At 41.9% G+C, this 72089-nt stretch overlaps 3 long non-coding RNA genes across 5 annotated transcripts; all 3 read left to right on the top strand.

The window, feature by feature from the left end:
- Nucleotides 1-25943: 25943 nt before the first annotated feature.
- Nucleotides 25944-27665, top strand: LOC131402617 (uncharacterized). Its single transcript, XR_009218819.1, has 3 exons — nucleotides 25944-26295; nucleotides 26975-27046; nucleotides 27601-27665. It is a non-coding gene; the product is annotated as an uncharacterized LOC131402617 (long non-coding RNA).
- A 5860-nt stretch (nucleotides 27666-33525) lies between these two features.
- Nucleotides 33526-38282, top strand: LOC131402612 (uncharacterized). Of its 3 annotated transcripts, XR_009218813.1 has the most exons (6): nucleotides 33526-33640; nucleotides 36120-36155; nucleotides 36526-36746; nucleotides 37680-37801; nucleotides 37903-37969; nucleotides 38129-38282. It is a non-coding gene; the product is annotated as an uncharacterized LOC131402612 (long non-coding RNA). The 3 variants fall into 3 exon arrangements; XR_009218814.1 differs by lacking the exon at nucleotides 37903-37969 and having other exon boundaries at nucleotides 33529-33640; XR_009218815.1 differs by lacking the exon at nucleotides 36526-36746 and having other exon boundaries at nucleotides 33532-33640.
- A 2293-nt stretch (nucleotides 38283-40575) lies between these two features.
- Nucleotides 40576-68658, top strand: LOC131402609 (uncharacterized). Its single transcript, XR_009218811.1, has 3 exons — nucleotides 40576-40687; nucleotides 42036-42359; nucleotides 68321-68658. It is a non-coding gene; the product is annotated as an uncharacterized LOC131402609 (long non-coding RNA).
- Nucleotides 68659-72089: the final 3431 nt, after the last annotated feature.

Raw genomic sequence — 72089 nt, 5'->3', positions numbered from 1 at the left:
CTTCTCCTACTCCTCTCTATTAATCCTGCATTCCACAGTCCATCATTTTACTCACCCACTGACCATACTTGCAGATTCCTTATTGCCATTATATCTGCCTTGCAAGCCGCCCACTTCAGATGATTCCAAATACTTGCCATGCCATGTTGACACTTGCACTGAAGAGAGAATGCACCAGGAGCCTGTGGATCCCAACAGAGAATCACAGCAACCAATGGACCTATATGCATTTCTCTAATGCTTCCTGAATGCTCTGTCAATTTATTTCCATTTCTCAAGTTCCAAAAATCTCTATTTTCTCCTGACCTACTCTATATTTCACACATAACTTGTTAACCATCAAACAAGAACTGTTTCACTCTCTAGTCATCAGATCTACAAATATTCCTCATAAGGAATTGATTTATCACACCCTTTCTGTTGCTATATCCAAAGAAATTTCTTTCTTGCGGAAACCACTCTGATTTTTATCTCATTCTTCAATTTCAATGACATTATGCCCTCCACATTTGTTGCACTTTCCATCACTTCCCTACTGCAATCATCCCTCAGGTTTCAAATATGCACAAATCTCTACCATCTACAAACCAATCCCTCATCCAGCATTCCTAACAGTCCTCACCCCCCATGCCCCTCCTCTTGTCCTCCTGCCAGGGATCCGCTGTGAAAATTTCACATATATCCAAATGCCTCTGTTTGCACGGTGCACACTCAAGCCCATCCCCATTCTGTGGATGCTTCTCTTGCTAACCTCACAAGCCATGTCTCTTACCAATCCACTGGGGACTTTTCATGATTTGTCTGACATGCTCTGCAGTAGCATGTGACCTTGTGGACTTCAACGTCATTTTAAAAGCCTATTTGTCCTTGGGATCCACCACCCTACACTGTCCTGCTCTTGCCTGTCTGAACTTCCTGAGGCACTTTTTGGCTTCTCTTTATGACCACCCCACAATGACTGATCCTTCCTGGAAGTCAGCCCTGCTCAGACACCTGTTGCCCATCTGCACCCTCCTGGGGCAACACCATACATTTCCCTTGCTTCAAATACCACTAATGAGCCAAATACGTCCAAAGAATCAGCAGAGACCTAACTCTGACCCCCAGACCCATTTATCTACCTGCACACTCACGGCATCAGTGATGACTCAACTCACAATGACCAGGTCCCAAGTTGAGCAAACCACTTCCCCAAAATAATTTGCTTCTCTCTCAGGGTTCCCAAACTCACTTGTTTGTGCTAATAATGCATCTAGCCCTGGGTGTCACTCTGGACACCCTGGCACCCCACACTCAGATATCAATAAACCACCCATTCACCCTCCTGAATCTACCTACAGGTTTTCCACTTTTGAATTATTTCTAATCATCTTTCAGATCTCATACAAAATATCATTTCCACACAGTGAACTCTCCTACTCTAGTAAGCCAATTTATAAAACTCCATTTTTCCTCTTTGTTGATTTTTTTTTCTATTTTAGTTATATGTGCATTATTATCTATTTCTTTCAAGATTTAGTTCTTTCTCACTAAACTGGATACTCCATGAAGACAAGACCAATATGGATTTTCCAAATTTTCCCACAATAGTGTTCACATATGGCTTTGCACACAGAAAGGGCTCACATATATTATGTGTACAATATATATTTTATATTTATATACATATAAAATTGAAACATTAAAAATTCACTTCCTGAAATATTTTAAATCCATCCACTTAACTACTCTTATGCAAAGACACCACCTTTAGAGTGGTACACTGCAGTAAATTAGCAAGAATAGTTTAAGATTCCAAATCCTTTCTCCTCGTAATAAAATCATGAGATTCTAGTCACAGTGATCTGTTTAAAATGCAAAAGTGATCAGTCCATCTTAACTTTTAAATCCCCCGTTTCTGTCTTCAGCACATATTTCTCCTGTTGTCTTATCATAATTATTAATACTACCCTTTTCATTCCCTGATATGTTTCAGTTTGGAGGGAAAACTATTTGTTCATTCTATTTTTAGAGCACTTACTACATGCAAAGCTCTGGTATAAAACCTGTGATCTACAAAACAACTAAACAGACAGACTGCCCCTGTTTGATTTAGTCTTAGTGGGAGGAAAGAGATAATAAATGGCAAAGGATGTATAACATGCCATGTAGAAATCACTGCTGTGATGAACAAATAAGGCAGAGAGTGAAAGTTTGAGCTTGAGCACATTTTCTAATTACTTGTGTGTGTGTGTGTGTGTGAGCGCTCATGTGTGTTGCCTGGATGGGAAGAGTTGCTTCCTCCTGCGGGGTTGGAGGAGCCTCCTATGCCTTGGGAAATGTCCTCCATGTGCACTTAATATGCACTTTGTTATCCATGTGTATTAGTCAGGATTCTCTAGAGAAATAGAACCATAGAATATATATAAGCATATAGAAGTGGAGATTTATTGTAGGAATTGGCTCACAAGGTTATGGAGTTGAGAAGTCCCACAATATGCCATCTGCAAGCTGGAGAACAAGAAAAACCAGTGATATAATTCAGTCAAAGTCTGAAGGCCTGACAGCCAAGACCTTTGATGTCCAAGTGCAGGAAAAGATGGATATCCCAGGTCAGGAAGAGACAGTGGACTCAGCCTTTCTTTGCTTTTTGTTCTATTGAGCCCTCAACAGATTAGACAATGCCCACCCACACTAGTGAGGGTGGGTTTGTTTATGTAGACCATGGAATCAAATGCTAATCTCTTCCAGAAACATCCTCACAGACACACCCAGAAATAATGCTTCACAGTCCAGCTGGGCACCCCTGCAGCCAGTCAAGCTGACACCTAAAATTAACCATCACATCATGGCTTTATCCAACCAAGACCAACAGAGATATCACAATGTGACCTATGTCATTTCAATTTTTCAGAACACATGTTAAACAAAGTAAATACAAACAGATGAAACTGGATTTTATAACATTTTTATTTAACCCAAGAAATCTAAATATTATCATTTCAAAAGCTAGTCCACATCAGTACAAAGAACAAGATACTCAGGTTTTATGCTCCCTCTGTCTTACTGTTGAATTTCAATGAATACTGGCTCCTCAGATAACTTAATATGATCCAATTTATAATTTTCTCCTACCTATTTTAGCTTTATTGCATCAAAAGGAAATCATTTTCTCCTTATTGTCAAACTGCTCTGCTATCTCTTTTTTAAAAAATTAAAGCTGTATATTGTGTTTATGTTAGAAATGAAATTAAAAAATTAAGTAATTAAGAAGGATTTGATTCCAGCAAAAGGCTGGTTTACTAAAACGAAAGACTGTTCAAGAGCAAATCTTCCAAGAAAACCACAGGGTCAATGACATTGGAAAATTCAGGGTAGAATTAGAATACACATGCGATGTGATTAAAAGGGGAGTAGTGAGAATGTGGAGAGGAACTGATATCAGAAGTGAAAATACACAAGCATGTTCCAAGTTGATGAAAGACATCAATCTACAGATTCAATTAATTCAACATTCCCTAAGCAGAGTGACTACACAGGAAATATTAATGAACTGAACTATGGTCTAAAAACCAAAGTTAACGTAAAGGATTTTAGGGACTATAGATGCCAAATAAGCAAGAAAAAGGCCAACTGGTGATTTCTAACCATAAATAAAATAAGATAGACATCAACAGAGCAGTATTTTTTAAATGCTAAAAGAAATCTCATGTCAAACCAGAATTCTACATCCAGCAGCAACAGTGCCCCAAATAAAGATGTCCTAGAAAAACTTAAAGTGAAACTTTTGATTGTCAGCAGCCTTGAATTAGACAAAATACTGGAGTGAGTTATCACATCCAAAGGAATATAATCTCAGGTAGAAAACCAGGAACAGAGGAAGGACTGAAGAGGAAAGGAAAGGATAATTTATAGATAAATATAAATGAATTTTATTTTGTGAAGTAATTCTAGAAATCTCTCATGGAGATTAAAATATATGTAGAATAAAATGCATGAAAACAGTAATACAAATGTCAGGAAGGTTAAAAATAGAATTGAAAGTGTTTAAGTTATTAGCATTTGGGGGAGGTGGTAAAAGTAATTATTCTCATTAGACTGTATTAAGGATTCAGGATTTAGCCATTAGTGCAATTAAACAAAGATTTCTATATGATTTCAACTAATAAGTTTATAGACAAAATAACGGAATAATAAAAGAGTTGTCAACATCAGTGAAGTAAAGAGAGTAAAGGAACGTTAATTATTCAGGTCAAAGGGAAGGGAAAGAGTAAGATGGTTGAAATAATTACAAGTTTACTGGTAATTACCTGAGATGTAAATGCACAAAGTACTAATTTATTTTTAATGGCTGTGTGATCTATTCTAGAGACTTATTAATAAATATTTTGGACATTCTTTTATTGATAAATGTTTACACATTCTCTATTTTTTCCTATTAAAACATATGTTGTATGGACATTTTTGTACATATAAACTTCCATTCCTATTTTTACAGAAAATATCAATAGTGGAAGACAAAGGAAATATTAAATTGTTGATAGAAACTGCAAATACCACCTCCCCACACAACTGTATTAAATTTTTTCATCTACCAACAGTATCTGACAGTGTCAATAACCCCACATTTCTTTGTTTATGTATAAAGCTTTAGGAATCGCTCAAATCCCATTGATAAGAGACAGGAAGTCTCCTCTGGATTATCCACTGATTGGATTATCCACTCCCTCCATAAAAGGGGAATCAGAGGCAGAACTCACTGCATTTTCCAGCAATCCAGGGGCTGTCTGCACATCAGGAGTGGGGTCAGCAGGACAACTCTGCAGCCATGGAGGAACCTGCATCGGCCTATTTTCCAAGCCAGCCTGTTCTGGTGAGTGTGGAATCCATACGGACAGCAAGAGTGTCCATTTATACACTTGGTCCTTCTGTGAAACCTCTTTAAGTGAGCAGGCAGTAGCTGTTACTACAAGAAGATACCTATTGAAAGTTGTTTCCCAGGTGTCAATGTTTGTTAAGTAATGTTCAAGGTATTGTACTTATTTGTGTAGAGCGCTTTCTTGGGATAATAGGCCAGACCTTTGTTTTGTTTTGTTTTTACCCAACAACATCACTGGGAAGTGGAAGTAGTATTCGGCTCTGCACTGTTTACATTGTTCCCTTCTCTGGAAAAATTTTTACCCACAATGTGATTGGTCTTTTTTAAAAAATATTCAGTTCTGTGCTCAAATATCACCTCATCAGTTAGTCCTTCCCTAACCTCTTCATCATTAATAATTGTAGGTGGGCCGGGCCCGTGGTGTAGGGGTTAAGTTCGCGCACTCTGCTGCTGGTGGCCTGGGTTTGGATCCCGGGCACGCACCAAGGCCCCACTTGCCAGGCCATGCTGTGGCGGCGTCCCATATAAAGTTGAGGAAGATGGGCACAGATGATGGCACAGGGCTAGTCCTCCTCAGGAAAAAAAAAAAAAAGAGAGAGAGAGAGAAGGATTGGCATGGATCTTAGCTCAGGGCTGATCTTCCTCACAAAAAAATAAATAAAATAATTGTAGATAATTTCCTTCCCCTTTATCCCTCCTTACTGTTCTTCCTCCATCTCTCCCTGTCTCTCTATCTCTGCGTAGCCCTTACTGTTTATCACAGGATCTAATTATACCTAACACTGTATTAGACATTCATTAGTCTCTTTATTAACTCATTCCTCTCACCAAGATTAAAATAAACAGAGGCAGTCATGTTTTTAAGTTAAATTCTGGATCATGGGTTTTAGTACATAACTTGGCTTATAATAGGTGCTCTATAAATGGGAGGATCAAATAATTTTTCCTCCAAACTGGGACATGTTGGATAGTGAAAGGGATGGTATTAATAATTATGGCAGGACAATAGGAATGAAGTGAGATTTATGACTTCACTTTTAAAAAGTATCTGAAGACAGAAATGAGTGATTGTAAAGGAAAGGTGTACTGATTAGGTTTACATTTCAAATAGATTATTGTGACTACAGTTTTATAATGGATTACAGAGAGAAAGGATTTGCAATCGTAGTGATAATTTATTGCAGTATATCACAAAAGACATTATATGCTTGTATAATTGTAGTTGAGGGAATTTATTTGAAAACTTTAGAAAGTATCTTTTGGAGTTTGAATAATTTCTTTCGATAAATATATTGAGCACCTTTCAAGGGCAAAGCAATGAGTGAATACGGCAGTGTAACACATTACAGTCCACATTAGTCTTCAGTTCATGGAGTATCCAATTTAGTGAGAAAAACACTATGAGAGAAATAGATGATAATACACATACAATTAAAAATTTTAAAAATTAACACAGAGAAAATGTGACATTAATTTTGATGGCTGGATCAGGAAAGGTCACTCTGTGGAAATGTATTTTGTAGGAATCTGAAAGGTGCTCAGGAATTATTCAAAAGTGGAGAATATTTAGCTGGATTTAGGACGGTGGATGGATGGTTCATTGATGTACGAGTGTTGGGTGGCAGGGTGTCCAGAATGACACTCAGGTGTAGACAGGATATTAACACCAACAAGTGAGATTAGGGGACCCTGAGATATGGGTGATTATTTGGAGAACTGGTTGGATCAACTTGGTACCTGCTCATTGCAAGCTGGTCATCGAGTTATCACTGATGTGGTGAGTGGGCAGATGGGTATTTGGGTCTCAGGGTTCAAGCCAGATCTGTCTGATTCTATGGGCATTTCGAGTTCATTAATGGTATGTGAAGCCAGGGAAATTGATGGGCTGGCCTAGAAGAGGGTGTGGATGTGTAACAAATGTGAGAGCAGGATTGACTTCTAAGAAGCATCAATTGTGTTAAGTCCGATGGTGGAGACCAGATTAACAGGGAGGAGTAGGAGGAGAGAGGAAGAGTCAGGGGAGGAAAAATGGTTATTTACAGTGGATAGAACTATGTGATGGGAATATGGCGTGTGTGAGCTATTTACGTATGTACAGGAGAATATTTGAGTGAAGATGGGACATGGGTGTGCAAGTGAAGTGAGCATCAAATTGTTGAGAGAAACACGATTTCATTAGAGATGAGGAACTAAATTACTATGCTCTGGGCACACAATCATCTAAAAATAGTCCTTTCTGTCCGTGACTCATATCAGTTTGGCGTCCCAGAATCTACATCTCAGTGTGTGGTGCCTGTGCCGGCAGCATCAGCATCATGCGGGAACACTTAGAAGTGCAAATTCTTGGCCCTCCGCAGGCCTACTTGGGTTGAGGTCCAGCAATCTGTGGTTTAACAACCCTCCAGATGATTGTGATGCACAGGGCAGTTTGAGAGATATTTCTCCAGGATACAGGAGGGTGGAAGACCCAAATAAGGTGAGAAAATTCATGACTGGCAGTCTGCATCCCACATTTTATTCAAATTTCACATTTCATTTTGTTTTCAAAGGGAAAGCTCAAAAGAAATATGATTCCCCAGACAGCAGAGAAGAAAAGACAGGTCCATTTAGCCAAGACCAAGCGGAGACATCGCGAAAGGTCTGCACTTCCTGTAAGACTCACCAGCTGCATTTTCAAGAGGCCAGTTACAAGGATGACTTCCCACCCTGGCAATGAGGTCAGGTACAGTCAACGGGAGCAGACCTTGCAGTAGCCCCAGCAAATCTGTGCATACAGGAGACTGCAGGGTCTCCAGGCCTGCAGCAGTGAAGGAGAACTTTTAAGTACTTTTGATATCACAAATACCTTAAATATAATTGCACCAGGTGGTCCAGGTGAATCCCTGGGCTGTGTTGGTGCTGGGTCTCTAGACCCCAGCCTCAAGCCAACGGCCACACAGTCTTCAGACTGGGCAGAGACGATACCAGGAGTGGGTCTCGGTCTCTCCCACCCACTCTACAGACAGCCCGTAACTTATGGAGACATCCGCAGACAGAGTCAGAAAGTGAAAAAAGCAAGGGAGAGACTGGCTGAGGCCCTGAGGGCAGACAGGTTTGCCAGGGAGGCAGAGAGAGCAAGGAGCCAAGAATGATGTTCTGAGACCTGATGGAAAATAGGAGAAGGTCGTGCTGAAGAAGCCAAGAAGTGTGGCCCTGGGGAAGTGGTTCCCCATGAACAGCCCCCAGTTTCACTCGCCTCATTTAATGTCAACCCCACTTCTTGCTCTGGACTGTGATGCTTTGTCATTTTATAATTGTACTTCATTAAACTCTTTTGAGAGACATAAATGCGAAGAGTAGACTGTTGTGTGGGTGAGAGATCGTGTTTCATGTGACAGGAAAGAAGATCTTTACTTGTCCTGGTTTACTGCAATTTCTGCTTACCATGATTTTTATTCACTTCTATATTAAAGGTAATTTGGCCTAAGGGATCATTTAGTGTTTTTAGTTATATTTTTTTAGAATACTTGTACTCAGGAAAAGAGGATACCTACTGTAAAGAGCTTATTTTTTTAACGTTAAATTAATTTGATTCCATAAAAGTCTTACTTTACTAAGCTTGATTTTATATCTCATTCTAACATAAGTTCTATCCTTTTTTTTTCCAAATACAAATATAAGACATTTTTATATAATTTAAGTAGTCCTTAGACTACCTGTTACATCCTTATCTGTTACCTAAAATTACCTCGGTGATTTTTTAAAACAGAGTTCACCTTAGATTCCTAACAAGGACAATGCTGTGTGGGAGCATTTAGCGCTGAGAGAACCTTGGCAGCAGGCTTGCTGCCTTCGCCTTGACACTAGGTCCTGAGTCAACGAAACTTGTCCACCTGCCCACAGAGTCGGGCACATCGTAATTATTCAACAAATATGTGATGAACAATATTTGGTGGAAAAAAGGGTCAAGTTACAGAAGTGAGATGGTAGGACTCTTACTGGGTCAGGAGGGGAAAGGACTGATGTGGTTTTGGAAGGATCTGGAATTTTCTGGACTTTCTTGAAGACCTTTGATAGAGCAGTCTTAGCAGTCATGGGCAAGGAAGCCTATTTCAGAGGGTCAAAGAGTGACTGAGAAACAGAAGGGCAGAGAGGGAGTGGAGGTGGACAGCTGTGCCTTGTGCCTCCTGACAATGGCCTCTGGATTTAACATAGTGATGGCTCCCTCCCAGAGCCCACAGCTTTGGTGTGGGGCTGACTCCTCCCTAGGACTAGGGTGTTCTAATTCCTCTGTGTGAGCTAATCTGCATATTCAAAACCCCCGATGTCCTAGGACAGGGGGTGTCAAATGGCCCTCTCTGACCCTACAGGATCCAGGCACAGGACCCTTTATGGAACAGGAAGAGGATCCGGGTATACACGGGGTTCTTACCTGCCAGACCTGGAGTTATGGGGAGTGGAGCTGAGTGAGGTCACAGCGTAGGAGCCGCTGACAGGGTCTGAGTCCACCTGGGAGGAGAACAGAGTAAGAGTGGCTGAGGGGGATGGTCAGGACAAGACCTGCCCCCTCATTTGTATGCTGCATCTCTGTGCTTGGTCACAATCTACTCCTGAAGTCTCATTAACATGAGCTGATTTCTTCCCTCATTGCATCATTTCTTCCCTCGTACATTCTGTTAAATTGTTTTAGGTTAACGTCAGTTGGGTTTTTGCTCCAATACCTTTAAATTATTCCTGACGAATTCGTAGATGTAGACCATGATTTCAATGAGTTACATTGAAAAATGAAGGTGTTCACATGTGATAATTGCAGACCTGAGAAATTTAAATGACAGCATCGGGTGTGGTCCATGATCTTCAGGACATCCATATGAGCCATGTGACAATCAGAATTTTTTTTTTTTTTTTTTTGTGAGGAGATCAGCCCTGAGCTAACATCCGCCAATCCTCCTCTTTTTTTGCTGAGGAAGACGGCCCTGGGCTAACATCAGTGCCCATCTTCCTCCACTTTATATGGGACGCCGCCACAGCATGGCTTACCAAGCAGTACTTCGGTGCGCGCCCGGGATCCGAACCAGCGAACCCCGGGCCGCCGCAGCGGAGCGCGCGCACTTAACCGCTTGCGCCACCGGGCCGGCCCCTACAATCAGAATTTTTAAGACAAGGTACCATTAGGTTTTGATGGTTTGAGTGAGAACAAAGGGGAGCCCTACAATTGCTTCAGGGTTTATCAACAGCAGAGAATCCTCCCTCACCTCTTCCAGCTCCTGGGGGTTCCTGCTTCCCTGTCTTGTGGCAGCAGATCTCCAATCTCTGCCTACGTCTTTCACGTGATCTTCTTCCCTCCACGTCTCTGTGTCCTCTCTTCTTCTTATAAAGACACCAGTCGTTGAATTGAGGGCCCCCCCTAAATCCAGGATGAGTTCATCTGCGGATCTTTAATCACATCTGCAAAGACCCTGTTTCCAAATAAGGTCACTTTCTAAGGTTCTGGGTGAACTTGAATCTTTAGGAGACGTTATTCAACCAACTACATCACCTACCCTCAAGTTGAGGTTGGGAGCTGGCTCAGGCAGATCTGAACATTAACAATATTAAAGGAGTTGTTTTCACCAACAATATTGGAGTTGTTTTCCTCAAAAGTACTTGATTCAATGTAATAAACTTAAAAATCATAATTATTTGAAATCGTGATGGTGATTCTTAAATCATATGCAAGAGAAAGTTTACAAAATGAAAGAAGAATTTTTGAGAACCAACCACCAAACAAAATAAACAAGATTGAGAAAAAGGACAAAGTGACATATCAAAATATTTCCCCAGTTCCGTTAAGAAAATCAGCAAATTAACGTACTCACAGAACCAGTCTCTCCACTGAAGCAACCATTCAGTTGAACAAAACTTGACAGAATCAAATGTTTCAGAAATCGGAAATATAATAAAAAACTTACAGCATCCAGAGGAGTGATTAATGAAGGAAAATGGGGCTGAATTTGGGTAAGAAAGCACTGTGGTGTTTTTGGTTAATGCCAACCAGCTGACATTCTCTGGTACCGCGGAGGATGTGAAGATGGGAGCCAGAATCCTTGCACGGCTCCCTCATGCCAGGAGACAAATACTAACCTGCTTCTTCAAATAGGGTGATTCTGTGACTGGGTGGTAGTGATCTGTCTTTTGGGTCCCTGAGGGACCAGCACAGAAGTTGACAGGTATTTCTCCCCCTCAGGGTGGAGGGACTTTCCAAGTGTTGTCATTGTCTGATGAAAGACTTAAAGATCTATGCTACTGGTAGATGCCTGGGCCAATGGCTGGGGGAGGAGACAGACATAAAAATCTGGAAAGGAGGCATCTGAGGAGGAAGTCTTTTTGGGGAATGAAAGGTTAGAAGGGCCACTGCATCTACCAGGGAAGCTGGAGTGCAATGTGCACGCCCAGGATTGGATGGGTGCTCAGATAAGACCTGGGGTTGCACCTCTGGCAGATTTGTGGGCTCCATGCAGGTAGGGGGTGAAGTCTAAGGTAGAGCTACAGGGGACCAGCTGCAAACACTGGAGAAATTTTAATTTTTTCTTTTTTTTAAACGTGTTCTTTTGGATACTTGCATTTAAAGACATCTCTGTCAGTTCACTTGCTGATTGTTAAGATAACTGAAAAGAGATTTCAGTGACCACACACATCAAAAAACATAGTCTTTGTAAAAATAGTTTGAAAAGTCACTAAACAAAAGGATGACTGCAGCTCATAAAAAGCCACAACAGCAAAACCTGGAGAGCGAGGAGAATCTGATTCTCACAACAACCACATTGTAATACAGAAAAAGTCCAGTTACCACTACAAAATTACAAATTATATGAAGCTACAGGAAAGTATAGCCGGTTCATATGGAATAGAAGGAAATTGACAGAAGTTTTTCCTGAGGAAGCCCAGGCATCAGACTCATGAGACAAGGACTTTAAAACAACTCTCTTATATATGCTCAAAGGGCTAATGGAAAGTAGGGATAAAGGACCAAGGAAAATAAAGAGAATGATGTCTCAATTCAGACAGAATATCAATAAAGAGATAGAAATAGTAAAAAGAACCAAATAGAAATAATTGAGTATTACCCCTGCACTTCTCCCACCTCCAACCTTAAACAACCACGAATTTACTTGCCTGTATTTGACATTCCATGTAAAGGGAATCATATAATAAGTAGTCTTCTTTGACTAGATGCTTTCACTTCGCAGAAGGTCTTCAAGGTGCATCCGTGGTCTAGCACGTGTCCTTCATATCTTTATGGCTGAAGAACATGCAATGTACAGAAACACGGATCACATTGTGTTTATACATTCATCAGATGATGGATATTTGGGTTGCTCTGGTCCAGCTTTTGCTGGTCCCACTCTCACCTTCAGTGGCCCAACATCAATGTCTTGGCATTTGTGTTGGAAGTGGGGAGACGGTCAGGAGGGGCCCACAGTTCACATTCCAGCCTCGGTCTAGGATGGGGGCCTCTTCCCAGACCCCCGGTCATCCGGCGTGGTCACTGCCCCCCAGCGGCTTCCCCACGGGCTGGGTCCGCGGGCTCAGCGCGGGTCAGAGGCTGCACCCCCGGGGTCAGTCCCCGCGCGGACACCGGCGCCAGACTCCACGCGGCCATCACGTCCGGAGGACGCAGCCGCGGGGACACGCGCGTCCTCGTCGTGGGCGGAGGACACGCCGCTGTCCGGCCAGAGCGCCCCGCGCCGTGGGCAGCGGCGGGGCCGGGGGAGCGGGGAGGAGGGCAGCGGGGACCGCGTCCACGACCCTCCGGGGGGGCGCTCGGGGCGGCTCGGGCGCGTGGAAGGCTCCGGACTTTACATCCAGGGCCCCATGCAGCGCGGTCCCCTTCATCGTCGCCGGCCTCGCCTCCGCTTCCTTCTGAGGCGCCAACCGCCTGTTCTCGCTTCACCGCCCACGACCTGTCAGCTCTTCCCAGCGGCCCCGGGGCTCGGCTCTCTCCGCCGCCTCTCGCCGCTTTTCGGCTGGGCTCGGCTCCTCCAACCTGGCGTCGGGCCCTTCCGCCTGGCCTCCGCTGTGTCGTCACATCTTCGGCTCTTTCCGTTTATCTTCGTCTCTCTCCGCCTGGTTTCGGCTCCCTCCGCCTGTCCCCGCCGCTCCTCGGCTCAGTGGTTCGGGTTCGTCTCTCTCCGTCTGGTTTCGGCTTTCTCCGATTTCACTGCAAAAGTTCGGCTCTTTCCGTCTCTCCCCGCCAAGTCTTGGGCTTCACTGGTTGTTCAAGTTCACCCCCTCTTCACTGTGCTATCGGAGTGTCACTTTCTCTACATCCTGATAGATCAACATATTAAACAAACAGTAAGTGTTCCTAATCTGATAAATAAAAACAAGAATCTTGGTGTTTTACTTATCTTTCTTTTGGTGGGCGAAGTTGAGAATCATCTCTTATACTGAGAGCATTCTGTATTTTCTGTGAACTGTTCTTCGCCATTTGTCCATTTCTCCAACGGATTCTTGGTTTTTTTTTCGTTGGTAAGAGTTCCTTAATATTAAAAAATTAGCTTTTTGTGATGAGTTGCCAACATCCTCCTCTTTTCCTTTTTTTGTCTTTGCCTCTAGTTGTTGCTGCCATGCAGATTTTTTGAAAGGAAATCAAACGTGTTAATTTCGGTTCTTGTTTTGTTATAGTTTTAAAAGACCATCTCTTCTCTGAGATTATATATAAAATACTTATCCTTTGGTTTTTTATAGGACTTTCACAGCTTTAATCTGTACCTTTAAATCTATGATAATCCCTATTCCACAGAACAACTGGAGGTTCCAACGTGATTTTTTTGTTAACAATTAGTTTTTTCTTTCCTGCCTTAGCACACCACCTGCACCCACTTTATTAGGAAATATGTTCAGGCAGGGAGATAATTTGAAAGAGTTTTACAGTGAACAGTCACGTTATGGACAGAATTCTGTCCCCTCAACAGTCATGTGTTGAAGCCCAAATCCCTAGTACCTCTTATTGTAAATTTATTTGGAGTTTGTGACTTAAAAGAAAGTAACTGAGATAAAATAGGGCCATTAGGGTGGACCCTAATCCAATTTGATCAGTGTCCTTATAAGATGAGATTAGGACACACAGACCAAGAGACGCCAGGGGCACGCATGCACAGAGGGATGACAACGTGAAGAGGCAGCTAGACGATGGTAATCTGGAAGCCAAGGAGAGAGGACTCAGGGGAAACCAATCCTGCAGGCACCTTGATCTTGGACTTCCAGCCTCCAGAATTATGAGAAAGTAAATTTCTACTGTTTAAGCCACCCTGTCTGTGGTACTTTACTACGGCAGCCCTAATGAAGACAGTCTACCACCTAGATTCCATCAGTTACAATTTACTATGTTTACTTTGCCACCTCCATCCATTTATCACCCAAGAATCCATCTCTGTTTAATGCATTTTGAAGTACGTTGCAAACAACAGTAGACTTCACTCCTAAACATGTTAGCATACATAGTCATTAAAGTTCAAAATTTGGCTGAGGCTGGAAGATCTTCCCAGGTGGCTCACTGAATGGTGAGCACTTGGTGCTGGCAAGTTGGTTCCTCTCCATGTGGACCTCTCCACAGGGCTACTGGAGCATCCTCATGGCACGGTGGATGGCTTCCCCTAGAGAGGGAGCAATCTAAGAGACCAAGGAGGCAGCTTCAGTGTGGTTTATGATGTAGCCTCAGATGTCAGACACTGTCATTTCTGCAGCACTGTATTGACCACTTGGGTTCATGACAATTCACGGCTAATCGAATGTAGGAGGGGGCTGCACAGGGCATAAACACAGGTGGAAGGTACCATTGGTGGCTATCTTGGCTGCTAGCCTACACACCCCCCTTTCCTCCAGGCCGCCTCTCCTCATAAGCCCAGAATTCCTTTTCTTCTGCTCCTGCTCACCCCTGAGAACCTGGTTTGATTGGAGCTGTTTGGGGCCTCTGGAATTCATGGCTGTGTTTGGGACAACATGGAAGGTCTCATCTTTCCCTTTACTCTTACTCCTCTCCCCTCTCTATCCTTCTCAGCCTCTCCCCCAGCTCCAGCCTTCCTTGGCTCCTAGTGACTCTTTTAGCAGTAGAGGATATTCTGAAGGTCAGCAGGATGTGCAACAGATAAGAGGGGTTTGCTGGAGCAGGAAATATTGGGGGAAAGTCTGCTTCCTGGGCTCCTGTCACCTTCTGTAGAAGGGGAGCTTGGGGGTTGTTGGTGGCTTGTCAGGACAACTGCTGTGTTCCTTATTCTGAGACTGAGTCCTCAACATTCCCCAGGGCAGGGGATTTTAGGTTGAATGGGGCTCTATCTATCCACTACAGTTGGGGACAGAGACATCTACACAGCAAGAGGAAGCTGACGAGTTGCCAGCTGGGGCTCAGAATGCTCCTTGTGTTTGGGATTAGGGAGGATTCCCCACAGGGGCCGTCGTCTCCTGTTGGGAGGGACTTGAGGGACTTGCATTGTGGTCTCCTCTCATTTGTGTTGAGTACTGCTTGCTGATGCTTCTGTAGACTCTTATCTTTTGATAATGGGAAGAGAGGGAGTTTTCTGAGGATCTGTTTGACCCTTACACTGGAGAACCTGGCGTGTTGCCTAGTGAGACTCTGGTCATTGCTTTTCTGGGGGGAGACTGGGTTACTCATTGCTGGGTATACTCATATCTAGTCTTAGTAGTCAAGAGGCGAGCTGGGCTTTGTGTTGGGTGAAAATGGTGTGGTATTGGTTGGGGCTCCTTTCTTCTTGGTGTATAGGGGGTTGTAAGTTGGTTTTTGGGGTTTCCAACATCTCTAATCTTGCAGGAATATGGGGGAGCACTTGCTGAAGCTTCCGTCATTTGATGGAGCCCTCGTTATTTTGGGGATAACTGGGAGGCATGAGACTGAGGTTCCTGTTGTATCTGGTGCTTGGAGACTGGAGGACCACTGCTTGTACGGGGATCCCACCTTTCAAGTGTTGGGGTGACAGGGAGGGGTCACTTCATGGAGGGCCATTGTCTCTAATTCAGGGAGAGGATTGGGTTAATTGCATGAGATTCCATGTATCTTTAGTCAGGGGGCTCTGGAGGGGTCTTTATAGAACTCCTTTTTTCTAGTGTTGGGGGAGATCGGAAGTCTCACTTTCTGGGTCTGCCCTTGTCTGTACTGTTGGCATAGACTGGGTGGGTCACTGGGCTGGGCCTTCCCATTGTCTAGTGTTGAGGAGCAGCTAAGGGTGTTACTTATGGGACTGCTGTCATTTCTAGAATTGGAAGTGACTAGGGGGTGCTTGCTGGAGTCCCATAATTTCTAGTTTTGGGGGAATGGAGGTCTTGATGCTCAGACCCCAGTATTTGTGTTTGTGGATGACAGTTGTTATCTGAGGTCTGGTTGCCTCTAATTTTGGAAGGAACTGGTGATGTCTCTCTAGGGCTTCTGTCACATCTGCTGTTGGATGCAGATTGTGAGCACCATTTGCTGGGGCTCCATAATCTCTAGTCTTGCGGGGTGGAGTGAAGATTTTCTTGGAGGTGCTTCCATCATCGCTATTTTTCGGGTATCAGTTCAACATGTTTTTAAAAGCATTATATTTTGAAAATGTTTAAACTTACATAAAAGTTGTAAAAGTATACAGGGTTATTTTATTCAGTCAATATTCATTATATTTACGTACATTTCCTTCCTGCTGATGATCATTCCTAACATTATGTGTCTTTGTGTGGAATTCTTTTCCTTCAGCCTGAAAATTCTCTTTAGAGTTTCTTGAATTTCAGTTCTGCTGCTGTTTAATTGTTCTAGCTTGTTTTTTTAAAACCCCATTTGAAAAATATCTTTAATTTGTCTGCATTTTTGAAGAATATTTTACTTAAGTCAGAGAATTTTAAATTGGCAGCTTTTTTCCCCCCTCCCATTCAACCCTTTAGCTGTCAGATGTCATTCGTGTCTTCTGCTTCCAAAGTTTCTTTTGAAAAGTTTCCAGACTTACTATTGCTCTTTTGAAAGAAACATGTCCTTTTTCTTTGGTTGCTGTAAAGATTTCTAGTTTGTCTTTCATTTTCTACAATTGTCCATGTTTCTTTCCTTTTATTCATAGTTATTTTGAAGTCCTTGTCTGCTAACTCAGGTATCTGGATTGTCTCTGGGTCTGCTTCTACTGATTTATATATTCATAATTGAGAGCATTTTCCTGCTGCTCTGCATGTCTATTAAGCTTTTATTGTGTGCTGGATCTTGTGAACAATACCTCGTAGAAGGTCTTAATCATGTTGCCTTCCTCTAATGATTAGGTTTCTAGTACGAATGGATCACCCTGAGCCTCTGAAGCCTAGGTTTTAGACCCTAAAAGGACATATATATTTCAGTTTTGCACTGACTCCCAAGATGTAGTCCTTACTCTTAGTGTGTGGCACTGACTCTCAGGCTGTGACATTTCTAGGGTCATAATTGAAAGCTAGGGCTTTTTTTTCTTTTATCAAGGTCATTCCACTCCAGATGAATCCAAAAGCCAACCTCCCACTCCTGGCATGTGTGATCTCCGAAATTTCTGCACAATATTCCGTTTTCAGTGGCTTTTCTCTTCTAAGTCTCCTAGATTCGTTCCCTGCACGTGCACAAGTTAGGTGTTATTCAAGGACCTGAAGGGGGATTTTTAGTCAGATTTTGGGGGTTTCCTTTTGTGAATCTTTATTTTACACCAGAATATCCTTCAGAGACATTTCAGGGTCAGGTTGTGTTTCCTCTACCATAGCCCTGGAATCCAGTATTCCTCAAGAGAGCCCTGGTTCCTTCCTTTTTCTTTAGAATAGTATCTTAGTAACCAATTTCTGGGTGGTTGATAGGTATTCTCATTATTACTGGTGTATCGTTCTTCTAGGCCTTCTGAGCTGTCAGGCCTTGGAAAAATATGAATCTATACTGTCCTCTACATACACACATTAACTATCTATCTATCTATCTATCTATCTATCTATCTATCTATCTATCTATTATCTATCTATGTATCTATCTATCTATCTATCTACCCATCCATCCGTGAAAAGCATGAACTGATAATGGTAGCTCTTATTCCAATCCAACGCCTCAGTTGGATTGGAATAAGAGCCAGCCTTCTCTCTTTCCTTGTTTATAACATCTTTGACTGTGATGCACTGGCTCTCATCATCTACAATATATTTACTTAGTTGTTCATGTCTAGTGTATGCATAAATTAGTTTCAGAATTGCTAACTGATATCCTTCTGAGAAACATTTTTTATGAACAAGACTGCAGGATTTCTGGTCAGTTCTTTTGATCCAGGCTTACAGGATCTGGTAAAACATAAGTTTCCAAAGTAATTTTGGTTTCCTTTTCATAGCCTTCATTGTGGCTATGTTATTCATTTGCAATACATTTAGATTCATTTGTTATAGCTTGTTTTCCATTTTATGTTCCCTTCACTAGCTGGTGCATTAATTTTTTTAACCTACAGTAATATCCACTCTGGGATGTACTGTTCTATGGGTCTTGGCAAATGCATAGAGTTGTGTATCCGTCAACACAGTCATGATCTAACATGATACACACATGAACAGTCTTGATAGGACAGTTCCATCACTCCCAAATTCCTTTGTGCTGTCCCTTTGTAGTCATCCCCCTCTCTTACTCTTTGCCCCGCAAACCATTGATTTCTTGTCCTTCCCTACAGTTTTGCCTTTCCCCAAATGGCGTACAATGGAATCTGCAATAAATGGCTTTTCATCTCTGGCTTCTTTCACTTAGGAAAATGAATCTGATTTTAATGGAGGCATATGTTACACATAGCACAAAGCATAGATCTTAGGTGTAGAACTGAATGCATTTTGACAAATGCATACACCTATATAACTTATACTCCTTTCAAGATATAGAACATTCTCCTCAACCCATAAAGTTCCTCCATGTCCTTTCTCAGTCAATCCTTGCTCCTTCCTCACCCCTTTTCCACAATCTGAGGTTAGATGCAACCACTGTTCTGATTATTTTTCCTATCACAGATTATTTTTTGACTGTTCTTGGAATTCATACAAATAGAATCATACAATATTTACTCTTTTTTGTGTGTGGCTCATTTTGCTCAGTATAATCCTGCAATGGATTTTAATTAATTCACAATAAAAGATGAAATATATAATGTTTCCTATATACTGGGAGTCTCATAAATGTTTTACATATATTAGCTGATTGAATCCTTAATACAAGTCTGTGAAGTAGTCAATCTCATTGTTCTCATTATACAGATGAAGAAACTTTGGCATAAAAAGTTTGTTACTTGCTTGAGGTAACCATCTCTAAAGAAGAGAACTGAGATTAGGCAGAAGAAATTGAACTGTGATAAGTTAAAAATGGAGACCACAGTTGATCCCAATGGGAGCACTGGAGCTGAGGTGGCCCTTCTGGAGTCTCTCAAATTGAGGCAAAGGAATTGGGCCTTTGTATCTACCCCTCTCCCCCCATGAACCAGTGATTGGAAGCGGGCTGCTATTCGGAGTGGTCACAATCTTAGGTGTGGCACTTTCCTTTGGCCCAAGGAAATTCCCAGAGAGGTTGGCAGTATGAGCCCTTAGAAGAATTTCTGCAGCTACAAGAGCGAGTGACTTAGTCCTGAAATGAGAATCTAGAAAATATACCACTGTCTCCATTATGGTGCACCACTTATGCCACTCAGATGCACTTGCTTCTTACAGTCAGTGCACTAGGATTCTGGTTGGTCTTCTTGAGTGGGGAAACTTAGAACAGGAAGATCAGTGGGACAAATTACAGACAGCTCTTGACTGCACCTTTTATTCATGCTACAATTGATACTTACAATCCCACTTCTCCTACTGTCCCATTTAGATTCCCCTCACCCTTGACAAGCACTTCTGGTGGTCTGGGTGGCTTACCTGGAGAGAGGATCCAGTTCCTCATCCCTGAGTCATCTGAACACCTGATCACCACACCCTTCACAGGATACAGCTGCTACACTTAATTACTGGGGAAAGAATATCAAAAGACATCCCAATGGATTACTTGAAGGCCAAATGTCTTCTTTGCCCTCACTGTATAACAGAAGCCCCTTGTCCTCTGGATGAGTTACTTGTGCCAGAGGCCATAGTGACTTCTTTCATTCTGTTTGCCTTATAAGCAGTAGTAAAGTTCAATGGGACTCTGACTTTGTCTCCTGGTAGAAGTGTCCACCTCTGGGAACCAGAACTTGTTGGTTAATTATTGTTTGCAATTCTTCCCAAGAGCCCCATAACCCATCTTACATGAAGAACACCTGCAATGGCACCTATTTTTGACTACACATGGGAGTATCAATGCTTGGATTGCACCTAGGACAGTACAGTAGCTGATGGGATTCCTGGGCAGGGATATGAACTTTCCACTCAGGTGATTGACAAGAGTACATTCTCAGGCAAAAAAGGGCTGAACAGTTCAGAATATCTTCTATTTGGCCCAGTAGATCCACCTTCTCTATCTTGCTTCACCCAGGAAGGTTAGTGAAGATGAACTACGTCAGCGGGCTTTCTTGCCTTATGGCTTTTGGCTGGGTTTGGTCAATGGGGAGCCTTGACATGAAATCAGAAGGATGAAAGAGAGTAACATCTAGTCCTGGCAATTTCTTGCAGGAGAACATGGGGCTGGATGCTACCCCTGACCTCCTTTCAGCTCCTGGAATGCATTTCCCTCATCTCTTGTTTCTAGAATTCGATAATTTTTCACTATCCTTACCCCTTCAGGCTTAGGGGTATTAGTAGAGCCCTGCACTTACCATCTCACTGGGTACCAACCACCTTTTGTGGTGTTCTTACATCCTGTCTGCAACTCCGAGAAGCCTCTTTATGAAAACTCTACTTGAATCATCCTAGTCTCAGTGTGTCCTCTGTTACCTGCTGAGACTCCAACTGATATGCCAACTCATTGATAGCATAAGGAAAAGACCTAATAGTGAACCATAAAACCCAACAACATCAGGACCGACGAAGTCTCTGACCACATCACCTTCTACCACTCCCTCACTGTCCCCAACTTGATCTACTCCAGTCACACTAGCCTCTGTCTTCCAGACCTTTGCATGAATATATTGCTTTAGTCACACAAATTTGTATGACTCAGTGTCCCAATTTGTTATGCTATCTGTTCAAGTGCTCCTTAACTAAGAGTTTATCCCTTCCTATTCTATGTAAATTAGCAAGATCTCAATCCCTCTTAACTATCTTAAAATGCTTTCTACATTTTCTACATGACACTTATAATAACATGTTTTCTTCATTTTTCTATAGTCTGTCCTTCCCCTATTAGAACCTAAGTGCTCCAATAGCAAAAGTGGAGTTTCATTCATTGCTATAGACACCAGTGTCTCCAAAAGTGCTTGGCATATAGAATGTACTCAAGGAATATGTTGGTGGTTAAGAGTGTCTACTGTCTGGGCTCAAATTCAGGCTCTACCATTTTCTAGCCAAAGAGCTCAGGCAAGTAACATGCCAGTTTTCTCACATCTGAAGTGGGAATGATACTACTGCACACTTCTTAAGTTTATATTTAGTACTCTGTAAGTTAATATTCATAAGGCGTTTAGAAGAGTGCCTGGTCTATCAAAAGAAACGTTTGATCATTTATTAATGTAGTGAAATACTTCGCTATGAAAAAATAAGACCCCTTCATGAAAAGGAACAATTCACAAGAAAAGACCTAATCCTGTATGTACTTATTTACATTACACCCAAATATAAAACGAAAAAATGACAGAATAACCAATAAGAATCTGTTTATCTATAACCGTAGTAGAAGACTTCAGTACACCTCTATCACTAGATAAGTTTGAGAAAATAATCTGAATGTAATACTATATTCAAAAACAAAATTAGCTTGAGTTTATGAGAAAGTAGTGTCCTAAGGCTACAGCAGTCAGCCGGGTCAAATGATGCTGCGTGGTGAAGTGAAAAAAGAGTAAAAAATGACCACTGGATTGGGCCTCGTAGAAGCTGCTGATGTTCTTGACAAGAACAGATTGAGTGACATACTGGGACAGACCTGATTGAAGTGGGTTGAAAAGAATCAGAATTGAGGAAGAGCAATATTTGAATACTAACAACCCTTGCAAATGTTTGCCTTGAAGATTAGCAGAGAAATGGCAAAAGAGTTGTTGAGAGAGAGAGACTTTGGGTTTAGGAGAGATAGACTTTAAATGGAATGTGCTGGAACATGTAGTAACTAAGTGCTGGAGTCCTAGCACAGGACATAGGTCTAAGGAAGAGGTTAGGTGTAAATATATGTGAATTTAGACTTCATTTCATGCGAAACTGATATGAACTGGATAATGGATATCCATTTCCTGAACTGTGCATGAGACCAGTTCTTCAGACATTGGTCAAATAGACCTAAGGGTGAGGTTGGCGATATAGGCTGTAAAGTACCATTGAGGCTTACCCAAGGCATGGTCAATGACCTCATCCTTGGGTCTCACAGGAATCATGCTGGGCTGTTTTTGCCGATTGCAATACCAGCCCTTTCTGATGTTGTGTTTTGATGGATGCAACACCACTCAGTCAATTGCAAGAAACAGAATGTTTGCCTAGGAAAGAAAAAATCCAATCTCAGAATGGGGTAGTTCCCAGAGCCTTGCTGACCCCCATCCCTGATGAAATCTCTGGCACCTTCAGTGGAAGATGTTGCCCAAACGTATTTTTCACCTTTGTCTTTACCGGGGCACAGCGTGCCAGGTGCTGAGCCCCAGGGCAGGGAGGACCCCAGAGCTCCTTACTGAGAGCAGTGAGCAGTTAGGCCTGGACTGGGGGAGTGACAGAAAGAGGACACCGGAAGCAACTCTGACCCACAGTGACATTGAGGGAAAATCTGAGCCAGTATATATTGCTCTTGAAAATGCCCTAGTTCTGATTAATAACAAATCTTCTTTCCACGGTCTTGAATGGCAGAGCACTTTTAGACATGTGTACCATGCACAGGAGTAAAATTTCCCTGCAGAAGGCTACGCTGCAGGTCTCTTTCCATCTCTGCTCCCTCAGTCACCACTAACTAGAGGCCTTGCCTCAGACTGTTGAGTCAGCTGAGATGTTCTTTCTGCTTCTTCTGCCCCTCCTTGGGAAATTTCCACATTCCATGTGCCTGATGAGTTATTCGAGTGGCTTTGATTAGATAAGGCCCAGTGTCTACAAGGAAGGGGACTTGGTGGTCAGTGGGTTTTCCCCCTTCTATACATTGACCCAGGATTCAGAAATGCAATGGAAATTTCTTTGTGACTCATCCAAGCAAAGATGTCACATTTTACTTGTAAGTTCCTGTGTGTGTGTGAATCCCTCTGACAGTTATGAAAATTGAATATAAAAGCTGTGTTGAGATTCTCCCGTAAACTATGAATCATCAGCTCCTTTCTTTTCCTTCAATAATTATTTGTGGCTTCCTTTCTTTTTTCCCTTCTGGAATATTTTCCTTCCAAACAGAAGACAGAAATAAGCATGTTTTATTTTCCCCTGCCTTGGAATAATCTCCATTAGTGATTATTTTCTGAAAGCCTAAAGGATTCAAATTGTAGGGAAAAAACACCAAGATCCCACTGCAGTGATCCACAAGCCACCCTGCTCCTGACCCATAATGTGGGAGGGGAGGGAATCTTTGGGCAAACCATACCTTGGCTAGAAGTTAGTACTAAGAGAAAGTCTCATCATAATGTATAGATTATTCAAAAATGAACTATTTATTGAGATGATATTTATTTTTCTTCAAAATGCATTTACTCAGTATCCTTTATGGTCTAAAATAATTTGGTGTATTCTCTGAAAAAGATGTGTTTTTTCTCAGTTTTATTGAGATATTATTGACATTCATCACTGTATAAATTTAAGGTGTACTGCATAATGATTTGACTTATATATTTGATAAAATGATTACCACAATAAATTTAGTTAGCATCTATCATCTCCTATAAATATAATAAAACAGAAAAAGCAAAAAAAAGAAAAGAATATTTTTTTCCTCATGATGAGGACTCAGGATTTAGTATCTTAACATTCATATGTATCATACAGCGGTGTTAACTATAGTCGTGTTGTACATTTGATCCCTAGTACTGGATCAAAGATCAAGTGTTTAACATATATATACATATATATATATAATGGAATTTTCTAGATCTTTTTATTAATTGCTAGCCTCATGATGCTGTGGTCAGAGAATGCATTGTGCATAATTTCAATGTTCAAAGGCTTACTTGATGGCCCAGTGTATGGTCAAGTGTATGTATATTCTTTGGGGTTCGTAATATACCAGTGTTATTTACATTTATATGTAAATATCTGTTAAGCTTAAGTTTTCCATATCTTTGCATAATTTTTTTGTCTTTAATTTGACCATTTCTAAGAGGATATGTTAAATCTCCAAATCTGGTTGTTCATATATGTACTTATGCACATGGGTCTATAAATAATAGTTTTTTTTCACTTTGGGGGGATATATATAATGACTGTTAGTACTCGATCTTCTCTTCCTTTCACCACATATGGTCACCACATATGTCACATATGACATATGGTCACCACCTTTGATATGTCACATGCTTTTTGCTTTGAACTCGGATTTTATCAGGTATTAACAAGAATACCCATGCTTTCTTTTGGTTCGTATTTAAATGGAATATCATTTCTACCTACTTTAACCTCTTCTGTGTTTTGCTTCAAGTATTGGAAAGCATGTAGTTGGGTCCTGTGGTAGGTGGAATGTGCCCCCAAAGGTGACCAATTCCTAATCCTTCGAATCTGTGACTATGTTACCTCACATAGAAAGGAGACTTTGCAAGTGTGAAGAAGTCAAGGATCTTGAGATGAGGAGATAATCCTGAATTATCTGGATGGGTCCAATATAATCACAAGGGTCCTTACAAGTGAAAGAATAAGTCAAGAAAGTCAGAGTCAGAGAAGGAGTTATGACAATGGAAACAGAGATTGAAGTGATATGAGGCTGTTACCTAGGAATGTGAGCAGCCTCTAGAAGCTAGAAAATGCAAGGAAATGGACTCTTCTCTAGAGCCTCCAGAAGGAATGCATTCCTGCTGACACTTTTATTTTAGCCAGTGAGACTCATTTTAGATTTCTCTCCTCCCAAAGTATAACATAATCAATTTTGTGTTATTTTAGACCTCTAAATCTGTGGTAGTTTCTCAGAGTAGCAATAGGAAATGAATACAAGTCCTATTTGTAATCCAATCTGAGTGTTTCTGTGTGACTCAGAATTACAGCATCCCAACATTTTGGTTTTTAAAGCTGTATTCACCAATGAAAATAATATTTTAATGTTAGAGCACCAAAAGCCTATGTTCTGCTGTGCAATCTTCTGGAATTGCATGTTGTACCTTGTCAATTAAATTGTTTGAAAATTAACGTTGGACTGAACTTAGATGTGTAAGAGAGGAATCAACCCAAAGATAAGCTGTAAAGCTCACTGCTTATGATGGTTTTCTAATCTGTAAAGAAATAGGTGAAAAGCTGCAAGTTTACGCTGTTCCTTGGACTCTGAATTGTTTTTACTCTTTTAGAAAAACATAGAGTCATAAATTGCTTCTTCCTCTTTATTTTCTCCCTAAGACTATCTCCTTATTTATTATGGTGCAATTTCCTTGCTTCTGGTAGTATGTGTTTCCTAAGTCTGTGAGGCAGGCAGTTTTAGAAAGGTATATTGCAGAAGTTTTGATGATACCATTCTGTACTCGACTTGCCCTTCCTTCAAGTTTTTCTTATGCACTTCCCTGTCCTACCTAGTTTCTTTAATGGATTATAAACTTTTGCTTCATCTCACTATACCTGCACATGCCCATGACCAACCTCATGTTGGTGCCACTGTATGAAATAGTGTTTGACTTGTAAACAAATATGCAAATGGGTTCTTTCCCCTTAAGCATCCTTTGCGCCTCTTCTTTCCACTAATTCATTTTAGGATATTGATCTATCTCTTTTGAGTCCAGAGTTGTAGGGCTTGATCTTCCAAGGCTTTGGGAACATCTTGTGCGTGTGCTCCAGATTCCAAAGTCATGAAGAGACAGCCATTGCTCTGGAATGAACAAGTTGCTTAAGTCAAAATGCCACCTTTTACTCTTTTTTTTTCCCCACATGAGTTATGCCTGAAGTGCATGACTTGATCTTTATTTTTAATACTATGGCCTTGGTACAGGTTGAACTTCAAAAACTATCATTATGTCCTGGTCTTTGTTTTTGCCATCGAGGAGATCAACAGGAGCCCCCAGCTGCTCCCCACCCTGTCTCTGGGTTTCCATGTCTACAATTCCTTCCACAGTGATGTCAGCACCTTGGTGAGCACCCTGAGGTGGTTATCGGGATGGGGTCAGATGATCCCTAATTACACCTGCCAGGCACAGAACAAGAATGTGGCTGTCACTGCAGGAACCACACCAGCATTCTCTGCCCACATTGGGACACTGTTGGAGCTCTACAAAATACCACAGGTATGAGCGTGGTGGAGGGATGGATCTGGAGGGACTGAAGTTTTCCTCCTTGGTGAAATTCTGTGGCCACTCATGTGGAAAAGCAGAAAGTGGTTTTGCATGTCTCCCTAAGGAAAAAACCTACCACAGATAGTTCTTGAAATGGTGGATTCATTATTTTGGTGTGTGAATCTGAGAGAGGGATGAAGTAGCCAGAGGCTAGCATCACTGTCTAAAGCAGACCACAGGAGCTTCTGGAAGTGTGGTTGCCCAAATTCTCTCAAAGGAGTGGAAGCTAGATATTCTGAAATAATCATACCCTAGTTATTTATCAAATAGTTAATAAAATTTTATATGTAAACATGTACTTAAAACCACTTTACACTCTTCAAATTCTTTACAAATAGTCACAAATTTAATCCTAATATAAGTCAATGAATAGGTAACGTTATTATGGGACTTTTTAGAGATATAGAAACTAAGATGGATAGAGGTTATTTAACCTTCTCAAGTGCGTTAAGCTAGTCACATTAGAGTCAGGATTTGAACCCAGGCAGTCTGGCTTCAAAGCCAAGCTTCCCCTCAATCACTTCTACCATCAGATAATATTGCTTCATACTCACAGTGTTAGCACCAAGAATGTAAGTTTAGCTAACTGATCATATGAATTTTGTTGAAATTCTGTTTATTTTTCTTCCAGAGAACTCAATATGGAACACTTTTTCTCTTTTGATTCAGACAACCTATGGAGATTTTGATCCTGTACTGAAAGGTAAGGACTAGTTTTCCGCTCTCTATCAGATAGCTCACAAGGACACATCTCTAGTCTTCAGAATGGTCTCATTGTTGACACATTTTGGCTGGACCTGGGTAGGAATCTTAGTATCAGTTGGTACAAAAGGTGAGCAATTCCTCTGGGAACTTAGAAGAGAGATGACTATGAACGGTGCCTGCCTGTGACTAAGATACCGGTGAGCAAGAGGACGTACACTTCAAAAGATTGGACATGCATAGCCAGAAGCACAGACTCATCAGCCAACGTGTTTATCATTTATGGTGACACAAGTAGATTAATAAATGTGAGCATTGCAGGAAACCATTATTTAACCACTCAGAAGGTGTGGATCACTACACCACAGTGGGATGCTTCTTTTATTCCACGTCACCACTTTTTTGATACCTACCATGGGAGTCTTTCCTTTGCACACCAGAACTTTGACATATCTGGATTTAAACACTCTCTATGGACAGTTAGCCCCTCTAAATACCAAGAAGACTTTTTCTTTACCAAATGATGCCTTGAACATTTCAACTGCTCATTTGCAGGAACTGAATGTGGAAATTTTTGGAGTGTCCATTCAATGCCTCCCTGGAGTCTCTGCCAAAGGAAACATTAAACACGACTCTGTCTGGATCCAGCTACTACATCTATGATGCTGTGGATGTGGTGGCCTGAGCCCTCCATGAAATACTTTTTATAAAAGCAGAACAGGGGTCCATAATGGATGCAGGCCAGCTCATGTTTTTCCCTTAGCAGGTAAAATTCTCCCTTAAATAGGATTCTCATTATTGTTCTTTTAGGATCCGAGAGTTATTTTATTTGGGTATCGAATTGTGATTGTCACATTGTCACAGGTCAGCAGTGACTTGTGCATAATGAATTACTGTTCTTTCTTACAGGTTGCAAGTAAACCTCTAATGATTGTAGGGTCTAATTAGCAACAGTGTCAACTCTTTTAACTAGAAATAATTGATTAAAAACTTTCACTGTGAGAGGTAAGTGTTCAAGAGAAAAAAATGACAATTCATCCCAGGGAATTAAAAAATTCAGGGATTTCCAAAATCTAGTCCTGGCCCTATCCCTTGATATCTTAAATGCTTCTGGGGAAAGGACAATTTATTTGAACTTCCTGCATTTTTCTAGAAAGGCTACTGATAGCTAAATAAATATTTCCCCATTGAAATTTAAAATGACTTTTGGAAGCAAGGAGTTTGATCCCCTTTTTACAGATCAGAACCCCAATACTATGAAATATATTTTAATTCCCCAAGTCCTTATCAATTCTATTTAGATGAATTTGTACATGAACCTAGACTTTTATAAATCCAAAACCTATGAATAATGTGTCATGAAACTCTTGCTTTCAGGTATGAGGAAGTGAATGTCATGTCAGATCTAAATACACACATTTGTTGTGAATATATATTTGTTCATGTATATATACAACCATATATATAGTTATGTATTATACAAATATCAGTTGTACATTTATATAGAAATTATATCAATTAATGCGTGAAGATTCTGTACTAGGAGCTTTCATCTCTTCTCTCTCATTTAATAAAATATTTTGTTCAAAGGTAGGAAGAAGCAGGCTGTCTTTCTTTGTCTCTTCTTGAGCTCGAGGAAACTCCCTAGCACCCCTAAAGCAAACCTCATTGCTCAAGGTGCAGCTCAGGTTTAGCCCCACAGCACTCCCTGGACGTGGAATCTTCAGGAATGGTTTAAAACTCACCATGTGCTCTCTGAGGGCAGACAAGAATGCCTGCTTCCTTAAGCGTGCAGAATAGTAAACACTCCCCAAATTGAACTTATTCAGAGGATGACTAATATAGAGGGGAAAAAATCTAATTGCTGGGCAACTCAGTATCCCCACCAGTTCGAATCTGGGTTTTATGCCTTCAATTTCCATGCTCATTTCATTTCCCAATTATGTCTCCCTTTTAGCTCCACCCATTCCTAAGAAACACCCAATTTAAAAAAAGCACTGGAGCTCACGTGTCACTGGATGAGAAAAGAAACTCTGTGTCACAGCATGTAATTCTGAACTATATGATTTTCCTAAAGGTCTTGGACTTCAGGTGAAAGTAAGGGAGTTTGTTCCCCAGGAACCACGTGGTCAAGGTTTCATCATACATGAGGAGCTGATAGACTGGGCCATGCGATTCAAAAAGGTTGCAGACAAGTCAATCTTGGATTAATCATCTACATCACAAGATAGAGAGCATATATGAAAATAATGGTGAAATCATTTAACTCATAACAAAATTCTCATTTGTTGATATAATTTTTCTTACTGTCCAAGAGATATTGAAAGGACACTTGTAATTAAAGAGATATTCCGGAATTTTGAAATGCTTTATACATTACAGCAGGACAGTGAGGCTACCAATTTAATAGGATGAGCTGATAAAAAATTGATTGAATTCCCATTTAAGCTGAAAAAGTGTCAATCTCACGTGCTTGCAAATTTATTGCTCTGCATGCATTGTGCCCTGAAGATATAACAGATGCTGACGACCTAGACTTTTGATGATTTAAAGATACAATTCAAATTGTCTTTTGCCATACGCTTTTCTTCCAGAAAACAAATTTTATTCTCTTTAATGAAAATCAAAAGAATTGACATTGAGGGGTTTTTTTAATATTTCAATATTTTATTAATTTTCCTTATATTTCCATCTCTTCATCCCAACTTTATACATTCTTGTAGAAAAATTCACCATCAGAAAAAAAGATTCTTTTGGCTCCCAAGGAACTGCATTCTTCCTCTTCTTCAGATTTCCCTTTAGAACTCAGTCTTGTAAGCTATCCCTCAAGATGCTATATTATATCATTCAAGCCTGTCCCTGTGTCTTTGGTGTATAATCTACCTGACATTAAATACATTACTAAATAAATTCAATAATTACAATTTGTACTAATCAAACAATTCTCATATAAATGCATTGTATGAATTAAAATATTATTTTTTATTAAGGTAAAATCTGCTTATAGTTCAAAAAAGTAATCCTGGAATACCATATTCAGAATCACATTTGTTATTGCCAGATGCCCCATTCCATAAAACAAACAAGTGTCCTAGTCATTGAGACGGAAAATTTTTTAAATCAGTACGTATTTTCGTGTTGGGAACTCTTTTCTGCAGATTAACCTTGATTTTATTTTGCTTTCCCTGGGTGCATCAATCATGTCAAATCTTATAGGTGATCTCTAAGATAAGTTTTGAGATAATTTAAACAATATTATCAATTATTCAATATTATTAAATAAAAAAATATTATCCAATTATATAGTATTGTTCAGTATCATCAATAATTCTCTTCTTTCAAACTCCCCACTCTGGGTGTAGGACGTTCTGTCAGCCAGGATTCAGGAACATCCCTCAGGAAGAGAGAGCTACCTGCTGCTTTGTCTGTGTATTGTGCCCAGAGAGAGAAATATGTAATCAGACAAGTATGAACTGGCAAAATTACACAATCACTTTCTCTCACCTCTTCTTTGTCTCCAAATAAAATGTAAAGGATCTGAGAGTAACCAATAGCATCACATTTCTTCATTATTTTCTATTATTTCATTCACTCATTCAATACATTCATTTAGGAAATCAATACATCGTTTCCATGTTGGGAGTTACCTTGATCTGGCTTCCTTATACTCCAATTGTTAGGTTCTGCTGAAGCAGCTCTTCTCAAGGGAATACAACCCTTAAACCACATCATGTGTTAGGCAAACACTTAGAGATTCCGTAGCACCATATACTCATCTTGATCACAGAATAACACACATGGAATTATGATGGAAGTAAGTGTGGGTGTCTTTAGCACATGCCTCCTATTCATGTGTTTACACCCAAGGTGGCGAGCACTATGCCTTACACATAGTAGGTGTGCAAAAACCAGAACTAAAGATTCAATAAATGAATGGACATATTATATTATTATTACTCTAGTAGAAGACATAAACAATGAACTGAGCATGCAAACTTGATAAGATAAAGGCTCTGCTTTCCAAGAAATCATAGTGAGGTACATGTGAAAAAGAATAGCAGGGCAATTTGAAAAGTGCCAAAATAAAGGTAGTTAGAGGTTAGCAGAGTCAACAAGAGTAGATAGTGTTACTTGGATAAATCAGATAATTCTTCATGGAAAGCTTATGTTTGAGTTGAGCTTTTAAAAATATGGGGGGATTTTTCAGTTAAAGATGAAGAGGGCCTCTTGGCAACAGATGTTTGAGCAACAAAAGTTATGCAAGATTAAGAAGTTCTGGAGACCTACCATCCAACATGGGCCGATAGTTCACAATACTGTACTGTAGACTTAAAAATTTACTAGGAGGGTAGATTTATGTTAAGTATTCCTACCTCAAAAGAAAAAAAGTATTTTAAAAAAGGAAGTTAAATAAAAAAATTAAAGAGGACAGGAGGAAACATTTGGGGGTGATGAATAGGTTAAGGACTTGAGTAGTGATGGTTTCACAGGTGTATATTATCTCCGAACACATTAAGTTGTATACATTAAATATGTACAGCTTTTTGTATGTCAGTCATACCTCAATAAAGTTTTTTTTAAATGTTTTCATGTGGCATATTCAGACATTCAGAATATGACTAATATGACTGGAATGAGATGATAAAAGACTGATCATGGATGATGATGGAATAGGTAAATAATGAAAAAAAATCCCATCATATTTAAAGTACAATATTCCAGTCTTACCAAACAAAACAGCAAACAATTCATATATACTTATTACCAAAGTTGTCTCTACATTGCTAAATGTTCTGTCCAGTAAGATAATTCATGAAATAACATATTACAGAAATAATAATGGGCTGGAGGAGAGAGCATGTTTACAAATTATGTTTGTTGTTAGAATGCATCTGGCTATAAATTAAAAAGAAAAAACTCTAAAAGTGTCTTTTAAAAAATATTTATTATATTCCATAAAAAAGACCAGAGTAATTTACTACGATGATTCTTTGTGCCAGAAAAAATAAAAGCACAATTGTTGCATTATAAAGATGGAGAAGGAAATACGTTTCATTCCATTTGTTATTTACTTGATGAATGTTGTCATAGATATCACTTTTTACAAAAAAATAGTGAAAGAATTTATAAAAAGGCCAGAGATAGAATGACTCCAGGTTTAGGGAAAGGAATGAAGAAAAGCTATTCAACATCCAGCTACCTGTACAGTCTAAGGGTGCACGGAAAGCATCGCCTCCAGCCCCGCCCCTGGAGCTCATTTCCTCCCACTGTGAAGTCGGCCAGACTTATTCCAGCCCCACCCCCGCCTCTTCCCGCCCCTGGAACTGGTCTCCGCGGACAACCTCCTGGCCTGGTTCCGCCCGCAGCCTGGTCCCGGCTCATTGCCCCGCCCGCACCCTTGTCCCCCCGACCCCCGGGCCTGGTGTCAATCACACCCTTGTCCCCGCCCACAGCCCGCCCCTAGAACTGGTTCCCGCCCCTAGATTTCGTCCCTGTCCCTGGTGCTGACCCAGCCCGCGGCCCAGCTTCGCACTCACTCTAGACACTGGAGACCTCCCCCGAGGCTGGGGTGCGCGGCCCCGCCCCGCCCGCCGCCTCAACCCGGAGCCCCCAAACGTCCGTCCTCCCCGAACGCCCGCCCGAGACCGGAAGCGGAAGCGCGGGCGGCGCCGTGGATGGAGCGGGGCGTCTGCCCGGTGTGTCCAGTCTTCTCGGCGCGGACGGGATTCCCGTGGACGTTCGGCCTCAGGGGCGGAGCTCGGTGAGCAGCGGGCGGTCCCGGCTCCGGTCGCGGTCCAGGGAGGGGCCTGGGCCGCGGGCAGCCCCTCACGGCCCGGCGTCCCCCCGTCCCCCCGGAGCGCCGTTTCCCCGGGCTGTTCGCTCAGGGCGCCCGAGGCTGCTGTTCCTCCCGGCTCCGGGCGCCGCCGGCCCCTCCTCAGAGTCCCCGTCACCGTCCTCCGTGTGATTTTGTCCCCAGGGGGCTTATCCGCGTCTGGAGGCGGTGTTTGGGTTGTTACTAATGGGGGCGCTCCTGGCATCTAGAGGGGGAGGCAGGGATGCTGCTCAGCGTCCTCCGGGGCCCAGGACGGCCCGACAGAGAATCATCCGGCCCCAGATGTCAATGGTGCGGAGGTTGGGAGACCTGCTCCAGGGCCTGAAAATCTCCCGAGCCCTGAATGAAGTGTGGGAATTGTTTACCAGTCAGCGAGCCGCTTACAGGGGCCATAAATGACAAGCTTGTTTAAAGGGTCCGGAGTCACCAAAAAGTCTCTGTCCAGCCAAGTGAGTTGAGCGAGTCAAGTGCACACAGCATGGAGCTGCTTCTCCCATCTTGGGGAGCAGGTGGCTGGACAGGAATCGGGAAAATCCAGTCTCAGCCAACAGTTACAGTTAAATAAGTAAATACGAAAAAGAAAAGTAAGTAGGGTGGGCTTTCCTTCCATCACCTGTATTACTCCCTGTAAAAGGCCTCAAAAGCAATCTTTGTTTTTTTTTTCCGTTAGAAAAGAAAAGTGTCTGGGGGGCTCAAGTTTGAGTTGAAACCAGGCTCAGGGTCCACCTGTCCTCGCTGATCCGTGGATTTCTGTGTGACCAGGTGAGTACCCTGTGGACCTGGTACCAACAGGTTCCAGCAGCCTCCGCTGTGCAGAAGACCTGCCAGTGGGCTTTCCTGGGCTCAGGTTGTCAGCACAAGGACTCACTGAGAGTGACGGTATCATGAGAAAAATTATTTATGTTTGATGGATTATATTCAAGGGAAAGATGGTAAGGTGTGTGAGGCTCTGTGTGTAAATAATTCAGAAAATACAGTTATTTGCAAAGAAGAACACATTAAACAAATATATGTAAATAAGTGTAAATATGTGTAACAGTAAAGAAATATAGACTTACCTGCATTCCGAATTCTCAAAAGTCAGGATTTCATATATAAATATAAATATATAAATGTTTTACATGTATATGTAGTATTACAAGACATCTCATTAAATATTAGCAGGGATGCTCAGCAACATTCCTCAGGCCTATTGAATTTGACTTCTAAAGACCTATAAATGCTCCACAAAGATTCAAAATCTTACAGACACCTGGAGAAAAATATGATTTGAACTTCTTTATGTTAGTAACAGAAATGGAAAGTTAAATTGACCAGCAGCCGGATTTATTTTCAGCATATTGTTGTTTATGAGATTTCAAATCATTTGGAGGAATATTAAGCAACACCTTTTAGATAGAAGGGTAGGGCACTAGTCTCCAAAAAGATTGTCCTCTCCACCTCACATTCTAAAGGGAATTAACTTTGCTTCTTGAGTCCTTTCTGAAATAACAGTCTGGTGATTCAGGTTGAAGACAATCTTGTTAAGTAATTTTATATATAATTGTTGGCCTCTCCTAATTGTGTGTGTATGTCTGTGTGCCTTTTTCATTCTAGCATTCCTGGGACGTTCTTGAGGGAATGTGTGCTTGTCATGCAGTAGATATTCTTTGAGTGCACAATTTATGGTGACCCACCATCCTCATTTATTCAGAACAGAGGGGTTTTCCAGGACACAGGACATTTAGCGTTCAAACCAGGATGGTTCCTCATCTGATGAGCCAGGCCCTGGGCCAGATGCGTGGGGACCTGGAGAACCAAACAGACCTTGTCCCACCTCCATGGGATTTATATTCTGTTAGGGAATTTGGATTGTAGACAGTTAATGATGAGAGTGATGTGGGAGTTTGGCACAAGGGGACTAAACCGGAGGGGGCAGGGAAGCGCTCTTGAGAAGGACTGATATTTAGCTTGAGAGCTGGAGTTGGGACTGGATTTAGGTGGTTGGAGGGTTAGACTGGAGTGAGGGTGTGGGAGTGTGTTCAAGAGAGCGTTTCAGGCAGAGGGACCCGCATGAGGACACCCCTGAAGCAGAGAGCCTGGTGTGTCCATGACCTGAAAGAGGGATGGCTGAGCCGAGTCAACACAGGGGGAGGGGTGTGAGCCAGACCAGCGAGGGGAACAGGCTGGACCAGGTCAGGCGTGACTTTGGACTCTGTTCTAAGACCAGTGGGAAGACACTGGAGAGGTGTGAGCAGATGGGTGATGTGATTGGCGTTTGGTCTAAGCATGTGGGTTAAAATGGACTTCATGGTTAAGAATGTAGACTTAAGAGGCAGATAGGAGGTGTTGGGAAGAAGGTTATGAATAAGGTGATTGTTCCCTAGGCCTGGATGATGGCTGTGGAGTAGGAAAGAAGTAGAAAGAGAAGACCTTGGAGTGTAGAACCGCGAGAAGGTAACGGTACTTTCTTGCCTGGATGTGTCAGATGGCACAGGGCACTGACTGTGCTCCTCGCTGCTGTCCGTGCAGACCTGCAGGCGCCCCCTCACCCAGGTCTGTGTGTTCACCCCACTTAGCCACTCACAGGCCTCCCTCCACATCTTAAAGGAAGTCAGGCCTTACTTGTGAGGGGGTTGTCTCAGACGGGAGACACCGAGGAGAGCCCCTCCAGGCATCAGAGCAGCCCCTTCAGCCTCTCGCTCAGGCTCCTCCCCCTCCACTCTCTCGCTTTCCACCCTCAGAAGGACCCCTGCTCAGTATTCCACGTCCCCATGTTCTTCCTCCCTCAGGCTTGAGAAGGGTGGGCAGCCAGTGGGGTGGACATCATCTGTACCTTCCACTCTGACCCCCGCACGTCCTGGGCTGGACAGAGAGCAACTCTACTGGGAGCTGAGCCATGAGAGCCAGGGCGTCACCCACCTGGGCTCCTTCATCCTGGATGGGGACAGCCTCTACATCAGTGTTGAGGGGCTGGGCTACAGCCGTGCTCTCTGTCCCTATCATAGTTCTGTGTTGCCTCCATTGCTCTAAAGTGAGCTGTGATCCATCTCTGTCTCCTTCTGGTCGGGGTGCAGTCTTCTGGGGTGATGACTGAGGCCAGCCACCTTCCATCTCGTTTCATCCCCCCTGAACACCCCTCCCCTCTTCCCCTCTGCTTTTCCCTAAGCTTTTCCCACAAAGCTCCCTATATCCTCCCTCTCCCTTAATCCTTTATGTTCACCCCAACTCTTGCTCAGCTCCTCTCACCTTCTCTCCACAGCTGACACCTATGGAGCTGTGGCCCTGACTACTACCAGTGAGTATTCCTGGCCCTCATCTCCTGGGTTCCATCCCCATTTGGGGTTGGGGAGCAGTGGTTCTCCTGCACCCACTGTCCTTGGTGAGAGAAGGACCTGGAAGGGTCCTAACTCATCCCTTCTCTCTCTCCCATGTTCTGGTGGAGAGTTCCAGCCCAGGGTGAGAAAGCCTTAGTGACAGACGTGTTCTCCACCACATTCTGACCCCACGTGGTTTTCACTTTAATTCTCCTGAAGCCCCGCCCTTGGTCCTCCTTTTCCAGGTGTCCCATCCATGTGTCCAGTGTTCTGCCCGTCCATCTGTCTCTCCTCTGTGTTCAGTCTCTCTTGTTCACCTATCTCACTCTCTTGGGCTCCTCTCATCCACAGGCTTGCTCATCCCTCTACTCACACAGTCACCCCTCCCCTCACTCTCATTTATGCTTCACCTGTGAATGGTGGTCCTGGGACAGCCACTGCTGGAGCCCGGGTGAGCCTGGGGGCTCCTCCCACTCTGTGCCTCCCTGAGACAGCCCTCTCCACAGCTCCCGAGCCGGCCACCACGTCCCTGCATACTTGATCATCAACTGTGCCACCAGAAGCCACCACAGGTATCTGGGGGCCCCTTTTCCTTCCCAAGAGAAGCTCTCCGGCCCCACTCCTCCACCAGCCAGTTGTGATCCAGGAGCTGGGCAGCCACAGTGTGAGATTCTGGTTTTGAGGAAATGGTGCTGATCACAAAGATTATACCAATGATTCAGTCTGAGGCCAGCCCTCAGAGAGCCCCTAGCCTCGTGAAATTAACACACCAATATAACACTGTGTGGGAGGTTTCGGGAAGAGGCACTGGCATAGTTTGCAGAGGAAGAGCTTGCTAGAGAAAGTTGCACCTGAATAGAGTCTTTAAGAATGAGCAGGAGGGACCCAGGCAGGTAGAGGATGAAGAGTTTTTCTGGCAGAGGGGATTCCATGAGCAAAGGCTGCGGCCAGAAACAACATGCCGTATGGGGAGAATTGAAACGAATTTGGGTTGCGTGAAGCATGAAGTTTAACCCGCAGTACATGGATAAAATGAGACTGAAAGGTCAGCAGGAGCCAGATTGAGTAGAGCCTTGAGTGCCAGGTCAAGAAGGTTGAACTAAACACTGAAGGTCATAGGGAGCCACGGGTGGTACTAGAGCAGTGGTGGCCCTAGTGAGGTATTCATTTCAGAAAGATTCTTCTAGTGGTCAATGTAGAACATCCTTTAGACAGAGCATCCAGTGAGCCTGCTGGGGTGTTGGTCCAGGTGAAGGAAGTTAAGACCTGAGCTGGGACAGGGATGGAGAGAGGGAGTGTGTGTGAGGACCAGTGTTCAAGGTGAATGGGTGTTACTGGGAGGGAGGAGGAGCTGAGCAGATGTGCTGGTTCTGACTTGGGTGACCACACGGGTGGGCGGTGGTGCCCCTGAGAGAGAAGACGCCAGATGATAATGAGTGCAGGACTCTGATGTGGTCTCAGGCCAGCTCTCAGTGATGGCCATCGCTCTCCCTCTCGTCTTGCAGCTTTGGGACACAACCTGAAGACCCTCACAGTCACCTTCCCCATCTCCACCCTCCAGTATTCATCAGACAGGAGCAATGGCTCAGCCACGTTCCACTCCACTGAGAGGGTCCTGCAGAGCCTGGTGAGACCCTGGTCCCAGCAGCTCCTGTTGGGTTAAATCCCACCCAGCCCCTCCCCCAATCCCTGTCCCTCCTGCTCCTCCTCCTCCTCCTTCCTCCCCAGCTGGATCCTTGTTCAAGAAGAGCAGCCTGGGCCTCTTCTCCTTGAGTTGCAGACTGGTCTCCCTCAGGTGAGACCCTCCCCTGAGTATTTGCCCCTAATGACCACTTTTGTTACCACCCCTCTCTCAGTCTCCCCTCTGACCTCCCATTTCCTCCTTCCTGTTCTGGCCCCCACCCCAGAGGTTTCAGGACCTCTCTCTAGATTCCCCATGTACCTCTCTCCCCAGGCCTGTGAAGGATGGGGGAGCCACCTGTGTGGACGCTGTCTGCACCCACCACCGTGACCCCGTGGGCCACCATGCCTCTGTGCTGGGAGCTGAGAGTCTCCACCTGTCTGCTCTTCCTCTCGGTGGCTCCAGGCTCTGCACCCTGGAGTTTATGCATGCGGAGAGAACACCAGCTGCATTTCCCCAGCATCAGCTGGAACCACAGCAACCCGGAGCCCACATCCTCGGAGTATACCGCCCTGCTGAGAGTCACCCAGGACCAGGTGGGGTCTCCCCTGTCCCGTCTCTCCTTGCCCTGAAGGCACCCTCATTCCTCTGCCTGACTTACATCTGTTACATGGTTGTTTCAATCCTTCACATTCCCTGCGTGTCTGGGTTCTCTCAGTTTCCAGAGGTGATATCCTAGCTGCCTTCCCCATTTCTCACGTGGGTAAACTGAAGCTCAGAAAGGGGAGTATTGTGTCTAAGGTCACACAATGAGTTAGGGGCAGAGCCAGGATTTGAAGTCAGGTCTCCCTTGCCCCAAGGTCTGTGATCTTTCACTGGCTCCAGTGGGGCCCCGCATCCCCAGGAGACCTCCATCTCTCCCACTCTCCCTCCCGTTTGTTCTAGGTCACCAAGCTCTACAGAGGCAGCCAGCTATGAGACATATTCCACTCCTGCCTGGTCACCGACTTGATGTAGGTTGAGGAGATTGGAAGCATTGGCTGAGCTGGTGACTGATGGCTCTGAGCTCCCGTGACACATCCTTGATCTGGAAGTCACTGACATGGTGCCCATTCTCCCCCACATCCCTATCAGCTAATCTTACCATCTCCTTCCATAGGTTTTTCGGGAGTTGAGAAAAGCATTAACATTTGGGGCCACCAACCTCCAGCATCATCCTCCTCCTCCTCTTCTGGAGACTTTCAACAAATATCAGCAGTCTAACTGTGCTCTCCACTAGTGGAGCCGCTAACCACATGGGGCAATTGAAATTTTTTATACACCTGGTGGGATACGATTCACATATTGTGTGTGTGGGGGGGCTGTATTTTTTAGGTTTTTCTATATACAATATCTTCTCCTCTGCAAAACAAATAGTTTTACCTCTTCTGTTCCAATCTGGGTTTCTTTTATTCCTTTTTCTTGCCTAATTGCCCTCATTAGAAACTCTAGTACCTGTGATTAACATATCAGATGAGGGAAGACATCATGGTCTTGTCCCTGGTCTTAGGGGGAAATTTTTAGTCTTTCAGCATTGAATATGGTGTTAGCTGTGGGTTTTTCATTGAAGCTATTTATAGGTTGGGAAAGTTTTTTATATTCCTAATTTGTTGAGTGTTTTCTTTTTTAGACATGAAGGGCGTTGTATTTTGTGAAATTCTTTTCTATGTATATGGTCGAGATTATGTGGTATTGGCCGTTATTCTATTAATATGGTGTATTACATAATTAGTTTTCAGATATTAAGCCACCGCTCCAACTAGAGGTGAGAGATTCAGACGTTTTCAAGTCTTTTCTGGGCGTGCCACATCCCTGAGCCCTTGTGGCCTTCCAGATGCCTACAAATACACTGGAGCTTTTCAAAGCCCCCTGTGGAGATCTCATTCCCCCAATTTTTCTTCTAAGTTGTCGGCTCACCTCTTGCCTGCCTCTCCTGGTGTCACTCCCTCAGGCAACTACAATAGAAAACAATTAGCGCTGATTGTTTTTAGCTAGTGCCTTGTGGACAGACTTTCCACCTTGGGCAAGCTCTGAGTCTAGTAACGACAAGCCCTGAACATGGGGCGTTTTCGGGGAGCTGCCAGGCAGGTCAGCTAGTTGCAGTTGGGTGGGGAGGGGTCTTTTCAGAGCTCCACACCCATTATGGCTGCTGTGCTGCGGGTTGTCTCAGCCACCATGGTTCTGAGACTGACGGTTTTCACAGTCATGGAGGATGTTGTGAGAGCAGGATGGGAATAGTGCAAGTTATAGTGCCACAAAGTTTCCTCCCTTTATCAAGATTCCACTGTGTGTCTTCACTAAACCCTCCTCAGATTCTTACAAGCCTTTGATTAATTTCTAGACTTCTGAAAAGATGATTTCGACCATTTTTACCAGTGTTCTCATTGTTTTTATGCATTTGCAGAAGTCCTTACTCCAAAGTTTGAAAAATGTTCTCCCTGTAGTTATTTATTTATAAATTAATTACTTGAAATGAAATTACATGAGAAATTCAGTTCCTCACTCACACACACTAGCCACATTTTAAGTGCTCGATAACAACATGGGGCTAATAATGAGTGTATTTGGTAATGCAGACAAATGTTTACATTATTGCAGAAAGTTCTCTTGGACAGGACCCAGAAGCAGGGAATCTAGAATCAGGGTAGAATTCCAGACACCCTTGATCATCCTTTGGGTCCTTCCAGGTCTGTCCGCCACAGTAACCACACTGGAGTGGACTCACTGTGTACCTTGCCGCCTTGGCACAGAGACTGGACAGAGTTGCCATCTATGAGGAATTCCTGTGGCTGACCCAGAATGGTACCCAGCTGCAGAACTTGACCCTGGACAGGAAGAGTGTCCTTGGGGATGGTAAGGCTCCCTGGTCATTGGGAAAGGAAGTGAGGCCATTCTGGGGACTCTGGAGGCCTAGGGCTGAGAGAGCATTGAACTTTCTCAGGCTGGCAGGAGGTGGCATAGTCCCCCAGTCTTTACCCACCGTTGAGAGAGAGAAAAGGACACCAGTGTAGTATGGGAGGCCCTCACCTTCTCCGAGACAGCTCTGTGACCTCAAGCTAGTCACCTCCCCTCTCTGGACTTTTGTTTCCTTATCTCTGCACTGAGAGCCACTGGGCCAGATGGTCAGTGAGGGCCTCCAGCTGTGTGTGAAGCAGACTTACAGGTTTGGGGGTGGTTGTGGTTCCTGGTCCACAGGCTATAGTTTGCCAAGTCCCGCTCTAGATGAGCACCAATGCGCTAGAACTTTCTGCAGTGGTGGAATGCTCTATCTGTGCTGTCCAGTGCATAGCCGCATGTGGCTGTTGAGTGCTTGAAGGATGGTATTGTGACTGGTCTTTATTGTTACTGATTTTTAATGTTACTGAGGTTAGAATTTTTATTTTGTTTAACTAAAATTAATTTTAATTCAAAAAGAGACTTGTTGCTGCTCCATATCAGACAGCACTCCTCTAAGAGGTTGTCTGGGTAGAGGTACAAGTAGGGGGACCTGCACCCTTCCCCCCATGCCCATTGGGTGCTGCGTTTCCTACCCTCCTGGAGTTTATGTTGTAGCTGGCAATAACAAGAATAGAGAATTGAAAATTATCAATTATTTGATGTGAACAAACTCATACTTGCAGGTGGAAATCAGAGAAGACTTCCTGCAGGATATTACATTGTAGGTTAATCCTAGAAAATGAATATTAAGCAAATAGATAAAGGAGAAGGGGATGAATGTGTTTCTAGGCAAGGAAGAACACTTTTGAGTGGGAATTTACAAATTTAGAGAGATCACATAGGCTTGCCAACTGTGATGACACATTCTCCCCCAAGCCGTCCTAAGACAGTCCATCTCAAATTCAGTCCTCTGTGCCCAGAGGTATGAATTTGGTTTAATTTATTAAACTTTTGTTCTGTGATAATGGTCTTGGATTTTGTAGCAAAGTGTGCTCACTTTTTAGAGATGGAAACTAAAATGGTGTGAAACATGATGATGTCTACTTGACTTTAATATTTCATTGAAAACATGGGATGAATCAAGGGTGGCAAGTGTTAATAATTTATACATTGATGAAATATTGTTTTAATTGAATGGAATATACATGGTTAAATTAGATGATGGATGTTTATGAGACTCTCCCTTTATTTTTCTGTGTCTAAAAAGTTTTATTAAAAAGAGTGAAACACACTCACATGCATTCTCCATTTCATTCACTTCCAGAATATTCTCCCAACAGAGATGACACCTTGACTGAGAAGCCTGGTAAACCTGCAGGAAGCCCCAGCCCACGGTAGGGGGCGAGTATCTTGATGCTGTGCCTCATCGAAGAGAACCATGCGCACAGGGTCTTGGATGATGAGGAAAGTTGGCCAACCCTTGTCAAGGATGGTTGAGGCACAGTGGGGTCAGCAGGAGCCCTGGGGCAATGACAGGAGGTGGCTCATCCCAGCACTTGTCTCCGCAGACCACCCCGTCTGGGCTCTCATCCTCATCTGCTTGGCGGGAATCCTGGTGCTCATCACAGGCCTCATCTGCTGTCTCCTGGTAAGGCATGACGTGTTGCTTGTCTTCTTACTATTGGGTTGTAAGAGCTCTTTATATATTATAAATACACGTCCTTTTCTAGGGATATGTTTTGCAGATGTTTTCTCCCAGTCTGTGTGTGGCTTGCCTTCTCCTTCACAACATGAGTCATTGGGGAAATGTAAGTGACAGTCATCCTGAGATTCCACCATACTTGAGAATGGCTAAAATTAAAAAGACTGACTATAGCAAGTGTTGTTGAAGATGTCAATTCACTGAAACTCTCATCGAGTGCTGGTGAAAAATAGCTTGGATGTGTCTTTAGTTATTACATACGTCTACCCAGCCATTCCTCCCCTAGGAATCCATCCAAGGGAAATAAACCCGTATGTCTATACACAGACTTGTACACACATGTTGATAACAACCAATTTATAGTAGACAAAAACGGAAAACAACCCAAATGTCCATCTACGGGTGAACGGATACACAAAGTGTGGTCTATCCCCACAGTAGAATACTATTCAACCATAAAAAAGAATGAATTATTTTTTTTTCATTATTTTATTGAAATTCTAAAGCGTGTTAACATTGTGTAATTTCGGGTGTTCATTATTATTTGTGAATTTTTGTATAGACTGCATCGTGCTCACCACAAGTAGTCTAAATTTTATCCATCACCATGCATATGTGCCCCTTTAACTCTTTCACTCAACCCCCAGCCCCCATCCCCTCTGGTAACCACTAATCTGTTCTCTTTATCCCTGTGTATGTTTATCTACTACATATGAGTGAAATCATGCATATTTGTCTTTGTCTGGCTTATTTCATTTAACATCATACCCTCAAGGTCCATCCAGGTTGTTGCAAACAGAATGATCTTGTCTTTTGTTTCTGGCTTAGTAGTACTCCATTGTATATAATACATAGCACATCTTCTTTATCCATTCATCTGTAGCAGGGCATTTGGGTTGCTTCCATGTCTTGGCTGTTGTGAATAATGCCGCAGTGAACACAGGGGTGCATAAATCTCTTTGAATTGTTGATTTCAATTTCTCTGGATAAATACCCAGTAGTCGGATAGCTGAAAGGTATGGTATTTCTATTTTTAATTTTTTGAGAAATCTCCATACTGTTTTCCCTGGTGGCTGCACCAGTTTGCATCCCCACCAGCAGTGTGTGAGGGTGCCCTTTTCTCCTTATCCTCTCCAACATTTGTTATTTTTTGTCTTGGGAATTATAGCCATTCTGACAGGTGTAAGGTGATCTCTCATTGTAGATTTGATTTGAATATCCCTAATAATTAGTGATGTTATACATCTTTTCATGTGTCTGGCCTTCTGTATATCTTCTTTGGAAAAATGTCTGTTCATATCCTCTGCCCATTTTTAGATTGGATTATCTGTTTTTTTGTTGTTGGGTTGTTTGAGTTGTTTATATATTTTGGAGATTAACCCCTTGTCAGCTATATGATTTGCAAATATTTTCTCCCAGTTGGTGGGTTGTCTTTTCATTTTTTTTTTTTTGTGAGGAAGATCAGCCCTGAGCTAACATCTGTGCTAATCCTCCTCTTTTTTTCTGAGGAAGACCGGCTCTGAGCTAACATCTATTGCCAATCCTCCTCCTTTTTCTTTTCCCCAAAGTCCCAGTTGGTGGTTGTATATCATAGTTGCAGATCCTTCTAGTTGCTGTATGTGGGACGCAGCCTCAGCATGGCTGGACAAGAGGTGCGTCTATGCGCGTCCGGGAACCGAACCTGGGCCGCCAGTAGCAGAGCGCGCGCGCTTAATCACTAAGCCACTGGGCCGGCCCTATCTTTTCGTTTTGTTCATCGTTTCCTTTGCCTTGCAGAAGTCTTTTAGTCTCATGTAGTCCCATTTGTATATTTTTTCTTTTCTTTCCCTTGCCAGAGTAGACATGGTATTGGAAAAGCTGCTGCTAAGACCGATGTCAAAGCCTGTACTGCGTATATTTTCTTCTAGGAGTTTTATGTTTCAAGTGTTAGATTCAAGTCTTTTATCCAGTTCGTTTTAATTTTGGTGTATGGATGAAGATAATGATCTACTTTTATTCTTTTGCATGTGGCTGTCCAGTTTTCCCAACAGCATTTATTGAAGAGACTTTCCTTTCTCCATTGTATGATCTTGGCTCCTTTGGCAGAGATTAACTGACCACAGATGTGTGGTTGTCTTTCTGGGCTTTCAGTTCTGTTCCATTGATCTATGAGTCTGCTTGTGTGCCAGTACCATGCCATTTTGATTACTATAGCTATGTAATATATTTTCAAGTTAGGATTGTGATGCCTCCAGCTTTGTTCTTTCTTCTCAGGATTGCTTTGGCTATTCGAGATCTTTTGTTATTCCATACATATTTTAGGATTCTGTGTTCTATTTCTATGAAGAATGTCACTGGGATTCTGATTGGGATTGCATTGAATCTGTAGATTACTTTAGGTAATATGGACATTTTAACTGTGTTTATTCTTCCAATCCATGTGCATGGAATATCTTCCCATTACTTCAGGTCATCATTGATTTCTTTTAATAATGTCTTATAGTTTTCACTGTATAGGTCTTTAACCTCTTTGGTTAAATTTATCCCTAGACACTTTTTTCCTTTTGTTGCAGTTGTAAATGGGACTGTATTCTTGAGTTCTCTATCTGTTAGTTCATTATTAGAGTATAGAATTGCAACTGACTGGGGTGAGTTGATTTTGTACGCTGCAACTTTGCTGTAGTTGTTGATTATTTCTAATAGTTTTCTGATGGATTCTTTAGGGTTTTCTATATTTACAATTATGTCATCTGCAAACAGCATGAGTTTCATTTCTTCCTTTCCAATTTGGATTCCTTTTATTTCTTTTTCCAGCCTAATTGCTCTGGCCAAAACCTCCAGTACTATGTTGAATGCGAGTGGCGAGAGTGGGCACCTTTGTCTTTTTCCTGTTCTCAGAGGAATGGCTTTAATTTTTTCACCATTAAGTATGATGTTGGCTGTGGGTTTGTAATATATGGTCTTTACTGTGTTGAGGTACGTTCCTTCTATACCCATTTTATTGAGAGTTTTTATCATAAATGGATGTTGGATCTTGTCAAATCCTTTCTCTGCATCTGTGGAGAGGATCATGTGACTTTTATTCCTCATTTTCTTAATGTGGTGTATCACATTGATTGATTTGTGGATGTTGAACCATCCCGGCATCCCTGGTATAATTTCCACTTGATCATGGTATATGATCCCTTTAATATATTGCTGTGTTCGATTTGCTGATATTTAGTTGAGGATTTTTGCATCTGTGTTCATCAGTGATTTTGGCCTGTAATATTCCTTCTTTGTGCTGTCCTTATCTGCTTTTGCTGTCAGGGTGATGTTGGCCTCATAGAATGAATTAGGAAGTGTTCCATCTTCTTCAACTGTTTGGAATAGTTTGAGAAGCATAGGTATTAAATCTTGTTTGAATATTTGGTAGAATTCTCCAGAGAAGCCATCTGGTCCTGGACTTTTGTTTTTTGGGAGGTTTTTGATGACCATTTTGATCTCTTTACTTGTGATTGGTCTGTTCATTTTCTCTATTTCTTCTTGATTCAGTTTTGGGAGGTTGTATGAATCTAAGAATTTATCTATTTCTTTTAGGTTATTGAAATTGGTGGCATGTAAGTTGTTCAGTGTATTCTCTGATTGTCCTTTTGATTTCTGTGGTATCTGTTGTAATTTCTCCTCTTTCATTTCTAATTTTATGTCTTTGAGCCTTCTCTCTTTTTTTCTTAGTGAGTCTGGCTAAGGGTCTGTCAATTTTGTTTCAATCTTCTCAAAGAACCAGCTCTTTGTTTCATTGATCCTTTCTACTGTTTTTTTAGTCGCTATTTCATTTATTTCTGCTCTAATTTTTATTATTTCCCTCATTCTGCTGACTTTGGTCTTCATTTGTTCTTCATTTTCTGGTTCTATTAGGTGTAGTTTAAGGTTACTTATTTGGTATTTTTCTTGTTTGTTGAGGTGCGCTTGTATCGCTATGAATTTCCTTCTTAGAACTGCTTTTGCTGCATCCCATAAGAGGTGTTTTGTTGTCTTTTCATTGTCATTTGTCTTCAGGTATTTTTTGATTTCTCCTTTGATTTGTTCATTGATCCAATGGTTCTTCAATCGTGTGTTCTTTAGTCTCCACATATTTGTGACTTCCCCATCTTTGTTCTTGTAGTTGATTTCTAGTGTCATAGCATTGTGGTCAGAAAAGAAGCTTGATATGATTTCCATCTTAAATTTATTCAGGCTTGCCTTGTTTCACAACGTATGGTCTATCTTTGAGAATGTTCCATGTGCACTTAAGAAGAATGTGTATTCTGCTGTTTGGGGAGGGTATGCTTTATATATATCGATTAAGTTCATCTGATCATATGTTTCATTTAATTCCACTATTTACTTGTTGTCTTTCTCTGCATGATTTATCCATGGATGTAAGTGGATTGTTCAGGTCCCCTGCTATTATTGTGTTGCTGTTAATTTCTCCCTTTAGGTCTATTAATAGTTGCTTTATATTCTTTTGTGCTGCTGTGTTAGGTGCATATATATTTATAAGTGTTATGTCCTCTTGGTGGAAAGTCCCCTTTATCATTATATATCCCCCCTCTTTGTATCTCATAGTCTTTTTTATCTTGAAGTCGGCTTTGTCTGATATAAGTATGGCAACACATACTTTCTTTTATTTGCCATTTGCTTGGAGTATTGTCTCCCATCCCTTCATTCTGAGCCTGTTTGTTTTTAGAGCTGATTTGTGTTTCCTGGTGGCAGCATATTGTTGGGTCTTCTTTTCTAATCCACCCCACCACTCTGTGTCTCTTTGGAGAATTCAGTCGATTTACATTTAGACTGATTATTGATACATGAGGACTTAATCCCACCTAATCTATATTTCCATTGTTTCTCTTCCCTTCTGTTTCTGACTACCATTTCATTTTGGGGGTTTTCTGTGGAGGTTTTCTCTTTTTTTATGATCTATGGCTCTGCTCTGATTTTTTGTTTGGTGGTTACTGTGAGGTTTGTATGAAGATCTCATAGATGAGATAGTCCATCTTCTGATAACCTCTTATCTCCATTAATCTAAGCAGGTTCCATCCCCTTCCTCTTCTCTTTCTGAGTTATTGTTGTCACAAGTTATTCATTTTTGTGTTGTGCATTTGTGACTAAGCTGAAGTGTTTATAGTTACTTTTGATGCTTTCCTTCCCTTCTTCTTTTAAGTTATAATTAAGTATTTGCTACCCTGTTGTGAAACAGAGCTGTACCTTTCTGATTTTGTCTGTCTATTTATCTCTTTGCTCAAAGCTTTGTAGACATTTGCCTTCTTTTTGTTTCAGGTATGAGGGCATTCTTCATCATTGCTTGTAGGGGAGATCTAGTGGCAATGAACTCCCTCAGACTTTGTTTATCTGGGAAAACTTTTATTTCTCCATTGTATCATAAGGATCGTTTCACTGGATAGAGTATTCTAGACTGAAAGTTTTTGTCTTTCAGTATTTTTAATATATCATTCCATTCTTTCCTTGCCTGTAAAGTTTCTGCCAAGAAATATGCTGAAAGCCTGATAGGGGTTCCTTTGTAGGTTATTTTCTTCTGTCTTGCTTCCCTTCATATTTTTTCTTTGTCATTGGCTTTTGCCGATTTTACTATTATATGCCTTGGAGAAGGTCTTTTAGCATTGATGTAATTAGGCATTCTGTTGGCTTCATGTATTTGTAAGTCTGGTTCTTCCCCAGGTTTGGGAAGTTCTCAGCTATTATTTCTTTGAACAAGCTCTCTGCTCCTTTCTCCCTCTTTTCTCCCTCCAGAATAAGTATAATTCTTATGTTGCTTTTATAATTGAGTCATATATTTCTCCAAGAATTCCTTCATTTTTTAAAAATCTGACTTCTCTCTCCTCGTCCACTGCAAGCATTTCTATATTTCTGTCCTCTAAATCACTAATTCTTTCATCCATAATATCAGATCTATTTTTTAAGGATTCTAGATTCTTTTTTATCTCACTAATTATGTTCTTCATATCCAGAATTACTGTTTTTTTTTAATAGTTTTAGTCTCTTTGATGAAGTATTCCTTTTCCTCATTAATTTTATTTCTGAGTTCATCGAACTGTCTGAATATTCCTGAAACTTGGTGAGTTTCTTTATGACAGTTATTTTGAATTCTCTGTCATTTAGATTGTAAATTTCTGTGACTTCAAGGTTGGTTTCTGGAGACTTGTCATTTCCTTCTGCTCTGAATTTTTACTGTAGTTTCTTATGTTGTTTGATGAACTAATCTTTTGCCTCTGTATTTGTGGTAGTATCAGCTCACAGATTCCACCTGCTACTGCTGTGGGGGAAGCATGAGCTGTGTTTCTGATCCCCCCCATATGCTGGAAGTTGTGTGGGTACAGTGGGTGTTCCCACCCGCTGAGAAAGCATTCACACTGGGCTCAGAGCTCCCGCCACACGGAGGCACGTACCCACTTGTGAGAGCGCAGCACTACTATGGGTGTGTGTGCATCTGGGAAAGCATCTGCATGTGCGCGTATCTGCTGCTGCCTTTTCTCATGCTCATGGCAGCCTCTGTGCTTGGTGGGTGGGGCTTCTTCACGGGTCTGAGCATTGGCCGATCATTGGGACTCCAGTGGCATGGTGGGCTTTCCAGCCATCCAGGAAAGCATTCATGTGCGGGTCCAGGGCTGCTGCCAACACCTCCCAGAGTTGCACCAAGGCGCATTCCTACTTTTGGGGATGCAGCAGTACTATTGGCTCTCATGCCAACCTGGGAAGCGCTCGGGTGTGTGCACAGTGCTGCCATGGAAGGGTTGGGGATAGGAATGAATTCATAGTACATGCAATGACAAGCATAAATCTCAGAATAATAATGCTGAGTGAAAGAAGCCAGTAAAAAATGAGTACATAGTATATGATTCCATTTATAAAAGTTCTTGGAAAATACAGGAAAATCTATAGGGACATATACCAGATCACTGGTTGCCTGGGACTGAGAATATGTTTGCAAACGGCAGGGAAGGAGGAATTAAAATGAGCATGAGGAAATTTGGGGAGGATGGGCATTTCTTTTCTTGATTGTGGTGTTGGTTGAATAAGTTATAATCAAAATGTATCAAATTGTTCACTTTAAATGTATTCAGTTTACAGTATGTCATTAATACCTCAATTAAGCTAGAACATGTAGGGGAAAGAGAGGGAGAGAGAGCCAAAAGAGGGAAAAGGGAAGGAAAAGAAGGACTGAGGGTGAAAATTAAATGGACAAAAGGAAGAAGGAGACACAGGAGGCATCGGGTCTCTGTGGCTTTGGCATCTCCTTCCCCTGGAGTCTCCCATACTGGGCAACTGACTGGACCATTCTGATGCACTCTCCTCACCTCACAAGTCACTGTCTGCCAGCGAAAGAAGGAGGGCAACTATGAGGTCCAGTGACGGCGCCTGGGCTATTACCTGCCTCATGGCGACCTATGGAAGCTGCGATGACTAGATCTGACTAGATCTGAGGTCCCCTTTTCCCAGCTGGGGTCCAGAGGAGCTTGGCTGGAACAGAACGCAACCACATTGGATGGATTCAGGCTCCGAGCCTTTCTAGACTTGGGCCCTGACTGGCTCACAGGGGCCTAAGCTGAAAGGTTTCACCTTCCTTAAGTCCTGAAAGTGACTGAAACTTCTGTCCTGTGGTGTCACACCAGTTCATCCCTCAGGGACACCAGAATTGGTGAAACCAGCACAGACATTGCCATCATGTAAAATCGAATTCCCACTTCAGTGCAAGGTTTCCCTTCTTAGGAAACTTTGGAACATCCCTCCCCTTGACTCTGTGTAGCCATCAGAACCCTCTCGGTTCCTCCATAATCCTCCCCCACTGAAGGCCTGGCAGTCTCAGGTTCCCCTTTTCTGCTTCATTCTCTGAAGCTCAGATTAGTCAGCTGGGCCCAAGGGTTCAAAAGTCAACGTGTATACACTGGAAAAGAAATATTTCAAGTTTAAACTGAGGCTGGAGAGGTTTAAAGAGTTCCAGAAGGGTTGTCATATATCACTTGTAGGAGTTCTCCTTGCGGTGGAGAAAAGCTGTTAAGTGTTAAACATTTCTTTTTCTCTCTTTTCATAAAAGCCAATGCTATTTATTTATTTAAGCAATGCTGTGGTGGTTCCTTTAAAGTTTTGCTAACCTTCCCGGGCCACCTTCCTGTCATAAGCTGTTTTTTTTTTTTTATCTGAAAACCCAGTGTTTCATTCCTTTTGGTTAAGTTTTAGAATTAGAAGCATGGATTGTGAGATGCAATCCTGAGTTCATGTGAGTTAGTTTGAGGTTGAAACAAGATGAAAGATCAAAAAAGTTTAAGGTGAGGTTTAAGGTGCGCCGAGCCCTCTGTCTTCTGCGAAGCCAGCGCATAGACTGGGTTTTTGCGTTTCTCCCGAGTGTTTTGAATACAGCCCTCTCGAGGCTTTTGTTCCACAAAGCTAAAGTTGAGCATGAGAAGTAGGCTGAGCAACTGTGTTAGGTTCTCTGTTGTATGAAGCAAGTTCTACCAATAAAGAGAGTGCAGTGCAGTTGAGAGAACAAGAAGAAAAAGAGAATGGAATTAGACTCATTGTTCTGAACAGAAATAATGTATACTTATATCTGGCACCATATCAGTGGTTCTAAACCTGATTGCTTGTCAGAATTACCCCAGAGGAGGTTTTAAAAATCTAGACTCTTAGGCCCAAGTCTATACTTGCTGAAGCAAAATTGCTCATGGTAAATTCCCAGGATCTGAATTTTTAAGGAGCTGTCTATGTATTCGGACACACGCAGTCCAAAAGTAGTCCACAGACAGTGGTTTGAGAACTATGTATACAAGCAAAAAGAGAGCAATTCACCAGCATGCCCTGCAGAGTGCTATCTGTCGTTCAGAGCAATCCTTAAAATGGCACAAAGAAAACCTTGAAAGCACTTTTGGCTTTTGAGATTTTTGTAACACCTCATCTTGGCAGTGTGACTACTTTCACATGGACTTTTCCTCGCTTTACTTGGTTCTGGCAAGTGGGCAAGGTACTGGGTGTGACAGCTGGTGCCTGCTCCCCCACTTCCTCCTCCAAAGGAAACTGCTCCACCCGTCTCCCTTCTAGCTAGGGGACTCGACTATCACCCTGAGGTTCTCACCAGAAAGGAAGCCCCTTCAAGGCCGTCCAGCTTCCAACACCAGCAGTATGCAAAGGACACAAGAACTGGGCATTTATTTCCCATCATTTAGAATTTGAACTAGGGACTCGTCCTAGTCTGTTTGGGCTGCTATGACACAATACCACAGACTGGGTGGCCTATAAACAACAGACATTTATTTCTCACAGTTCTGCAGGCTGGAAGTCGGACATCAGGGTGCCAGCGTGGTCTGGTCCTGGTGAGAGCCCACTTCCATGTTGCAGATGAACATCTTCTTGCTGTGTCTTCACGTGGCTGAAAGAGAGCAAGCTAGTATCTCTGACCTCTTTCTAGAAGGGCACTAGTCCCATTCACAAGGGCTCCACTGTCATGGCCTAATCACTTTCTAACACCAGCACATTGGAAGTTAGGATTCAACATATGAATTTTGGTGGGACACAAACGTTCAGTCCGTTGCAGAACTGTCAAGAAGGAAACCCTTCTCAGAGAGAAGTATGGACCTGATGTGCAAAGGAAGGTAGACACCTAGAGAACTGGGGGCCTGCGAGGGACAGTAGAGCCACCAGGGTAGACGGTCAAAGTTTACAGATGTGCCTATGGACAGACCTGGAAGAAGTTTTACATCAATGAGATCAGTTACAATATACACTTGAAGATAAGGGGATGAATGTGTTTCCTCCCTAAGTTATCCATCAGGTAATTTGGTTTGCATCCTTCTACACTATTTCGTGTTGTGCCCTCATGACCCGGGGGGATGTGTTGGATGGTAGTTCAGAGTAAGACTCAGAGCTTGGCTGCTCCTGCCGAATCTGGCTGCAGTCTGGACCAGCAGTGCGAGCTTAGTGAGTTACTTTACCTCTCCATTCTTCAGTTTTCTCATCCATAAAAATAAAGAGAAAAATAGCACCCCATATGGTCACTGAGAGAACTAGATGAGTTAGTGCATGTAAGGCTATGGAACAGTGTCTAGCATTTAGTGAGCACCCAATGAATATTAGCCATTTTTATTACAGCGTTCCTTAATTATTTTGATGACAAACTAGTGTCTGAGAGAGACATATTTACCTGAAATGATGTCAACTGATGCTAATTTTGGAAGCTTAGAGAGGTCACTGATGAAATCAGTTTTTAAAAATGCAAAGAATCTTAACATAGACTTAGTAATTATTCCTGGGATTATGGTCTCAAATATTGGATACAGTTGTACATATGCATTTAAAGAACACTCTAAAAAACTATTTAGAAAGAGTTATATTATGAATTTCAAGAAAATATAGTACAAAGAAAAAAGGAAAATAAAAACAAGCTACTTATATGTTATGGAAATAGTACTTGCAACTTGGCATAAATTTTCCAGTGATGGCATCTTACATGCTTTTAACAATTGCTTCAGATCCAACAACTTAGAAGATAATATGCTCTGGAAGAAAGTGGCTCTGATGATTACAGTGTTACTGATTTCGAAGAATACCTGTGACAAGTTTGAATAAACTTACTTTGTGAAATGGAAGAGTAAAAAAAGGTATCTCTAAATAATAAATATATTATTTTTCATGAGGTGTTATTTTAAATTAGTATGTACATCAAAATTAATAAATTGATTACTACAGTAGACATCTGACTAATTTAGCCACATCTTTGTAATTTTATATAATCGGGTTTCTTTCTGAGGATGCAGAAGGAAGGGCTTATACAGGTTTTGGTTTGCCATGTATGCTTTCCAGAATCTTTTTTTTTAATGGTTTTTAACACTGTGAAATGAGTTGTACATTTTTGTTTGTCCTTCACCCCTTGTGCCCACCCCCCACCCCCATAGCCCCTGGTAACCACAATACAGTTTTCTCTGTCCATGTGTTGGTTTATATTCCACATATGAGTGAGATCATACGGTGTTTGTCTTTCTCCTTCTGGCTTACTTCACTTAACATAATACTCTCCAGGCCCATCCATGTTGTTGCAAATGGGACGATTTTGTCTTTTTTTATGGCTGAGTAGTATACCACATCTTCTTGATCCAGTCATCAGTCGAGGGACACTTAGGTTGCTTCCACTTCTTGGCTATGGTGAATAATGCTGCAATGAACATAGGGGTGCATAAGCCTCTTTGAATTGTTGATTTCAGGTTTGTTGAATAGATTCCCAGTAATGGGATGGCTGGGTCATAGGGCATCTCTATTTTTAATTCTTTGAAGAATATGCATACCGTTTTCCATAGAGGCTGCACCAGTTTGCATTCCGACCAGCTGTGTATGAGGGTTCCTGTTTCTCCACATCCTCTCCAACATTTGTTGTTTTTTGTCTTGGTGATTATAGCCATTCTAACGGGCGTGAGGTGATATCTTAGGGTTGTTTTGATTTGCATTTCCCTGATGATTAATGATGTTGAACATCTTTTCATGTGCCTATTGACCATATGTATATCTTCTTTGGAGAAGTGTCTGTTCATTTCCTCTGCCTGTTCTTTGATCGTGTTGTTTGCCTTTTTGTTGTTCAGTTGTGTGAGTTCTTTATATATTATGGAGATCAACCCCTTGTCAGATGTATGTTTTGCAAATATTCTCTCCCAGCTGGTGGGTTGTCTGTTCATCTTGATTCTGGTTTCGTTTGTCTTGTAGAAGCTCTTTAATCTGATAAAGTCCCGCTTGTTTATTTTTTCCTTAGTTTCCCTAGTCTGGGTAGGCATGTCATCCGAAAAGATTCCTTTAGGACCAATGTCAAATAGTGTGTTGCCTATATTTTCTTCTATGAGTTTTATAGTTTCGGGTCTCACCTTCAGGTCGTTGATCCATTTTGAGTTAATTTTTTGAATGGCGATAGCAGATGGTCCACTTTCATTCTTTTGCATGTGGCTGTCCAGTTTTCCCAACACCTTTTATTGAAGAGACTTTCCTTTCTCCATTGTATGTTCTTAGCTCCTTTGTCAAAAATTAGCTGTCCATATATGTGTGGTTTTATTTCTGGGCTTTCAATTCTGTTCCATTGATCTGTGTGTCTGTTTTTGTACCAGCACCATGCTGTTTTGATTACTATTGCTCTGTAGTATGTTTTGAAGTCAGGGATTGTGATGCCTCCTGCTTTGTTCTTTTTTCTTAGGATTTCTTTAGCTATTCGGGGTCTTTTGTTGCCCCATATAAATTTTAGTATTCTTTTTTCTATTTCTGTGAAGAATCTCATTGGGATTCTGATTGGGATTGCATTGAATCTGTAGATTGCTTTAGGTAATACAGATATTTTAATTATGTTTATTCTTCTAATCCACATGCATGAGATATCTTTCCGTTTCTTTATGTCATCATCGATTTCTTTCAATAATGTCTTGTAGTTCTCATTGTATAGGTCATTCATCTCCTTGGTAAGATTTATTCCTAAGTATTTTATTCTTTTTGATGCAATTGTAAATGGTATTATCTTTTTGAGCTCTCTTTCTGTTGGTTCATTATTAGCATACAGAAATGCAACTGATTTTTGTAGATTGATTTTTGTACCCTGCAACTTTGCTGTAGTTGTTGATTATTTCTAATAGTTTTCCAATGGATTCTTTAGGGTTTTCTATATATAAAATCATGTCATCTGCAAATAGTGAAGAATTTCACTTCTTCATTACCTGTTTGAATTCCTTTTTCTTGCCTAATTGCTCTGGCCAAAACCTCCAGTACTATGTTGAACAGGAGTGGTGAGAGTTGGCAGCCCTGCCTCGTTCTTGTTCTCCGAGGAATGACTTTCAGTCTTTCCCCGTTGACCATGATGTTGGCTGTGGGTTTGTCATAAATAGCCTTTATTATGTTGAGGTACTTTCCTTCTATTCCCATTTTGTTGAGAGTTTTTATCACAAATGGATGTTGTGTCTTGTCAAATGCCTTCTCTGTGTCTATTAGATGACCATGTGGTTTTTATTCTTTGTTTTGTTGATGTGATGTATCACGTTGATTGATTTGTGGATGTTGAACCATCCCTGCGTCCCTGGTATAAATCCCACTTGATCATGGTGCATGATCTTTTTAATGTATTGCTGTATTCGGTTTGCCAATATTTTGTTGAGGATTTTTGCATCTATGTTCATCAGCGATATTGGCCTGTAATTTTCTTTCTTTGTATTGTCTTTGTCTGGCTTTGGTATCAGGGTGATGTTGGCCTCATAGAATGATTTAGGAAGTGTTCCACCTTCCTCTATTTTTTGGAATAGTTTGAGAAGGATGGGTATTAAATTTTCCTTGAATGTTTGGTAAACTTCACCGGAGAAGCCATCTGGTCTTGGACTTTTATTTTTTGGGAGGTTTTTGATTACTATTTCAATCTCTTTACTTGTGATTGGTCTATTCAGATTCTCCATTTCTTCTTGGTTCAGTTTTGGGAGATTGTATAAGTCTAAGAATTTATCCATTTCTTCTAGATTTTCCAATTTGTTGGCATATAATTTCTCATAGTATTCTCTTATAATCCTCTGTATTTCCGTGGTATCCGTTGTAATTTCTCCTCTTTCATTTCTAATTTTATTTACTTGAGCCTTTTCTCCTTTTTTCTCAGTAAGCCTGGCTAAGGGTTTGTCGATTTTGTTTATCTTCTCAAAGAACCAACTCTTTGTTTCATTAATCCTTTCTACTGTTTTTTGGTCTCAATTTCCTTTATTTCTGCTCTGATTTTTAGTATTTCTCTCATTCTGCTGACTTTGGGCTTCTTTTTCTAGTTCTGTTAGGTGTAATTTAAGGTTGCTTATTTGGGCTTTTTCTTGTTTGTTAAGGTGGGCTTGTATCGCTATGAGTTTCCCTCTCAGGACTGCTTTTGCTGCATCCCATATGGTTTGGTATGGCATATTTTCATTTTCGTTTGTTTCCAGATAGTTTTTGATTTGTCCTTTAATTTCATCAATGATCCATTAGTTGTTCAGTAGCATGTTGTTTAATCTCCACATTTTTGTCACTTTCCCAGTTTTTTTTTTCATGGTTCATTTCCAGTTTCATAGCATTATGGTCTGAAAAGATGTTTGTTATGATTTCAATCTTCTTAAATTAATTGAGGCTTGCTTTGTTTCCCAACATATGGTCTATCCTTGAGAATGTTCGATGTGCGCTTGAGAAGAATGTGTAGTCAGCTGTTCTTGGATGGAGTGCTCTGTATGTCTACTAGGTCCATCTTGTCCAGTTTTTCATTTAATTCTACTATTTCTTTATTGACTTTTTGTCTGGATGATCTATCCATTGATGTAAGTGGGGTATTAAGATCCCCTACTATTATTGTGTTGTTATTAATGTCTCCTTTTAGGTTTGTTAATAGTTGCTTTATGTACATTGGTGCTCCTATGTTGGGTGCATATATATTTAAAAGTGATATGTCTTCTTGGTGGGGTGTCCCTTTTATCATTATATATTTCCCTGTTTGTCTTTCTTCACCTGTTTTATCTTGAAGTCTACTTTGTCTGATATGAGTATGGCAACACCTGCTTTCTTTTGTTTGCCGTTAGCTTGGAGTATTGTCTTCCATTCTTTCACTCTGAGCCTGTGCTTGTCTTTAGAGCTGAGATGTGTTTCCTGGAGGCAGCATATTGTTGGGTCTTGCTTTTTAATCCATCCTGCCACTCTGTATCTTTTGATTGGAGAGTTCAATCCTTTACATTATGGTAATTATTGATATATGAGAGCTTAATGTTACTGTTTTGTCACTTATTTTCTGGTTCTTTTGCATTTCCTTTGTTTCTTGTCCCATTTGTTTTGGACTGCCAATTCAGTTTGGTTGTTCTGTCTCATGTCTCTTCTAGTTTTCTCTTTGATTATCATATGTGATTTTGTTTTGATTATTTGTTTAGTGGTTACCTTGAGGTTTGTGTAAAAAATGTTGTGTATGAGATAGTCCATTATCTGATGGCCTTCTATTTCCTTATACCAAGTCAATTCAATCACTTTCCTCTTCCCCTTCTAAGTCGTTCTTGTTATACCTTATTCTATCTTGTGCTGTGGCTATGTATTTTCAGTGATGAGGTTAAATTTATTTTTGTTGAATAACTTCCTTTGATCATTGATTTTGGTATTTAAGTGGTTGCTAACCTATTCTGGTAAAGATCTACTATTTTTCTGAGTTTATCTACCTATTTTTCTCCTTGCTCCAAGCTTTGTATTCCCTTTCTCTTCTTTTTTTCAGGCCGGAGGGCCTTCTTGAGTATTTCTTGTAGTGGGGGTCTCATGGCCATGAACTACCTTAGCTTTTGTTTATGTTTATCTGGGAAAGTTACTACTTCTTCATCATATTTGAAGGATATTTTTGCTGGATAGAGTATTCTTGGCTGAAAGTTTTTGTCTTTCAGTATTTTGACTATATCATTCCCGTCTCTCCTAGCCTGTAAAATTTCTGTTGAGAAATCCGCTGAGACCCTGATGGGAGTTCCTTTGTACGTTATTTTTTGTTTTTCTCTAGCTGCCCTTAATATTGTTTCTTTGTCATTGACTCTGGCTAGCCTTACCACTAGGTGTTATAGTGTGGGCCTTTGCCTGTTGACATGTTTAGGTGACCTGTTGGCTTCGCTTACTGGTATTTCCTGCTCCTTCCCCAGATTTGGGAAATTCTCAGCTATTATTTCCTTGAATAGGCTCTCTCTTCCTCTTTCCCTCTCTTCTCCCTCAGGAATACCTATAATTCTTATGTTACATTTCCTAATAGAGTCAGATATTTCTCGGAGACTTTCTTCATTTCTTTTTAGTCTTAGTTCTCTCTCCTCTTCTATCTGGAGCATATCTGTATTGCTATCCTCTAAAATGCTAATTCTTTCCTCCATATTGTCAGCTCTGTTCTTTAAAGACTCCAGATTCTCCTTTATCTCCTCCATTGTGTTCTTCATCTCCATCAGCACTGATTGGTTTTTGTTTATGATTTCAATCTCTTTTGTGAAGAAACTCCTAATCTCATTGAATTGTTTGTCTGTGTTGTCTCGTATTTTGTTGAGTGTTTTTATGATAGCTATTTTGAAATCTCTGTCATTTAGGTTATGGATTTCTCTGTCTTCAGGATTGGTTTCTGGGTGCTTGTCATTTTCCTTCTGGTCTGGGGATTTCATGTATCTTTGCATTGCGGTTCCTGCGTTGGCTTTGTTTTTCCTCATCCTGGAAATCTCTGGTTGTAATTTCCACCCGCCGCCACTGTGTGGGGGTAAAGGGCTGTTTAATCTGAGGCCCCTGTCCTCTGCCCCGGCTGTTCACTGCCATCCTCGATCCACAGGTCACTTGGTCTGGTTTGGTCGGCTGAGCTGCAGGGTCCGGTTTGCGGGAAGGGGGGTGCTCTCTCTTTTGCCCGCTGGGCCCCTGGCATGGGGGGCTTCTCATTCGCCCCTCGTTATCCGCTCTCTGGGGTGCTCAGATATTGATGGTACCCTGTAGCAATTCTGAGTCCTCTGTGTGGGAGTTTGCCACTGGCTGAGAGAGCCCAAAGAGCTATGGTTTCCCTGCAGAGGGCCGCCCCTCCCCCCTCTCTGGGAGCCGAGCAGACCAGGATCGCTGGTCTGATGGGGAGGGAGAAAAGTTCTCCTTACCTCTCCCCACTTCCTCCAGGGGCCCAGCACGTTCCACTCTCAGATGTGCGGCAGTGTGGATCTTCCCGATCCTGCTTTTCACTGTCTAGCATTCCGTTGTTGGTCTGTGACTGTTCCTTTTGTTGTATCTTATCAGGGGAAGAGTTTACGGGAAAGCTCGCTCCGCCATGACGCTGATGTCACTTTTACAGAATCTTTTTGACGAGCTCAGATTCTAAATACATTCCTTAAAAAAAGGGAGATGACTAAAACAATGACAAAAGTACACTTGTTATGCTACTGGAAGACATTAAGTGAAATACATCACTTTCGCCTTGTGCTACTATTGTGCTTATACAGGACTTGCCATTTAGTATTGCAGTTACATTTTGTATGTGTAATCTATTAAATAGTCTATATATGGCTAGATATATAATATATGCACAAATGTGTATCATAGAGTGTGTATTAGTAGAATATTTATATATGACTCATATTACCCATGTCTTACTTAGAAGACTGTGAGATCCTTTATCTTCATACATCTTGGTCCCCAAATAATGTTTGATAAATTAGTAGATACTCTCTTATGTGTTAGTCAAATGAATTTATAAAACAAAGAGTAAAGTCCATATTGAACCTAGTGTTGTAAATACTACTAAGAACAACAAAAATAGTTTCTCTGGCTAACTTTTTTGGATAATTACTACCTGCTAGTGAAACACACATTTTATTTCATTAAACCTCAGAATGACCATATTGAGTAGATGCTATTATTCTTATATTAGACGAAGAATCTTAGCCTTAGAGGTTCTGTCACTCACTCAGGTCACAGTAAGTTAAGGTCAAGCTCCGGGTAGACTATCTAACCCTAAAAGCCATGCTCATTTCTCTCCATTTTGTGAAGGCGGAAGTTCTATTGATAAAATATCATCTGAGAATTTTCTAAGTGTCAGAGACACATCTAAACTGAGTGATCAGTAGGAAACAACTTACTGTAGTGGAAGAAGATGGACAGTAAAGCCAGGTACTCAGGTACCATGAAGGAAATAAATAAAGGGGATGTGGAAGAGAGCCAGGGTGGGGTATGGGGTGAGTCTGGGACTCTGAGAAGGTAACTTTGGTGTAAACAATCGAACAATGAAGAGGCAGCTCTAAGAAGATCTGAAGGCAGATCATCCCAAGAAGAGAGATTAACTCCTGCAAATGTGCTGAGATGAGATTGCATTTAGAGTATTTGGGGGACATAAAGAACGGCTGTGCATCTGGAGCCTGGAGAATAAAGAGGAAGAGAGGAGGGGGTGAAATCTGAGCAGAAGGAGAGCACATCACATAGAGCATTAGAGACCAGGGTACACATGGTTTATACCTCACATGAAATGGGAAATCACTAAAAAATTTTCAGCAGAGAGTAACATGATCAGACTGGTAATTTTGAAAGACAGTATGGCTACCAGACGGCAGGAAAATGAGGAAAAAAAGGAATAAATTGAGCTCCAAATTTTTGTCCCAAGTAACTGAGGTGAGGAAAGCTTGAAAGAACAGTGAGTAGATTTAAGAATGAGGTGTTAAGAAAGGTTGAATCACATTTTTGGTTTGGGCCTAGCTAAAGTTGAGCTGTCCCTTATGATACACACGGACTCTTGGAATAGGCAGTTGGATACTCCATTTTAAAGCTCAGGAGAAAAGGCCAGGCTGGAGATACAAATCCAAAATTATAAGCATAGAGATGATATATAGAGCCATGGAAATAGTTGGGATCAATTAGTAAAAACGAAAAGGAACTAGGACAAGACTTTATATTCTAAAAATTTAGAAGTTAAGAAGAGAAGGTTAAAAACTAGGAGAGTGTGGCATATTGAAAACATAGAGGAAGAGATGTTTCAAGTGGTCAAAATTATCAAATACTAGTAAAAGTTCATGTAAAAGAAGTATATAGAAAAGACATCAGCAAATTGTACCTAAATCTAATTTTTTAAAAGAAAAATTAAAAATAACATTAGTTATGAGATTTTTTTAATATAGAAGAAAATTATCAAGGATGATGCCTTCAGTCTTTTTTTCAAAGCTGTTTGCATATGTTTTGTAAGAAAACTTTTTATGTATAACAGTCTCATGTATCTTGCTATTTCTTCTACTATTTGTAGAATTGAACACTGCATTTCACAATCAATCAGATTATTAAAAGTTGTATTAAAAAGATAAAAAAAAAATACATGGCCTTCATAATGGCTCTTTAGTGGGTTATTGGAAAGAAAGTAAATTGGAATGAATTGAAAGGAGAATGGAAGATGAGAATGGGACATGGCAAGTTTAGTCCTTTCCTTGAAGGAAGAGTGCTGAGAAGGAGAGAAGAAAATTCGGGTTCTTGTTGGAGGGGACAAGGGTTGGGAAGTTTTTTTGTTTGTTTGTTTGCTTTCTTTAAAATGGGGGACAGTAAAGCGTGTTTATGCACTGATCAAGTAGAAAATGTGAAAATGATGAGGCAGATAAGAAATATGACATTTGCAGAAGTGAAGTCCTTTAAATATTACTATTGTGGTAATAAATGATAAATAATATAGAGAAGGCATCTGTTCAACTTATAGTATGCTTCTATTTTTTTATCATACATAACAATAATTTACTGAAAAAATAAAGAAAATTACATAGTATGAGACTTAAGTCCAATTTATATCAGGAAATGAACACTATTTTAAATAAATTCAAATATTAGAAAATATATAAAAGGTTGGAACAACAGCATGAACCAACTTAAACTACTTATATTTCTAGAACACTAGACTCGAATGCAGAAAATATATTTCTTCCAGGTGCACATGAAAATTTACAAGGATAAATTATATTTTTAACCATAAAATAAATCTCAGTAAATTTGAAAGACTGAAACAATTAAGAAAAAAAATTGTCTACAACAGAATTAAATTAGGAAATAATAAAAATAAGATATCTCAAAATTTCTCAAATATTTAGAAATTAAACAAAATTATTCAGAATAAAAATGGGCAAGGAAGAAAATAAAATAGATATTAGAATATATTTTTAATTAAAATGTAATGAAAACATAGGATATTGAAATTTGTGGGATGTACCAAATGCAGTACATAGAGGGAAATTTATAGGTTTAAATAATTATATTAGGGAAAAAGAAAGTTGTAATATCATTGATTTTTGCTTCAACTTAAGAAGCTAGGAAAAAAAAGAACAAATTAAATTCAGAATATTTAAAAGAAAGCAAATTATAAAATAAAGAGAATAACTCAATAGAATAGAAAATGTATAAATAATAGGAAAATCAAAAAGTATGAAAAATTAATAAACTCCTAGTAAAACTGGCCAAGACAAAAGAGAAATTGCAAACTACTAATATCAGTAACAGAAGAGGAGGCATTACTACAGAAAATAAAAGGTTAATAATGGGATATTGTGAAGAACTTGTTAGCATAAATTTGACAACTTAAGGGAAAGGAATACATTTCTTGAAAGACCTGCGTTTTCAAGATTGACATAAAAGCATACAATTTAATTAGGCCATATCTACTAAAGATATTGTATGTTTAATCAAAAACCTTTCCATGAATATAACTCCAGGTTTGGATGACTTCACTAAGTGAAATCTGTCAAACATATACGAGGGAAATAACACCATTTTAACATAAACTCTTTTGAAAAATAGAGGAGAAGAGAACAGGATGCAATTTGTTTTATGAAGCCAGCATATCCCTGATATCAAAAGCTAAGAAAGATAGCTAAAGAAAAAAGACCAATATTCTTCACGAACATAGATGCAAAAATTCTTGACCAAGTTATCAAATCAAATTCAACAATATATTAACAACATGGCTAAGTTGGTTTAAAATTTGGAAAGCAAGCAATGTTAATTGCCACATTTTCCCATAATTGAGGAAAAACATCATATGATCATCTTAATAGACGAAGACAAAGCATTTGACAAAATTTAATGTCCATTCATAGTAAAAACCCTCAGCAAACAAGAAATAGAAGTGAATTTCCTCTATCTCAAAAAGTGCATTTAGAAAATATTGTACAGAAAATATCACATTTAATGGTGTGGTATACATCCTAAACCCACGGGATCCTACAGAAACATTGAACTAGTAAGTGAACTTAGCAAAGTTGCAGAATACAAGGCCAATTTGCAGAAATTAATTGCATTTCTATATACTGTAACAAAACATTACCATGGCACTATATAATTCAAGTACCTAGTAAAAATCTAGCAAAAAAATATGCAGTTTTATAAACTGAAGACTAAAAATCTTTGTTGAGAGAAATTGAAACAGACCTAAATAAATGGAGAGATATGCCATAAATAGTTGTTTAAAGAGAGTTAAATCTGCAGAGCCACTAATCATGTTTCAGAATACTTATTGAAATTAAAAATATGATTTCACAACTATTATCAGTAATGTTTGAGGAAGTATGTAGCATATATGGGAGGCTAGGAAAATAGCAATGGGCTAGTTTTGTTCCTCTAATTGAAAAAGAATTCAAGATGGAAACTGGAAACTCTGAAAGCATGACCTTGTCACTGATTCAACAGTGATATGAAGTGACACAGAGGTTTTCTAGGTAGGTCATGCTATGTCTAACAATATCCTTAAATGTCCCTTTGTGAGTAGAGTTGCTAGACTGATCATAATGGAAGTATTCTTCCCTGAGGCATTAATACCAGCTGCTGTGATCTCCGAGGGCCCAACATGAGGAAGGAAGGGTCGAAGATTGGAGAGGGAAAGTTGGTTGCCTGAACATCTGTATCCACAGGCAGTTGATTGATAGATGATGTGAGAGCTCCTGGGAGACGTCAGGCAGGCTGTTATAAATGAAGTTCTTTTGTGTGTGTGTGTGTGAGGAAGATCAGCCCTGAGCTAACATCCACGCCAATCCTCCTCTATTTGCTGAGCAAGACTGGCCCTGAGATAACATCTATTGCCAATCCTCCTCCTTTTTTTTCCCCCACCTTTTCTCCCCAAAGCCCCAGTAGATAGTTATATGTCATAGTTGCATATCCCTCTAGTTGCTGTATGTGGGACGCTGCCTCACCATGGCCGGACAAGCGGTGCGTTGGTGCACGCCTAGGATCCGAACCCAGGCGGCCAGTAGCGGAGCACGGAAACTTAACCGCTAAGCCAGGGGACTGGCCCCTAAATGAAGTTCTTCACACTTTAACTACAATGTTGTCTTAAAATTACAGGGAAGGAGAAAAAAATGGAATGAATTGAGGAAAAGAATGTAGAAGAGAGTTTTAAGAGAGTATGAGAAAGAGTAGAGAGAAAATGCAGAAAAGAAAGGAGAAAAATGTTGAACGAAGAGACAGAAAGAGAAAGAAAGGAAAAGAGGAAGAGTAGAAAGGCAGAAGGACTATGGTGGAAACATCCTTATGAGGCTATAACATGCTGGCAAACAGAAGTAGTAAGTTTAACAACATGTTAACAAAAGGAACCTCTGTGCTGATGAGAGCACAGCTGATCATCGTTCTCAGGGCACCAGAGATTAAATAGGTTACCGAGGCAGGAGACGAAAAAATAGAAAATGTGGTCACAGAGATGGAAGATTTCAGATACTAGAACTAGGGAATAAAGTGGAAGCCAGGCTCATCGCAAAGTCGTGACCCAGATAATCTCTTCCTTGTAAAGAATGTAGAAGTTTATGTTGTTTACTGATTAAATGACGAATAATGTTATAGGGAAAAAACAGAAAAGAAAAAAGTTTAGGAAGAAACTTCTATATTTACGGAAATAAAAAACTACAATATGAATTCAAATAAAAGATACCATTATGTCACAAACTGTTATTTGTCCCTCAGTTCTTCTCGTTTCACCAGACGTTTGCTGGATCCATAGCCCGCAGAATAACGATTAGGTTTACCACCTCTCTCTCGCTCTGTCTCGCCATTGTAACCATGTGTCAGGTATGGCTGTTGGGACAAGAGAGGAAGCGAGACCAGCAGCTTCCAGGATCTGCTCTTACCAACAGGCAAACCTGGTACCCAGACTGACAGGAACAGAGTGAGTGGATGTCTCGGGTGAGCAGTCCCACATAGCCATCGGCCACGAGAGTCCCAGGAATCCCAACCTCATTTCCTTGTTAGGGGCCTGCGCTGTGCAGGAGGAGCCTTGAGAATTTGGGTGGAGACAGCAGAAGGGGCAGGGCTAGAACATCTCCATCAATTTACTGTTGCCTCCGAGGAAGCCTCACCAGGAGACCCTAAGAGGACGAGTTTCCTCTTTCTTTCAAACATTGTATCATATCAAGTATTGACGTTGGCCGGTGTGCAGGGGCGTCTTTGTCAGCTTTCGCCAACTATACTCTTTGCAGTTGAAATAAACCTGAAACGACTTCAATCTGACTGGAAACATTTGCCCCTGCCCAGAACAAAGCAGTCTCTATCATGATTTGAAAAAGGGACCTCAAAAAACGCTTGGCTGATTCTAGCATCTGGTCGTCAAGGAGGCAATTGACCATCACCAGCCAATGTCAGCTCTACCGCTGACTCTTCCCAAGTGTCCTCCCAATAGGTGAGAAGAGCTAGGAGTCCACCCAGCAGGAAAGCCATCCTGCTGGCTGTGGGACCCAAATGCAAATTAAAAAACCATGCCCCTGTGGAGCACCTACTTTCCTCCCTTTGGATGGGTCACTCATAATGCTCTCAACCACTCCCCACACTTTCCACAGGGTATGGCTAAAATCCAGCCCAATCTTGACTGTCTTCTTCAGGGTCATATCCCAAGACTGGATCCATATCGACATGGATGGTAGTTTATTCTTTGGTTTTCCTCTGGAATAATGGACTGTTGATGGGTCTCATTCTGTTGGATTAAAGAAGAGCATGTAGCCATTTCTTTAAACAGCGACATGTGACTACAAATGAAAATGGTTAGCCTATTTTATTTTTTTTTATTTTCAAATCTGTGTCATGGGCCAAATACATAAAAGCATAGAGATTTTTGACACTTCTTCATGACTATCACGAGCCAAACTCCCTCAAACAATACGCTCTTCACACTCCCATTGCGGTCGGTAACTGACAGTCGTCTCCAGCTGAGAAGTAGTGAGGCTTAGTGGAATCACTGTTGAGTATCCAGACACGCCCTCTGCCCAAATCTTCATTTTCTTTTCCTTTTTTTTAAAAAACCAGCTCCTCGTGATATGCTAGCACGTTATTTTGCTTCTGAGCAAATGACCTCAGTTTTGTTCACAACCTAAATGAAAATTTCCTTTCATCCCTGTATACCTGTGAATATGTCATTCACTATGAAGATCAGACCTCTGCAGCTTCATTTACTAAGAACCCAGGTCTGTGCAAATCTTCTCCAGGAAGGTAGCTCAGTGGGAATACCCAGTAACGGTGACTTATTCACTTCCAGAGAGAGTTGTGTTAGCTAGATGCATGTTCTTTCTGCCGTAAACCATGAGTCATGACAGGGTTGGGATATAGATAGTTTTGGTGCTTATGGTGAGTTTTGGGTTCTACTTGGCTGACTTTTATTTTTGTGGTAAGGAGAGAAGAAGTGGTTACGTTTTGCTATGCAATTTATCTTGGAAGTGAGGATTTCCTATGACCCCTCTTTAAAGCCCCAGATCTAGTTTAATTTGGACGTATCCCAGGATTGTAAGGCATGCTTTAAAAATCACTATTTGCAACTATATTTCTGATTCTGTGTAAATCAGAACTTTTTGTTATAGTGTCACCAAAACAAAATATAGCAATAACTTGGATCCTGAGGCTATGTAAAACAGCCACAGCAATCTATTCTCCAGAATTTCAACTTTTAAATGTCTATCAAAACAGAGCCACCATTTTCTAAATTATAGCAAATAAATATGAGAAAGTTAAACAAACAAAATAATTTTATAGCAATGGAAAAGTATTTCTGTCAGTTTTTATTTTAGAGTTTCACGCATGACTCCATTTGAAAAGTAGACTCTGCCTTTGAAAAATGTTTAAAAACAAGTGCTCTAGACAAGAAATTGCAAACTGGCACACTGGGGGCCATCTTTGGTGAATCATAGGTTGTTTTGTCTAAATAAGGTTTTGGAAATCAGGTCTTTTATGTAAAATACACATTTCATGCTCCTATTAGAAATCAGAAGATTTTACACTCTTGTCCCATAGTGACAATGACCAACTGGCTGGAAGCAAGTAGAGGCTGCCTCTTAAGACAGGTCATGAGTTTCCATAGTGACTAATTCCACATCAGTCCCTGTTGTCTTCCACCTCAACTCTCTTACTCACATACTTGACCCACATGGACACCCACACTCCACAGCTGTGTCTTTTCCTGTTTCTCATCTCTCAGCTGCACTTTCAATATCTCAACCAGCACATTTCACATACACTTTTGCAGACTCTGATGCTGCATGGTCTGTGTCTTTGTATTTATACTGCATAATCTTACACTGAAGGAAAATGCAGTTCATCTTCAGAAAACTCTCTGAGATCATTAGCAACAGAGTGGAGCTTGGCGAAATGACGATCAGGAGTGAGCACATCATCTTGAGACTTGGTCAGCGAGAGTTGAATGTTCACGCTATCACAATGCCGTAGGCCCCAGAGAGTACAAAAGAAATCAAAGGAATGGAACTATTTATCCACACATGAAAGGGGATGCATTTTCTCACATACCCCTAGCTCGAGTGACGGGTGTGTGGAGCACCTGCCCTTCAGCTGCCGTCTGCCCCTCAGGCAGAACTCTGCCACTCAGGGTGTTTGAAAGACATTGTCCAGACTAATCCATTGAGAAACGGCTGCCCAGATGTTCAGATGCCTTGGAGCAAAACAGACGTGTTCTAAGGTTTATAAAAGTCCAAGACGTTTCCTCTTCTCCTAGAGTCCGTTTCATGTACTTCATCCCAGTGCAGCGAGGGCCCTGTGAACAGACACATGCAGCCTCAGATTTAACACACCCCCTGCTGCCTCACAAGCAGCTGATGCCTGGGGATGCCTGTTCAGTGGAATAAAGATCAGGCATGTGCCCATTATCCTTACTCTTTCTCCCCAACACCTCTTCAATATACTCAGACATGGTGAGAGTAAATCTGTGTCAAATTCAAAAAAAAACCCTAAAAACCAATGATTGCTCATTTTAGTGTAAAGTAAAATGAAATTCTCGATGTTAATTAGACCTTTATTTGAAATCTCAAGAACCAGTTAAATGAATTCTTATTCACTGCCGTAAAACAATGTTTTAATGTTTTTTGCAAGACACGATAGGGCCTCCTACTGCCCGATTTGTTGAACGTGATCATTCAAGGAGAAAGATCTGCTTTTAGGCAAGAACTATTTACATATGGCTCTTTTCTTTCCAGGAAAACATTTTAACCCTGCTGTTCCCATGATGTCACAAGGACTAGAGTGTTGGGGAGGACTGAGAGCACACTCTTCCTCTGGAGTATGTTAGACTCTAAGGGTCCATGACACAGGAGTGGGGAACATTTCATTCATCGAGGATTGAGCCTCTCGTGCTGGGTGTTGAAAGAAACACCAGTGACGTCCCCGTGTATTCACGTGGAGTATCTGACAGTCAGTCATTGCAGGATTACAGAAGGAAGGGCAGTTCAGAGGGGAGGCCCCGTGGAGGCAGGCATGGAGGAGCGCGTGGTGACTGACACCGAGAGCTTGTGACCCGGACAGGTGGCAGACTCTGTTCAGTCAGAAGACTCTGCCGACTGCAGTGCATAGAAATCCACGTCCGTCCACGGGAAGTCGCAGGACGAGAACACCGCTGACAGGAAGTCACCTGTCAGAGCGTGCGGCACGAGTGGTGAGAATGTTGAGTCTGAACCAAGGTCGTGGTGTCACAGTGGTGGAAAGGCCACTGGAGGTGAAAGAAGCAGACCTAGAGTCATTTCCAAGAACAAACTGGAAGGTTTATGGGACCAATTAGGCAGAGATCCTGAGGAGGAGAGGTGAAGATGTGCAGTGGTTTCCGGCCAGGAAGAAGAGTGTTCCATGGACGATGAGGACAGGTGCGTGCTGGGCTTCTCTGAGGGCTGGGAAGACGCACGGGGAGCTTGATTTTAGACATGACACAAGTTCAGTGATGGTGCTCAACATACATGCACCAAGGCGTGTCTCTCACACACACACAGCCTAAGAACAGAGTCCATGATCATGGCACAGCCAGAGTGGGCACGACACTGTCGCCACTGACACAGGCAGGGTGAGGGGGTTGGGCCTGTCAGGTGTTCTGAGGAGAAGTCGGCCGGCCTGAGAGTGCTGGAAGGTGCTCAATTCTCATCAAGAGGAGGGCCGGTTTCAGAGATGAGAAGAGAGAGCTGGAGAGGGGAGAGCAGAGTCAGGAAAGGGCGGTGAACCATGAAGCCGAGCAAGAAGGGTCCCTGTGGGGCCACACGTTTCCCAGAGGCCTGATAGGGTCAGAACGTTAGGGGCTTCCTCGGAGATCTCACTCTCCACGGATTGGTGAGCGCAGAGGTCAAGGGCAGGACGGAATAAGGGATGCACGGCGAGGCCTTAGTGACTGCTGCCCTGATGTACGGGAAGAAAGGCTTCCAGGTCACGCCCAGGCCCCACCAGATGTGTGCCGGCTGTGTGACAGGAGGCGGCAGGAGGAAGAGAGGGGTGAGCACTGATATGGCAGTCAGAACTCCAAGGCTCAGCGAACAGGTGGCCCCAGAGAAGAGGAGAGGAGACTTCCTCCTGGAAGGACGTGCACAGGGAGAAGCTAAGGCCTGTCCTTGCAGGGGCTGGGCGTTAGTGTGCAATCTCATCGGTTTTGGGGAGTGAATATGTGTTTCTGGAGCACGCACAACATGCCGGGTGCTGTGTGGCATCTGGATGAAAACACTGAACTGACGCAGGCGCAGGTCCTCACAGGGGCTGGCAGGGGAGACAGACCTGCCGGGAGGCACGGGCAGCAGGCCCAGGCGGGGGGAGGGCAGGCCTCCACTGCAGGCCGGGAGGTAGCAGGAGGAGCCCACAGAGCCAGCCTCACCCACACAAGGACCGGGAGATGAGAAGAATTTAGGAGAAGACAGAAGAGGGTGGAGATAGGGGAATGTGAAGAAGTGGGGGCGTCCTGGGGGAGGGGAGACAGCAGGACAGCAGGGCGTGAAGCTGGTGAGGAAAGCGAGCCCCTCAAGGGTCGGGGGAGCCCCAGGAAAGCCCTTAGCTGGGCGGTCAGAAAACCAGTTTGTCAGAAGGATCAAGGAGAGATTGATGGAGCCAGTGCTGAAAGCAGGGAGCTCAGTTAGGCGGCTGTTGTAAGAAGCATGTGCTTTCCACCCGCGAGGTGCTGGGACAGAGGACGTAGATGCATATTGTAGAGAAGGTCTGAAGGATTGAGAAAGCACGGGATGGGTTTCCTCCCAATCAAGGGAGAAGGTTGGATGAAGGCTGGACACGCTGGGCGGCTGCTCCGCAGGTGACCACATCCGACCCCTGAGCTGCTGACACTCATCTGCAGAAAAGCGTGTCAGTGCTGGGTGCATATTTACTTATTTTACCAGCATTAAACAACGCTAAACAGAATCCTTGAACCTCTGAATTAACCAGACTCCAGACATTCCTGTAGAAATATCTACAGCTTTCTGGTGGACTGGACTTTGATTAAAATAACAACAACAATACACAAATCCATGTGCCGTGTCGGTGCCTCTGGGAGCCTGGAACCATCCAAGGAGACTTGGGGAAGCCTGGTGTGTAGATGGCAAGATGGGAGCCCGTGGTCCCTGCTGCACGTCGGCCTGAGTTTGTGTCAACACCACCACAGAAGCACAGTGTGAAGACAGCATGGCTATGTGAATTTATAGGTGGGAAAATGAGGCTCGGCGTGCTTAAACCTTCCTGAGATCATGAGATTTTATACAGAAGAGGGTTGAAGGAGGCAATCTCATTGAAGGAGGTGCTTATGACACCCGGTTCAAAGGTGTGCCAGCAAACGGGGAGTTTCATTTGGATTGTGGGTCGTTCCAGGCTGCCGTGAGAGATGCTAACTGGGACGCAGGACCTGACGCACCACGTGGGGCCTCGAAGCCTGACATCCAGTGACTGAGACTGGGTGTCCATCGCACTAGATGGTCCCATTTCAGTGCTGGATTTCAATGACTCTCTGTTTCACTGACTTGCCGTCAGTTCAAAGACTCGCCATTATTTATGAAAATGCACTGCCGATTAAACTAAAAAAATACCCTTTTATGACTTAGATGTTTTATACATATTGAAAGTGTTCCTCAATGTGTTTATTGAAATATCTCTACTTATACCCACGTAAATCCATATATTTAGACAAAGACTAGTATGATACATCGTTATTTGGAAAGCATGAAGAGGACAGTGTAAGTGAACTGGTGAAGGCATCATAAAACATATTCACATTCAGAGCACAGTTGTTCCAACCATGCTTGACTGAGCCACAAATGCCCATGTTTTCCACTTAACCATGGCTGCCCACTGTGGCTACAGTGCCTGTGAAAGCATTTCGTAGAAGAGACTCTAATCACGGCCACGGTGTTTTCCCAGCCGCTGACACCGCTCGGCAAGTTTTGATGCTGTGGCTTCCTTGAGCTCCCAGACATGAATGGAGTACATTTAAGCAATGGTGGGGGACCACATGCCTTTCTCAGATGGGCCTTTCCATGTTTGTTGCTTGAAACACCCAGAGGTCGCCCTTGGTCAGCCACACCTGCAGAGATGACCCCCAATTTTCTCCATGCAGTGGAGGTGACACCTCTCACAACTGTCCCTGGACAAGCACCATAGGATGCCGGGTTTGCCAAATCATCCTAACATCTGAGATGGTAAACTATGGGAGACTGAGCATCGTGGGACTGATAGCCTATGGCATCCAGGACTTCTTAAAGATGATATTTTATAAGGCGTGGAACTAGAAAAGGAAACATTATTCCAATTGCTTTTGATATCCTACAGGTTGCAGGGAGCATAGCCCTGATAACTCTCCCCTTTAGGATCTCGTCTGCCAGGACACCATCTTTCTTTTCTGACATGCATGTGCAGAATCTAGGTCATGATTGTTGAGGCCTCGGACACCTCAGCATCTGTTTATGTTGTCAAGAGAGCTATGCAAGAGGTGAGAACTCAGGGTTTGAAGGGCTTTCG

Source organism: Diceros bicornis, unplaced genomic scaffold (assembly GCF_020826845.1).
Source record: "Diceros bicornis minor isolate mBicDic1 unplaced genomic scaffold, mDicBic1.mat.cur scaffold_184_ctg1_multi, whole genome shotgun sequence".
Taxonomy (NCBI): Eukaryota; Metazoa; Chordata; class Mammalia; order Perissodactyla; family Rhinocerotidae; genus Diceros; species Diceros bicornis.
Note: the sequence above shows the minus strand (reverse complement) of the source record. Positions and strands in the feature narration are given on the sequence as shown.